Raw genomic sequence first — 71458 nt, 5'->3', positions numbered from 1 at the left:
TTATGAAGGTGGACAGAGACTCTACTAGCCTAGCCTCCAGATGAAGCGGGTTCCACTATACAGGTGCCAGGTCAGTGAAGGGTTTTCACTGTGTGGATCGGGAGCTGCAATAACTGCAATGTGGATTTACATTTGGATTGACAAACAAGAATCCAGCCTTCACCTGGCACAAACCAAGTGGGTTAAGTTTTGGTTTTGATATTAATGTATAGCCTGTTACCTATAAAAAGGGATACAAAGCACAGTAAGGTGTGTGTATTGATATACATTCAGGTCTTCCAGGTACGCTGGACAGTTCTGTGTTTAAAAGGGCTGTGGTTGCTTAAATAGAAGGGAGGCAGCATCAACACACATGGACAGAGTGCGAAATACGAGGGGTGGTATTCCATACATAAGGCCGTGTTTGTTCCTCTGGGAATATTTCACACTGCCAAAATGTGTTTCTGAGGGAAGTGTAAAATCTGCACCTCTATAGTGAATACAGAGTGGCACAACTGAAACCACTAAAAGGACCCGCTACCCCTTTAAACTGCTGAGGTAGTTATGAAGAAAAACATACCAAAAATCACACCGAAGTACAAACCTCTTGAACAGTTTATTATTTTTAAGATAACTATTATGGAGATTAAACCTACCAACTTGCTAAGACAAAAAGTGTGTTTGTCAAAACAAATAAAATAATGGGAAAATGCAAGTTAGGCCTATAGTATGTACTCATGTAATGCAGAGCAATATGCAGCTGGAAAGAAACACAAGTGTACCTTACAGCACATGTGGTCACAATACTGTACGCCTACTTGTTACAAACAAGGGATTAGAACACTGACACACCTCTTGAAAGAGCCACTGACTTCCCAAAGAATGACATTCACTGTTAGTAATGAATGGTAGGTAAGAAAGGTACTTTCAGTATGGACTCGTGACCAATGGTAGCAGCAAAAGCAGCTGAGTCAGTCAATGCCCTCATTTCTCTTTATGTAAAGTCATCACCAATGAGCGGTGTGTATGATTTGCAACTGACTAATCTCCAAGGGCCCTGATTGAATCTGAAAACAAGTACAAGCAGTGGAAAATGGGAGGAAACTTTAAGCCCTAGAGTGCTTGGAGATATATGAAAAAAGGGAGGCAGGAAAGGCGGGACTTGGAAGAGAGGAATATATTTCCTTTTGAATAGAATTTTTGGTCCACGATCATTTATGGTAAATGCTGAATCCATCATTATGGGCCATTTGCATAGTGAATGTGTGGGACTCTGAAGTGCAATACAGACTATTGATCTCAAGACTATTGAACCTTTTTTTTTTTTCTCCATAAAATTGAATAAAAGATGCTGTTTGGATTAGCTGTGAGTCTATTGACAAATGCTGACCATTGAGAAGTTTGGACACAAGATTCAGTCTTTTTATCACGCTCACCAGCATTGATAGGCTTAATAACAAGAATAGATGACTGAAAACTGACACAATTGTCAACAATTACGTCACTACAGCGTACAGCGTTTTAGCTCAACCGTATGTGCACAGAAGACATTTGTGAACTGTGACATTTGATAGCATAGGTGAGTCACCCCTAGGTCAAATAGCATGAGTGTTTGATTGTGAATGATTGTGGGGGTTAATGATTTGTAGAAATAAGTGAAACATTATATAACCTATGGCTATGGGACATGGTTTACGTGATTACTAAGTATTAAGTAAAGTATAAATTCTACTTAAAACAGACATTTCACATCTGGCATTATTGTCTCTTTTTCAGGGCATGTGCTTGCCCTCCCGAAACATTTTGGTTTTATTAATAAGATTTGCTGTCCCATTTTCAGCTGCCATTGATTAGAATCCATTATGAAAATGTAAGAGGTAGTTTGTACGAATTGGGAACTTCCAATAGTCTGATTTGGCCACAACGTCCAGAGTCTCATTAAAATGAGCACATGTCACTGTGAGTGTTTACAGAAGGGTCACCTGCCTAAACTTGCCCATTCAGATTCATGTCGTACAATTTTTCCACGACGGGAAAGTCCCATTGGAAAGCTTGACATACCGCGCAGCAATTGGCACCATAGAATGTCTCTTCGGGCTTAGCTAGTATGTATATTTGTGTGAACACGTGTGCATGAGCCAGCATGCCACACCCCTCTCAGTATAAGAGGCTTTCCATACACCGCGGACAGGGGCCAGAAAATAAACTTTTTATAAAAAGATGCAGACTCCTGCAAAGCTAGCTTGAGAAACCTAACAAGTGGCTTTGGAAACATCACAGGAGAAGGAAAAAAAGAAAAAAGGGAGAGAGCAAGGAGCAAAAATATTTTCCATTTCTCATGAACCATTTTTATTCCCAGCCAAATTAGACAAGCTACAGTAGAGGAAGCTTGGGCTATTTTTACTGGACATGAGTAGGCACACCTGCCCTGCCTGTTTCAGTGACCAGGCTTTATACTGTTTGTGACTGATGAAATATTAGCTTTTCAGAACCCCCAATGGGCACATTACCCTAATGGCGTAATGCGAGGGAAAGGTACAGTGTGACCACTATGGTGGGAAGCTGACGTAATATGTCATGGAAGGGAGGGACACAATGTTTTGGCTCCAGTTTGTATTCTACATCCACCCCTTGGCTTAGTAGGAAATGAGAAGGCTTATTGGAATATTCCGCTGTTCCTACACATTATTTAAAGGCAGGCTCTTTTCCTCAATTATTTATATTGTTAAACATTAAAACCAAGTTAATTATAATAATAATTAAGCCACTACATGGTACTGCATCAAAAATATTAAATTGTCTAGCCTCAAAGTCAAGTGTTGTTTTTTTTTGCTGTTGCACTCTACCGGACTTATGAACTGTGTGGCGACAAACCCACATGACAAATAGATACAGTATACTCTAGGACCTGTAGATCAAGTAAACATGCATTATTGTAAACTGTCACTGAATATATAGTCCTAGTTTGCTACCATCTAAAGTGTATCTGCTTGACAATATTGACTTGAGCGAGTGTAGCACCATGTACAAAATAGTACCTATACTCTAACGATCACTTTGAAATCGGTCCATTCTTTCTCTTACTGTTTTGGTGTGGGAATGCAGTGAAGAACAAACCAGGTGTCAAATGCCAGGTGTCTTCAGTATTTAGCGACATATATTCTAAGTTTCCACACGTCTGAACGCCGCTGACGGGGAAATGATGGACTCATTACTTTATTGTTGATTTAATAGCAGAAAAGGGTGGCGTCATTATCCACAAGACTCCTGATATAAGGGATAGAAGAGTAATCACATGTTTTCTCATCACTGACCAGCCCGTAACATTGAGGAAAAACAAAACATAACCTACTTACATAACCTAACTCTGGTCACTAACTTGGTAGCCTAACACACAAATGACTCAGTTGAATCATACCACAAAGTGAAACGATGGTCTTATGGTCAATATATTAAAACCATACTCATACATCACCTACACTGTTACTATCTGTATCACATTGTCTCAGTAACAGGCATACAAAAAATATTTAGAAAGCTCTGACATAAACACCATCTGGACTTAAACTAGCCAGGCCATGTCAAATTCGTGGCTACATATGCCAATGAAAATAAGATAAATGTGGGGGGGAAATAACACCGAGTATAATACACTTTACAGCATATGTATCTGAGGGTATATTTCCGCGACTTGAGGGCTTGCCTGTAACTTACGGGAAATATAAGCATCACCTTGAATAAAAACACAAGACAACATCGGACTTATAGAAACGAATGAGGAAAAGGTATGGCTTGATTCTGGTAACAGTATTAGGGAAACGTATTGTATCCAGTAAATAAGTAGTTGAATCACATATCATAATACCCGAAAACAACAACTCATCGTGATTCAAAATAGTATCACCATAGTAGGCCCTATAATTGTGCCAATATATGTGATGCATATATGTAAAATGTTGTAAATATTTCAAAACTATCTACAGCTGTTTAAAAAAAAACACAAACAGAACTTCACAACAGACTTATTGCATTGGATACGAAACTTTATGGGAGTGGTTTCCGGGAAGATAGAAGAAGGAAGTCCGCCCCCTTTTTAAATCCATATAAATTAATGCAACGACTTGAACCTCAGCGTAATCGCCCGTGTCTTGTAGCTGAAAGTGAGAGGCGAATTAAAACTTTTCAAAGAACAATAATACATTGAAGCATGTCCGATATGATCGACGATATTATTACGAGGGTAAGTTCTATTAAGTTTTCATGTTATTGTGGTTTTGTTGCGTGGAACCTGAGTAAGTTGTAAGTTACTTTGAACAGTGATTGCTGTTAAAATATACACAAGTGTCTCGCAACTCTTGTGTAAGTGGTCTACTTTGAACATTGGTTTTCTGAATATTTTAACAGTAATCAATGTTATGTCGTCAACAGAAATACTGTGGCGCAGGGCATATCTTACAACACTGCGTGGTGTATTTTACATAGTTGTACCGTGATAATTTATTTACCGTCATATTTATCTCCACAGAATCTGATCAATCTGGGTTTAGATGATTCATTCACCCAGCAACAAATGAAATCAATGGTACCTCGTTTAAACCGTTCAACGTCCTTCTTCTCACCAAAGAGTCATGGTGTACCCAATGAGCAATTGAACGATGATACCACCTGGCCACTTGACATTTGGAGCAAGATTGCTCCAACCAAACAGGCTTCCTTCAGACCTGACCGCTCTATGAGTCTGACCGAAAGTAATATTCTGTCTTTCGGTAAGATGAAGACCCTGGATGTAGTGCCTCCACCTCCAGGATTTCCTCCACTGAACAACCCAACTCCTCTCCCTTCCAACCGCTATAAGACCGAACTGTGCCGCAGCTTCCAGGAGAATGGCAGCTGTAAATATGGGAGCAAGTGTCAGTTTGCCCACGGAGAGCCTGAGCTACGTGGTTTGTATCGGCACCCAAAATACAAAACGGAGGCCTGTCGCACCTTTTACAACTTTGGCTATTGTCCATACGGAGCCCGGTGTCACTTCATTCACGAAGAAAAACTCACCCCTTTGACCCAGAAGTTCCACAACCAAGAGCTAGCCGGTCAGAACCCACGTCAACTCCGACAGAGCGTCAGTTTCGCGGGTTTCCTGGGATCGCGCAACTCTCCTCCCCCTGCTCTCCACGACCCCCTCGGCTTCACCCGTGCACCCTCGGTGTCACCGCCCCCGACAGACATTCTCTCCCCGGTGTTCAGTGACACCCAACGCGAAGCGTTTCAGTTTACTCAGAGCAGACCCGGCGTTGGTGACATCCACGGCGCCCCCCTGACTTTAGAGTCGCAGAAGCCTTCGCGTTGTATTTGTGGTCACGGGAATACTCAGAACAAATTGTATGCTATGGAGGACCGCAGCAACGTCTACATCACCCAGCCAAATCTCCAGCGTTTCTCCTCTGAAGATTCCCTCTCAGACCGGGATAGTTACACCAGCACAGGCAGCACTAGTGGTTCAGACTCCCCTACCTTCGATGGGGCTGGCAACAAGCGGCTCACCGTGTTTGCTCGCCTGTCCCTCTCTGACTAGAAAGCCAAAACCACATAGAGACAATCCATGTCAGGGACCTTGATCAACTTGAGGTCCTGCTAACACATTAGAAATCCTTTCAATATGATGCGCATCAACACTTTAAACTGTTATTTTTTGTTTATTTATATTAGTAAATTACCTGCTCAGTGAAATTTATTTAGTACCCAAACTGAAATCAGAAGCTGTATATTTTTATACTAATGTATATTTTAACTTTTCATCTTGTCTTCCATTAATTGCTTTCTTTAAGAATTGCCTTGATGGTAATTACTGTAATGGAAGTCAAGTGCCTCTACACAACAATCTATATGAGAAGAACTAGTAGCCTTACTTCATCTTGATTACTTCAATTAGTCTTTTATATGTCCATACAGGGGCATTAGGGACCCCCCTCCATTCAGTAAGCTGCCCAAATTTTTTTTTCAGGTCTGTTTATATTTTTGGTTTTCATGTGTATGAACTGTTTAACATTCAAACCATCAGTCTGACTTGAAAAAAATGATAAGACATTCACTCACTGTGATATGCACTTTAAAATAGGTATTGGGAGACTCGTTTCTCCATGTAGCATTTAACCAAAGCTTTATACTTACATAAAATGTATACTTTTTCAAACTTATTTGCATAAAAGCCGTTTTTCTTATTTTTGGATCATATATTAACTCGTCTGTGACAAGTGAGTAGTGGCTAGTACACCATCTTTGCCTGACACAGATCTAGGAGGGGCTGTTTGCCTTTTTTTAGATACCTGTTTTGTTGCATAAAGTTTGGACAACCCTGGATGCATTGTTACACTCTTGTAGAAAGTGACTTATTTCATCAGGGACCGTAACATCACAGTATTTCCTTTGACTATAGGTTGACTGCATTTGTTTGCCTTTTTGTAATTGTATAGACTTAACTAATATATTTATTATATTTATTGTATTACCAATGTATTTTTTACTTATTTATCATGAACATGTCAGGGTCTGTGAAAATGATGTGAATTTTTGAAACAAAAAAGAATGAATTTATTTTTGATCATCTGAAACTGAGAAATAAATAAAAATGATATGTAATGTCTTGTATCAAATTGTCTTTTTGTCAGTTTTGAGGCTTTTAATGTCCAATATGGTAAACAACTCTTCATTACCAAAGCCATATGAGGGAAGAATATATTTATTTTTACACAATATACACATTAAGTTAATTCTTGGATTTTTTATTTTTTTTGTGGGTTCAAATAAAATGAGCAGACAGAGGATGCCCTCATTCTTCACAGTACCCTGTAAACAACCAGTATACATCTTTCTACAGGCAGCTGTTATGTCAACACATCAGGGTGAAGTGTACAGTGTCCTGAACATACTGTCTCAGTCAGTCGCTATGAGGATCTGCCCCAAAATAACTTATTTTCTGATTCAGCAATGCATTGACCTCAACGTTTCATAACCGTAGCTGAAATTGGGGTGAGGGTCCTTCAGTAGGACGCTGAGCCATAAACTTGCCGTGTGGTCAAGTGCCAGAGCGTATCCTACATTCCTCCCATCGGTCACTGTGACCTTGAGTGTTTACTCACTAGCCTGGTTGTCATGTTTAACCTTATTGCCCCTGCTCTGTAGACACTTCAGTGTGTACCAATGCCTCCTATTCTTCTGGAATGAGCTATTTATCCTTCTGTTAGATAGTGACTGGATTGGATTAGTAAGGCGTTATGTTAAAAGTTAACTCGGGCGATATTGTTGAGTTCCCCCTTCAAAACAAGGTTGGCAGTCACGTTTTTCTGCACGTGAGTTTGTTTTAATATGAGCACATGGTGAACACAAAGAGAAAACTCACACTTCCTTTTTTATGTATTTGCTGCCTGCATTAACAGGCTACTCTTCCTAAACCTAATACCGTCTTCAAAGTTCTGTGTGCTGCAAATTTCTGATTGGATGAAACAGCAAGTCCAAAAATAAAGATGTGAACACATGCTACTAAGAATCACGTGTTCTTTTTTAGGTGGCTATTAAGTATAAAGATGAGGTTTCTGGGACAGGCCTACTAGTGCTACAATAATAAGCCTGCTAAGCAAATGGATTGCATATGCTATCTTCTTACTCTGAATGCAAACAGTAGCGAAGAGACAGTGCTAAAGGCTAATGCTCCAGAATAACCTGTGCTGAGATCTGTAATGTCGACAAACAGCGCTAATCCATCTGTAGGGATAAAAACACAACCTTTGAACAAGTCACCAGTAATGACAGATCTATAGTTGCAGCATTGTTCTGGCTATCTAGATCTACACCACCAAAATAATATATGGCAGGTGACAAGCTGTTGTTCACAACCTAGGTACTAAAATGTTTGCTCTATGACGGAGACCACCCCTTCAGTGGTTGACGCATCAAGATATTTAGCGTTGTGAAAACCACAGTGCAATGGTGAGAGCTACAAGTGAGGTAAAGGATATGACAAATTCACACTCTAGTTTGATTTCCTTGCCAACTTCCCTTTGTTGTGAGTTTGGGCAGTTTTTCAATGTCGCCCGACAAGGAGGAACATCTGAATGACTGTTTTTTTTTTTTTTGTGAATACAAATGATCGTGCCATCATATTATTTTTGTATTTTACCAAAAAACCTTTGAATGCACCTAAGGTAGCTTCACAGCATAGCTAGGAAAGCCTTGCAGCTATACGTGATACGACTCATGTCACAGTTAAAGGAACAGTGATTGCAGGCCGTCGTCATAGCAATAAAGAGTTAAATTGAGTTCACAGTCCATTTAGTTCCTTGTCCTTTAAGTCATGACAGACACAGGGTGTGTTGCCATAACAACAGGGGGCGTCCAGTAAAAGCAAATAACCAACAGAGCACAAATGGGCAGTGTGTTTTCTTTTGGTTTGGCCTTGCCTCACCTCAAATAGAGACAGCTTGTGGACCATCCTTTGTTGTTTGAACCACAGCAGTGTAATATAGTGTTGCATTTGTACATTTGCGCCTTTCATGTTTTGTAATGGTTCGGGAAATCCCTCTCTTAGGTCAAAATATTGAAAGATTGTGGCAGACTATTATGCCAGAGTATAACATGAATAGATAGAGAATATGATTGGGTCTAAATAGAAAGTATTCTTTGCAGAGGGTTCTCACAAGCCTTTTGGCAGAGTATGGTTAACCGATGCCCAGGAAGGTTGACAAGTAGATCCATAGGCCGAGGCCTAACTCTTAATCAGGATGAGGTTAAGTACCTCCATATCTTGACCACTAGTAACATGCTCTTTGTTCCCTTCACCTGATCCTGAGCTCTTGACCAAGCAAATAGATAAAATATCAACAAAATCCATTACTCAATCATCATCACTGTGGCCAGTCAAGACCCCCTTCCCTAGCTCACAAGAAGGCAGGAGATAGTGCTAGGCAGTTCACAATTCTGAACCCTTACAGAAGTGTAATTTGATAATGAACCTAGACTGGACAAAACACAAGCAATCTTCCTTTACAAACGAGTTAGATTTGGAGGGTATAAGGTAATTTTATACAATATGAAGAAGTTAATTTGAACTGCTCTCTATCAGAAAGGTTTGCTGAAAGGTGATTGCTAGAGCAACAGTTCAAAGGTAATAGTGGTCTATTTGCACAAGTTACTGAGGCGACACAAGATGAATTGCACAACCCTTTTGAAACAGACGTGTTCAGCGTCATGGAAACAAGTCTGGTTTCTATTCTGCCTGTGCAAGTCAAATTCTATCAAGACTCCTCCAGGCAAGAACAACAAAGAGACAGAATTCCTATACCTATGTAATGCGGAGCATGTGTGCATAGCAATAAGAAGGATGTAGAAGTAATTGAAACAGTCACATTTGTGCTTTATTAAAGTTTCATTTTTGCACTCCGGCATATTCAAGGTTTTCACTCTGCACTATGAAAATCATTCAATACAGGCTACAAAATGTCACCCAAATAAAATCTAATTTACTTTAAATAAATGTTTGTTTTGGCATGTGTCTGTAGGCAGTTGGCACAACTTTGAGCAGAGCATTTAAGCTAGATTAATAACTGACCAATTGGGCACATTGACTAAAGAATCAGGGAGAAATGCTTGGCTTTATTAATCAAGTCAAGACGAGGGAGGCTGTATTGAAGACTTTGGACTTTGTATTGTGTTGACTTTATTAGTTGGTGATATGAGGGAAGTCAGCCTGTTATAACAATATAATGCTGGGGCATGTTATTTGGCATCATTATGTGTCACGAGGAAAGAGAAGAACATTTGGAATCAGATTTTATTTCTTCACACAATCTTCAAATAAAACATCTCTCCTTGGCTAATTTGTTGAATTACAATAGGGCATTAATAAATATATATTTTGCCATGTCGCCGCATAACAGACATTACGCCATGGGTTGACTTTTTAGAATCAAATAAATTATTCAGATGGGTTTTGGCATAGTCACAGTAAAACACATTAGTTCTAGTCTTCATTATTAATTAAATTAATTGAAATATATTAAATGTAGCAATTTATGCCCCTAGTGGTTGAATTCTGCCATTGAACTGTGTCAGAGGCAGGGGGTCAGGAAAAGGCAAGAGTGTGATCAGAGATAAGGATAAAATATACATTACAAAAGACAAGACCTTATAGCTTAAAAAAATCATACAATATGATTTTTCCGAAATGTTGAATCTAGTTAAAACAGAGGACAGACTATGAAAATATAAATGGTGCCATCTGTCATTGTTACGCAGGCAGGTACAACTATTTTTGTAAGACAATACGTTTCATTACTTTTAGTGCCAAATATCTAAACAGTTATGCAGTACTTTAGCTCTGGCCTAATAACATACAAAATGTCTACCATTGTAAAAAAATAACCCCAATAACGTTTCGGGTAGCCTTTATTATTTATTACTTGCTATAACTGTGACGTGTCGGTTTTTCTACTTTAAATGATTGCACTTACTGTAAGTAACTACTAAATTAACTCAATTCAAATGTGAATGTAAAAAAAGAAATACTTGCAATATATACTAGTATTATTATTTTAATATGCTCCTCCGCTATACAAGGAAATATTTCTGTCAGGACAGTTTAGAAGTACTTGAAATATATAAAATGCCCAGAGGTAAAATAGATATGTATTAACATTTATCTCCACCAAAACCTTTTGAACTGAAGGCAATGTCTACATGAAGGGGCGGCGCAAAATCTGAAATTGCATTGAGATACCATCTCATTATGTGGTGACATATCCAAAACTTACACCTGGTTTAAGGTTCGGATTAAGTTTAGGTTTAGTAAGTTTATGGTTAAAATATAATCAACTTGTGTTTAAGTTCAGGTATTAATTCCCAAAGGTTGAGGGTTTTGGTTGGATAAAGGCTGACATTTTTTTGATGACATCTAGTGGCCTTTTTGTGTAATTCAGATTATCATACAAGTCAATACCTATGATACATACAATGACATTACTGTAAAAAAAACAACAACAACATTATCTTAAATATAAACAACAAAAGTATTGAACACCATTGGTACTTACTGTGAGCACTTCAGCATAAAATATATCCTATATTTAGATATACAACATGTTTATCAGAAATTATTTATTTTATTCTGTCAATATATTCTTAATGTTTTACGGCCAAAACAGGTTTCCTGGCATAAGTCAATTGTTCAGAGAACTTCATTGTTGATTATATGTAATTTAAATACTTTATTCATTAGGGTATATTCTTTTAAAACAAATGGTCTAACCAGTAGGAACCCATTTCAATATTAACATACAATAAAGTTAACACTGGAAAGAACAGTAATTATTAGATTTTTTTTAATTTTATGTGTAAATGATCAAGGTCATCCTAAATTATATAAGATCCCGGTAATGTTGTTAAATTACCGGTAGGTGTCTTATAGATCACAACTTTCTGTGCCTAATCAAATCTTCATACCAATAATTACTGTGACCTAAGTCCCTTCAAATTTTTTTTTTCTTCCATAGATTTCCTTGAAAATAATTCCCCCTGACTTAATTGAACCTTCAAGTGAAAGTAAAAACTTTAGGAAGGGGAATTCTTCTCACTCTCTCCCCTTGGCGTGGCCGACTTGTGCCAACTTTTCTCTTCCTCTGTGTGCGTCACAGCCTTCTCAAGGCTGCTCTTGTATGGAATGCAACAGAGAAAGAACATGGCTATAAAAGGAGAGCACTTCCACTCAGGGGCTTTGACGTCAGTGGATTGCTATTTCCCTCTTCCCTTTCTACTTTACTCACTTTTGTACACACTAGACTCTGCCCCAAAGCTAAATTCATTTCCATGTTTCTGCAAACTACCTAGTTTAGAAGTTTGCTTTTTTCTTTGTCATGTTTGGCCTTGTATGCTCTGTTTTATAATGAGTAAATGGACATGAGGCCTTCTTCGTATTTTGAACCTTTTCATTAGCTGATGTGATCTGTATGTTTCATATCTTGTGTCAGTCTGTTCTGCAAAAGAAATACCCTGTCAGCCAGTTTCACATCTTGTTTTTATAAAAAGACAAACTCGTGTTAAGGGAGCGGAAGTTCAAACCAAAGTTCCTGTTTCATGTTCCTCTCTGAAACCATATTATTGGGTGGACATTAAGAGGTGCACATAACGAAGCAAACGCAATTGGCTCCATTTTAACATTCACCTCAGCAATACTCCACCAGAAACACTTCAAGCATCTCAGAGTTCTGTCCCCTTACACAGTAAGCAACCACTAAAATAACAGAATTAAAATTCAAGTATCCAAATTAATATTCATGCATTTTCTAATGCTGACAATCCAGCAATACAGTACATGAGATGGGAACTGTCTTAGCATAGCACATATGGTTATACTTCACATAGGTCATTTTGTATAATAAGCGTTGGCAAAGGTGTTTGGAAATAAATCACATGACATTGCAAATATATGATAGAGGACAATTCCCCTTTTGTAGACCGGCTTGTCAAACTGAGTATTTGAACAGGTGGTGATTCTGTTAGGACGAATGTATAGTGTGGTTTGATTGGTGTTTTACTGGAAGACCTCCCCAGGCATAGCGTGCCGAGTTTACTGCCGAGAAGATCCAAATGATTAGCTCTTTCAGGGAAAATAATCTGTCAAGAAAAAATGAAGCAAGAAATGTTGTAATCATAATGGAAACAAACCGAGGAACACTACAATTATTTCAAATTCATGTAACACTCCAACACATCTGTTTCCAGTAAACGTTCTCTCCATCCACCATTTTTAACATCTCTCTTGACTCGAAGAATGTATCAAATTGCAATTGGACTGCTTATAAAGACGTTGCGAAAGTGTTAGGGTTCTGTGGAAGAACAACTACCCTTGTGTGTTTTGAAAATGGTCTCATTAGTTGGCTAGACTAGTCTCAGAGTAGCAGGGGCTACTTCAAACGTTGGACCAAAACTCCCACCATCATCAAGCCTTCTGGGGAATGAAACACCTGTGGGCTCTCAATGTAAACCCCACTATTCTGCCACAATTGGCCTGTATGGTAGAATATACTGATAGGCCTTTTAGGAGGACCACTCAAAGACTCTGAAATACCCGTCTACTCGAATTGTACTGCAATTACACCATTGGCACAGCTGGCAGTCAGACAGGAATGGGATCCAGAGGATGCTGCTCTATTAGCTTAGCGACTCTTTGTGGGCAACCAAACTGTATTTATAAATTGATCTTTGCCATTGAATTAGCCACAAACATTGAGGATGATGCAGAGATACGACTGAGAGTTAGTGACGAACATAAATCAAGAACTGACACCCATTCTGAGTGATAATATTTACTTGTTCAAAGAGCAAAGGTTATTTTTGTCATGATTGATGACAAAATGTACAAGTGTTGCTGGACAATAAGACAATTGGGTTTCGTTAGAAGTTCCTTAAACACTGAATTGACAATAATTTCCAAGGTATAACTTTTTTTTTGGAGGGGTGATATTAGTTTTCAAGGCAGCCATATGAAGCTGACCACAGAAAGAAAAACATTCTTCCTCAAAAGTAAGAAGAAAAAAAGAAATTACAAAAGTATTGCTTGAATCACTATTCGGATTTTCAGAATATTCAGGGTTGTGTCTTTACTGCTTAAAACCAATTCTGAAGTTAAATAATCAGAGTGCGTCAGACGCACTTGATTCTAAGAAAAAGGAGATACGATTTGTAAAGTCTGAACACAACAATATGCAGCGGATTTATACTTGTGTCTGAAATAGACCACAGCACCTTAAGAAAGTATTCAGACCACTTCACATTCTACACATTTTGTTGTGTTGTTGACTGAATGTATAATCGATCCATCAGTCTACACAGAATAACAAATAATGACAAAGCCGAAAACACATTTTTAGAAATATGTGCCAATTAATTAAATATGACTGAAATATCTCATGTACATAAGTAGACAGACCATTTGGCGTGACACTCGATGTAACCTGTGTTCACTGATCATCCTGGAGATGTCTCTAGAACCCACTAGAGTCCACTGTGGCTTATTCAGTGGATTGGACATGTCTGTTTAAGGACTCAAACTTTGCTATGCAAGAGCAAAAAACAAACCTTGAAGTCCAAGGAACTATGGAGGCATAGATCTGGGTAAATATACAAATTGATAAAGCAATGAAAGTTTCCAGGATCACAGTGGGCTCCATCGTTATGGTATGGAAGGCGTGACTACCAAGACTCCTACAATAGCTGGTTGTACAGCCATACTAAATTCACTAACACTGTCAATCTACTCTGACAGAGCTTGAGATGACTTGAAAGGGAGAATGAGAGAAACAGCCCAGGGGGGCCAAGCTGGTAGTGGCATACCCTGTGATCACTGCTAAAAGCGCTTCTGCAAAGTAGACTAAGAATATGTTTATCCCTTCGTCGTTATGGGGTATAATGTACAGATTGATGCCAAAAAAGGGTTTTCAAGCAATCATAGATTAATCCTTTAACATAACAAAAAATGACTAATACTTTCTGTTTTGTCAGTTTAACCTATTGCATTTATTACAAGACAACCACAACACAATTAAGAATGTTCATTGCCCTACAACCATTCATGCTGACAGATGGCTTCTTTTACATTAGTCTTAGGCCAGTGACAGAGGTTCCTATGGAGACTGTGAGGGGTGCCAAATGTTTTCTTCTCCTGTACAGTCTTGAGACATTCAAGAGACACTGTCAGGGTCAACATTTGTCCTGGCATTATGCCAACCCCTCATAGGGCTTGAAATGTGCGTTCCACAGTTATGTTCTACTCATTTCTTTATATAGGCATTCGGTCATCCTTTGCTCTGCTGATGTAGGCCAAACTTTCAGCTGCAGAAAAACTGGCACGTGGAGGAAAGTGTTGCGGTAATGTAAACAGTTAGTAGTACATTCTAGTTTTGCAGGAATACGTTGTGTTTATATGAGAGTTTACTAGGGTAACAGGACATTATCCGGCGTCACATTACAAAAAAGACATTCGAAACATCTAACTACTGCCTGGAGGAAAATAAACTGACACAGCTCATAATCCTTGTGTGTCAAGAGATGAATAGACTTTTTCCATCATTCAGTCAAGCTGCCCTGACTTAGGCTTCAAGAAAAGGGTCAAAAACATTGCACAGGATCACAGCCCGGGAGGCAGAGAAACAGACAGGCCTACAGGGGGGAGTGAGAGCATCAGTGGATGTTTTACCAGGCATCAAACACACAACAAACTGGAATCTCTTATTTTATTTTCTCCAGGAGCTCATGTCTGTATGCTACTCCTCTCCTCTGTTCTTAACTGTTGCCCGTCTAAAACTCACATGTGCTCCTTCGTTTACCCCTGAGCGGTGTTGCTTGAAGTCAACTGGCCAACGACCAAAGAAAAATCATACATCACACAACGCCTAAAACCAAATGTACCATACTGTAGTGTTGATGGGAATAAATATAGCTGTCCAGGGGAGGTTCTTATCTGTGTAGGGAATGTGAATGAGGAATTTAGATGGAGTGTGACCTTGTTAATGTCCAAATGTGCACATGGTGTCACTTTCTTCCTATTTTCTCAGAAAACTGGAAGTTGTTCTTGTCAGGGACATGGAGGATGAGGACTAGAAGGATACACAACAGTCATTGTTAACAGCCGAGGAAATCTTGACCATCAACAGACTACTCCTAAATTCCTTTCCCCTCACTGGCCAAATGTTTCCAATTTCGTTCTAATTTACAGCACGAATATTGGATAAAAAGTGGATGACTGATGTCCACTGATGGCTGATACTCTGAGGTCAGAAATTAGGTGGTCATGCTAAACCTGACTCTTCTTCAAGCTTTACATCAAACACATCAACGAATCTGTCTTCTTCCGCCTCCATTACTTTTCCCAAATCAAACTATGAAGAGACCTTCATACCTGCCTGTGTTACAGCGCACCTGTACAACTGCAGTGGATTTCTGGATAAACCCACCGAAGAGGTTGTTAGACACCTCAAAGTCCTCACATGAACCAAACTCTGGGAACACATCAGCTCCGCTCTACACCAAGTTCATTGGCATCCAGTTGAATTTCACTTACAAGGCCATTCATGGCTTTACTTACTGCCTGATACCTCTCTGACGTGTAATACTCACACAAACACACTTCCTCCTTTCTCTGTTACTCTGGATGACTCACTACACTAAAACTTCACCGAAAATCTATCCCACAGGCATCTGCTACTCTGACTACATTAGTTCTTTCAAAAACACACTGAAATATACCCAGTTCCGCCTGGCTTCCGTCATAGCTCAATCTTTATGTAACTCTATTTTTGCCCGACTGCGTAAGTGGACCCGGCCAAAAAGAGCGAATGTCTCTTACTGAGTGAGTAAGTGAGCAAGTGACTTACTGACTACCCCTTGTTAAATAGCCTAGTGGTTAGAGAAGCAGACATGTGTATTACAGGTCCCAAGTTCGTATCTCCTCGCAGGCGAAGCAAAGTACGTATTATGAATTATATAGACGAAAACTTCACTGTATCCACTTTGTTAGTATCTGCATTATAGTAAGCCTGAAATAAAACAGTTTACGGTTATTTACGACTGTTTCTGGAAGTACGCATCCGTGCATGCGTTTTGAGTCAGGATAGACAAACACAGTAAACATACAGTAGTTACGTTAGAGTAAGCCTTAACTGAAACTGTATACGGTTATATTGAGACTGTTTCTGGCATGGAAAAGTTCATCTTCAGTCTCGCTAGCAATTGCTCAATTCTTATGATTATTCCTAGGAAGTGAGTAGATACTAGTAAACCTATTACTGGCTAATAACCTGTTAAAACGGCCAGTGGCAAAAGCCATACAGTTCATAGACACTATGGTGGAGGTAAACTTAATAAGAAACGTTAGTCAGTTTAACACAATCCTCAATGGAGTCTAGCGACTGCTGAAATGTGTAATGCCGTGGCGTTGTGGTTAAAGACAGTGCCTCTTATGTGGAGGACCTAAGTTTGAATTTATTGAGACTCAACGACATTTATTAATTATTTCTGGTAGATTCCACGATTCTCTCGCCTTTATTGATAGTTGTTGTATAGGGTATTTCAGTTGGTTTGCCTTTTATGGGGCATATATTTGTGCACTTCAGTTGACAATCCCATGGTTGTTTTGCAGACACCCTTGTCATAGTTTCCTATTGTGGGCATCACACAAGTGCGATGCTCTTTCATAGTACCCAGCTGAACACCACAGACTAAGTTTAAGATTAGACTGCTGCAAGCTGACAAGTGGCTGAGAAGCCTCATCAACAATGCCTGTATTATCACTGGTAGGAGATGGCTTTGTCAGCCAAGTTTTTCTTGGTCTCTTCATGCTTTCACGACTGAGGTTAAGGTGAGTTAAGGTGTTCTCAGACATGTTGAACCACATTACTTCCTGTTAGAAGAGAAGTGTGGGAAAAAACAATGTCCTGGCTTGCGAAAGCATAGCTATGAAAGAGGCTTGCCACAATTTTCTGGCATCTGTTGGGATTGGATAGGGCCATAGATATGATTGGATAATGACGTACTTTGGATAATGATGTAACCTCTGGCCCTCGGGAAGTCATCAGGGCCAGGTGGCATGCTGCGTCGTGTCGTCAGGGGGTGCGCTGACCAACTAGCGGAGGTTTTCATCTCTATATAAAACCTCTCCTTGTCTCTGTCTACAGTCCCCTCCTGCTTCAAACAGACCACCATCGTTTCTGTACAGAAAAAACCTTCCATCACCTGCTTGAACAACTGCCCCATAGCACTGACCTCCATCATGAAGTGCTTCGAGCCGCTGGTCAGAACTCATATCTGCTCTACCCTTCCTGACACCTTGGAATCCTTCAAAACCACCCCAACAGAACTACGGATGACGCCATCGCCATGCACATTGATGGAGCTGAAGTGGAGAGTGTCTCCGAATTCATGTTTCTCGGTGTGTTCATCCAGAAAGATCTCACATGATCCAGACATGCGAACTTGGCTGTGAAAACCACCCAAAAACAACTATACTGCTTGAGGAGACTCAATACATTTGGCAAGTCTGCAAAAACTCTCACCAACTTCTACAGGTGAACCATTGAAAGCATCCTCTGCATTACTGCGTGGTACGGCAGCTGCTCTGCAGCAGACCGCCAAGTCCCTCCAGAGGGTGGTAAAGTCTGTGGAGTGCATCAATAGCTGCCATCTTCCCTTCGTGCAAGGCATCTACCATACACAATGCCTGAGGAAACATCATCAAAGATCACAGCCACCCAGGCTATGGTCTGTTCACACTGCTGCCGTCTGGTAGATGCTACCGGAGCATCGGGGAAATCACTCTCCAACGTTTTTTTCTTTCTCTTAGGCCTTAAGGCTCCTCAACAAGCAACACTGACCCATGATCATACTGATCACACAAACCTTCCAGATGCTCTGATGTCTTTTCTAGTACATTTAATGGGCATTAGAATATTCCTTTGCATGTACCATTCATAAGCATATTACACTTATATAGGTATCCGTACACTCAATGATTCTACCATATTGTTCACACTCCCCCATCCCACTCTTTCAAAATTGAAACTAGCTTACATTTTTATGTATATTACTGCCATACTAGCCATATCTACAACATTCGATACTACTGCCAATATTGCTGCTAGTTTATAGTAATCTTTTTAAACTGCTGCTTTGTACAGTTTTGTATATTATTGCTTTATCCTCTTGAAATGTTTTGCTGTGTAATTATTATTTTTTCTTTCTGAATTCTCACTGAAGAAAATGTAGTCATTTCCAGTTAGCCATGACAATACCTCCATCACGTGGTATGCTGCTAACCTTTTTTTGTCCATCCACTTACCATCACTTTAGAACATGTTCATCTATCTATCCAGAGTAACGTTTTCTGGATCACTGCCAGTTGTTTTGGATACTTTTCTAAGCTAACTGGTGCTTTGGTGCCTTACATGTTTGTAGTTCTGCTGATGAAGTTTATCAGTTGCTGTGATATCCAAATCCATCCCCTGGACTGTGCCTCTAAGCTTTTGAACTGTTAAGGTTTTTTTCTCCACCATTGTATGTATTCTTCAGTCATCAACTATAATGGTCTTCTTGGGTCTACCTGGCATTTTACCATGGCTAAGCTCCTCTGTGCTTTCTTCTCAATTTACCAGTTGATTTTTAGTAAGCCAAATTTCTTTGCTATGTTTCTGATCAATATGTGTAGGGATTTAACTCCCTAATGAAGGCCTGCTTGACTTGCGCTGACACTACTTTGGTCCTCATGTAGTCAGATACCAGAAAATGACTCCAAATGCATAAGCAAAGCCTAGAATCAAGGTTAGACATTAAGATATTTATTGGTCATGCACTAATGATACAAACAAACACCTGCCTCAAAGGAAATAGCTGTGAAGCTAACTGTCAGTAGTTTTGCTTCTCTAAAAACAAAACCCGCTGTATTCTCTAAATAGTTCATGTGATATGGATGAAAACATGTACAGATTGAAACAGAAAGCCTGCACTAATCCCATAGTCATTATATAATTTCAAAGTTCTGGAATACAGAGCTATAAAAATAGTGTAAGTACATAATTTATTTGCATAGTAAGGAATGCATATCCACCTTGTCACTGACAACTGCTATGTGGAGTTTTGACTTTGTGACAACTATGTGAGCTTTGTACCATATTATAGACACTGTTCTGGGATATACAATGATTTCCTTCATCGTAAAATGTCTTGAACTACTGTTGTGTGGTTGGTGAATTTCACAAAGCAGAACAGATTGTACATAAGAGTCTACTTTTCATAGATGGATCATAGCACTCTGCAGCATTCAGATGCCACTGAAACCAAATTGATAGCCTGTAGTGTTAAAATGTCAGAACTATTTATTTGGGCAGCAATAAACCCGGTGGGAGATTTTAAGGGGAATCGCATTTCTAAATACAGAAAGAAATAGGGGGGAAAAACATTGTCGTTTAAGTAAAACAAAAGAGACAGTCATGTCAAGCTTCCCATGTATTATTTTCATCCGGTATTTGTACTGCTTTCAATGTAAGAATGTGACCATTATGACATATCTATATCTGAAGCTATCACAGCTAGGTCTCGGCTGTCATATGGGTCACACGTGAAAAATCTGCCATAACAGTGAGATCAGCCAATACTAATTATAATGAGACATTGGCTTCCTTTCTTAAATCACTGAAGAGGTTGTTTTCTTTCACATGCTGCACATTTTGTTATAGACTGAACTTTCAATTGACAAAAGGTCTTTTTTTGTGATCAATCCTAAAACACAAAATCCCATAATAAAAACAGTTATTTAAGAAATGTCTCGTACAGTACTGTGCAAAAGTCTTAGTCACCAAAATGTCGATCTGAGGCCATTTATGTGGGTGGTTGTGAGGTCGTTCTCCAGTTCTGTCCGTAGACAACCCCATGGTGCCCGTGAACATAACTCTCCCCTCAGGTCGCAATCCCCTGAATTCTAACCACCTACGTTTGTTCTGTGTTCCCTGTTCAGTTTGGGTCTGTGTCTCCTTTCACTTGTGAGGTATTGTTTGAGTGCATCTTTACTAAGTCCGTGTTTTCCCCGTTATAGAAATTCTGACCACCTTCCTAGTGTCCTGACCTGTGCCGGCCTTTTGCCTGACCAACGTTTTTTTGGATCACCCTTCTGGCACTTCAGCTCCTCTCTCTCCAACTCCCGTGCACTGACCGTCTGCCTGCCCATCGATAATGTGCCAGCCTGCTCCTTGGGTTCTGTTGGGTTTTGAATAAACATCCTGCGCTTGGGTCCATCCACCTCCCTGTTTCTCTGAGTGCATGCATTACAGTAGTAACTGTTTGAATTATTTATTTATATCATTTCATATGTATATATTTTTTTTAAATATAAATAAACCCTTACTATCCAAGTGAATTACTTTAGTTTGGCTTTGAGGTGCCTAAGAATTTTGCACAGTACTGTACATAAGTATTCAAACACTTTATGTAGGGCTTTGTAGAAGTGCCTTTGGGCCCGATCACAGCTTCGAGGCTTCATGGGTGTGCCTCTACAAGCTTTGCACACCTGGATTTTGGTATTTTCTCTGATTTGCACTTCTAGAAAGAGTATTTGCGGTTCCAGACGTGCTCCTGGGAACTTTCAGTGCGTTAGCAAATTATTTTTCTCCCAGATCTATGCCTTACACAAATATATCTATGGGGTCTAAGGAGATAGTTCCTTGGACTTCATGACTTGTGTTTTGGTCTAACATGCACTGAAAAGTGTGGGATCTTAAATAGATAGGTGTGTCCCTTTCTAAATCCCATTCAATCAATGGACTTTTGCCTGTGGACTCCAGTCAAGTTGTAGAGACATCTCAATTGTGGATAAAGGACACGGGAGGGAACTTAACACAATTTGGAGAGTCTTAACAAAGAGTCTTAATACTTATGTAGGCTACATGAGATATACATTTCTAATACCTTGCTTGGTCATTATGGCTATTGGGTGTAGATTAATGGGTCTGAATACATTCCCGAAGGCACTGTATGCCCATGATTACACTTACTTATTTATTTACTGTATTTTGTATCATTGCATGGGTAGCCAGTGTTGCGTAAAGATGTAATTTACGTCGGTGGTATTTTAGCTGACAACACATTGCTAAGACAATCCCAAATCAGTTGCGCATGCACAACTCCTGTGATGTATGTCTGTTATTTTACGGAAGGATTGGTTTAAATCTTTACGTGGCATTTGATTTTGCCAGCTATGGACAGTAAGCTTGACTCATAGTTTTCTCACTAAATATCGGGACCTACTGACTCGGATCAGTTGCCCTTAGGGCTAAATTACTCTGACATGTTTCAGTTCATAGTTACGCAATCTTGTGCAAACAACAGGTCTGCCCAGCGAAGCATTATTGACCTTACTTAATCTTTATCTATCTTACCTATATAAAATCAAATTACCATTCACATTTCCACAAATCAAAACCACTGATATTTTCCTTCCTCGGGATAACCAAACAAAATGACTCTTAAAGTTAAGGGTAGTTAGCAAATGTATTTACGTATCCTGAAGTGTGTGGAACCAGACGAAAAGAGCTGGGCAGTGTCTTCCAGGTTTCCTGCTTGACATATTTTTCGTAAAAATAAAATGGATAGTGAGTGTAATTAAACATTCATTGAAACAAGCAAACTTCAAATGTTTGTGCTATTACTCACTTCTATAAATGACAAATGACTTCAGAGGTAAGTCCTCACTGACTTGTTTATGCTGCCTCTGACACAATAAACAGTGTGGCACATAATGCACTATCCTCCCAAATTTGAAATTCTCAAAACACACGCACACACAGGTTAGATATCTATACATATCTTACACAACAGGGGAAAATCAGTGTGGGAGAGTTCTCAGCAAAACTGACAACAGTGCACATTGCGAAAACCCACAGATGTTTTTCTCAGAATTTAGGGAACAGAATTGTGCAATTCCTATCTCTTGTCAAAGTGCCTGCAGCAAATGGACAAATCCACACATGCACTGAGAGGAGGGAAAGACACAAAAACAGAGAGAGAAGCTGAGCTTTCCTCCCTACTCCTAGTCCACGCCCATGGTCATCGGGCAGAGATGTTGACTCTGAGAGGCCATGTGGTAAATGGAGCTGGCGTGAATGAACCACAAAGGTGGTCATTCAGAACAGGACTCTGAGTACCCGCTCTCATAACCTTGAAGACACTCACGCACAAGCAAAAATACCCTCACACACATGCAAAAACACACTCACACGTGTGCACAAACAGACAAATCTATTTAATTCTCCTGAAGTTAAGATATTTAGGCAATTGAAGTTGTCCATAACATAATATTAACCGATCATTAAATTGATGATCTCAGATTTTCCTGGCAATTTTCAAATATGATATACATTTGATTGGGACAATAGGATTTTTACATTTGTCTCACAAACCTTGAGAATATCTTAATGAATTTGTCCATACAACAACATATAGACTCTTAATATATACATGATAGAGACAATATATATACTACTGCTAGTCTGCTCTAAAAGATGTTTAAGAAAATGTTTGTGCTTAAAATCACATGAATGTATTCAATATAAAAATATTAATATCACCAAAGTAAAAAGAAAAATGTGTTTAGGCACATTTTTATTAACAATATATTTTACAAACGTCCAGTTTCTAGAGTTGGATAGACTGTTACTTGGAAGTTCTGATGAAGTTTGAGGTCATTTTTTCACGTTTCTCATCCTTGGTCCACCTAACACCTCTAGGGACATATAGTTCACTCTGAAGAGTTCCACTTTTAAAGATTTTTTCGTCCATTTCCTTGAACTAGTCTGAGAGCACATCTAGATAAGAGCATCTAATAAATTATATAAATTGGATTTGTAACATATCACGAGCATTCCAATTACAGTTGATGTCAAAAGTCTGTAAACCCTTCAGCTTTTTTTAATGTCAAGTCTGAAATCAAGCCTCATCATTTGTGACCATTTCTACGCTCATTTCATTTTGATCCTTTTGAACACTGCCAATGTCAGTACAAATTAACCAGAACATCTGAATTGCTTCCAAGTGGGGTTGGAAGAGAATGTTCAGCTTACCCAGAATTGGCGAAAGAATCTTTGTAATTTCTGGTAAATCTTCTGTTTTTGAATATATTTTATTCTAGATTTGTTTTACGATTCTTTGAGCAAGAAAGTGGGGGAAGATGAGGGAGAGAGTTGATAAAACAACACTGGGTTGGATTCTTGCTTCAGCGATACATTAAAACGTGTTTCTGTTTTTGCAAAGGAGAAATATTCTAACAATGCATATGCCGCCATCTTGTCTCTTTTGAACCATCTCTCACTGATGGCGAGAGGACTACTACAAAGAGTTGCATTTCACTCATCCGTCTCTGACGATAACAAATGGTCTCCAAGAGACAACGTCTGCATACACGCTGCTGAAATATTTCACAACATTTAGAAGACTTTTCATTTACTGAAACGCAGAGCTAATACAGCAGATTTTACTTTTACATTTTTCTTTCACACCTGGTTAAACTATAATGTCAAAAATTGCTATTTTTAAAATTTGAATATATCTGATAGATTCGGATTAAAATATTTTAATTGTAGGACATGTAGGTTTTGAAACAGACAGACATCATATCATAATGATCTACGCCACTTCTTCTTTTGTGAGCCTGTGGCAGAGACATTAGAGGAACAGAGACGGCCAACTCTGAGACACGTTCTTAAAAAAAAGTATCCAGGTGAGGCCACTTTGAGAACCTATTGTCCTAATCCATCCGAGGGGATCTCCCAGAGTGAGACTTATCACTGGTATTTTTTTTTTAGTCTGGGTTTGGTGGGTGGAGCGGGAATGGACTTGCCCTGACCAGAAATAATACCCTGCAAGATGCCTTGCTTTGGGGCACCCATGTAGCAAGGGAAAAAGGCAGACCAGTTGTTCCCAGTCTGGATAATAAAATTATAGGGGAGTCCAGTTTTTGTGAATATTTACATCAAGCCATCTTGGCCTGCTGTGTGTGACCATGAGGGGAAGTTAGTAGACCAGGAAGAAGAAGTGAAATGAAGGCCCTCAGGTCTGTGAGAATTTATCTGGGGAAAATATGTTTTAAGATGAACATCGCCATTCGAGGACTCTATCATTTTAATGTAATCCACTGCATTGAACTATTAATTAGGCTTTTACCTCTTGATGCTCTTGTAGATGGGTCATCAGGACTGACCAGACTATTAAGTTTGGATTCCCACTAAGCTGTGAGATGGCAGTATATTGGAAACTTTAGCTATACACCTATTCCAAAAACACACTTCAGGTTTCAATTTGTACCAGGTTGTAGAAGAACAATATATATATGTGTGTATATATATATATATATATATATATATATATATATATATATATATATATATATATATATATATATATAAATATTTTTGTTTTATAAAGCTTTTTTTACATTAGCAGTTTTTTCCATGTTCAGATGACAAATGGGTCAATAAATACAGATGGGCTGTGTCCACAGTCTTTAGGCAGAGATAGAATAAGTCAAATAATATGTAAATAATAATGTTCCACATCACAGTGACAAGACAATGACGTTTTATTTGTGTAAATTCCATTGGTGGTGTTTGGTTAGTATACATATAAAAATGGGATGTTTATAACCCCAGAAAACACCCACTGAAGTGTTCAAAAACCATAATAACAATGTCCAATTCATTAAATAGTGTACCCTAACTGAAAAGGTTACCTTATTGTTATTCAAACCTTTTCATATGTGTGATAAACAGGTCAGGTGTCAACGAGAATACTTTGGAGATGTACTCTTTCGGATGTGAACCATGACCAGCAGTTTGTGTGTGCTTTGCTTTAGGGAACAGGTTAATGCTGACCCCTATATGCAGTTGATTATCCTGCAGGACCGAAATGCGTGACAGAATAGGTATTGCTGCAGATCAGGATAAACAAGCCTTTACTGACCTCTAGTGGCTAATATTGTTTTTTGTGCAGACCATAATTTAAATGTTTTTGGTAATAACAGGGTTAACAACCGTAATTTTTGGGGTGGTGGGGAATACAAACCGATAAACTGCTGTTTGGTATGAAGGCCAGGTTCTACAAGCTGTTCATTTAGCCAGTTAGATTTTTCAAATGTATTGTTCTGGTTCAGCTTAAACATATTTAAATACAAACAATGGTAAATGTGTTCTTCATAAAGGAAGAAACAAGGCTTTTTATATTCTGTTATACAGTTCATTGATTGATTAGTTTAAGCATGTCCAACAGTTGTGCCAACAACTAATTATTTCTAAATGAACACATTCTCTTTTCACCAAATCAGCAGAGCAAGTAAAAAGGAGAGCAAACAGGCAAAAATAAATGAACTGCTTAGTAACTTTTCCTGCCAACACAAGGCGCTCATGTTACACCGGACCCCTCAGGGTCAGCCACGGGGAGACTCTTCTGTATACATTTGTTCAGACCTTTTCCCTTCACCCTGTGCCTCTGTGGAATACAGTGCATAGGCATGGGCACATTAACCCCCCCCCCCCCCCCCCCCCCCCCCGCTCCTCAAAAAGAGATTCCTTTCTATCCAGGACCATATGTTTGACCCATGGTCCCGGTGAATGCAGCCATCTGCTCCGTACTCCAGATGATCCGTGGTTGTGTGAAAATGTGCCTGCCTTTGTACAAACTCACTGGGCGATGTGGGAGAATCCGCCCCCCCCCCACCACCTCACAATGGAGGACAGTCAGACATTTTAACCCTTTCCCGGGCACACTCTCCTCCATGACAGCCACACCATCCTATTGTCACACTGACAAGAGAATGATGAACTGTATCACTGTCACATCACTGCACTGTCAATCGTGACACAGGTTGTTTTCATTTTGCGTTCAGAGCTTCTTCATTGTCGCTGTGATGACCCATGGATCTCATGGTAAATGAGGAACACAAACATTGGTGGTGGGGGGGGTGTGTCTTCTGAATATCATTCATGACATTTTAATGGAAATAACACAATTTCATTGACTAACAGAAAACCAAAACAGGAGTTCAACTTCTTACACAATCCAGAATACTTTTTCAGTATTGATCTACAATTAACTTAAAGCTTACTTTTTTGTCAGTTAGTTAAAAAACAGCCACACAAATGACACTGCCATTGTTTAGTCCAGGCATCAGCTGCCATCTGAAGGCATTCAAATGTTATTGCTACACTGGCAGTGAGCAAAAGGGGCGTAAAGATTAGAGACGAAACAAAAGCAGTCTTATCTTCATATGAAATCTGATCTGCTTGACTACCCCCACCACAGGCACTGAACAACCCCCCCCCCCCCACACACACACACTCTGAATAACAAAGGAATACAGCTATAGGAGAGCAGTCCCCAGTTACAGACAAATCTTCGGGCAGGGTGTTGTTGAGCAGTTAAACATGGATACAAAACACCATCTCAGTAGCTGTGCTGTAACTAGGTTAGTGTGACAGGAGGCCAAATCTTAATAGTTCATGAACAGTTCACTCACAAACAACCCTGATGGCGCCATGATGAATCTAGTCCATACATTTAAAATGGCAACCACTGTGGGCAGATTGTCACCATGCGCTGACTCCAGTTGATGGAAGCATTCATTAAGAGACGGAACATTGTTTTAAAAAAAGTTTATTGCCAGTACAAAAAGGAAAAGAACCAATATATTAAACTTGATACAATCATTAACAACTCAGTTATCTATAAATACATTAAAATAAATTAAACAAATTAATTTACTAAAGATTAACACTAAACAAGCCTGAAACATGTTGGTCAAAAGGCATTTAAATACAATGGAATGCAAAAAGAGCATCCAGTCTCAGAACCAACTACCAAAACATCTGAAACTACCATTTCATCTCCAACAATTTCTATAAGACACTACATTTCAAATGACTGAACCAGGTGCAGTTTAGGTCCAACTCAGATTTCAACAGAAACACAATACTTTTACATGTTTTTCTGCTAATCAGGGAATACATCCAGTCTCCCACACAGGGAATACAAGTTCCCTTGGTGTGTTCAGCACATCTATATAAGAAACTGCACAGATCAAAGAAACATTAGAAAACAATGAAACTCACAAGTTGCCTTGCAGAGTAAAGTTTGGAAATCAATTTAAGCTTTGATCCTCCCGCAACTTTAACAATGAAAATGCTGTTTCAGAAAAATAAACCTGCAAAAAAAAAGAAGTTTTTACAGGTGATTAGATCGTCTAAAAACATAAGTGTACAATGAAGAGCCCCTCTCAAGCATTAAACATCAACAATAGTTGCCCAACATTCAAAGGGGAAAGCTTCTAACCTGGCAGAGACGCACTGTGTCCTTCTTTGGCTTCATAATAAACATTAAGATTAATTTATTGCTTCCTGAACTTTTGTTTACATGACTATTATACCTTACAACAACTGCTAGGAATTGAGCAGTTCCATCTTCAATGGCACTGATAACATTGGTCCAAAACAATCAATGCAGTGCAATGGGGGGGGGGGGGGGGTCGTTTTGGCAATATTCCTTGAACCTCAAATCTTAGCCCTGATTGTATAACTTAATCTCACTTGAGTTTTACAGAAACACTTATGTATCAAGCATCTGCCCACACAATACAGCAGGTATACAATAGTATACAGTCACAGTAAAAAAGAAAATACAAGCGTTTCCACTGGAATTCAACAGACAGTGATGGAGTCGGGTGGTTGGAAGACACCACCCCGCCTAAAGAAAGAAGCTAGCGCCTTCGCTGCCAAAGCCTTCGTCAGGCACGGAGAGCTGACTAAAAATGGGAAGCCGCCGGCCGGAACCGTCTGGACCAGAGGAGTCAGAACCGCTAAGGCTGCTGGTGGAGCTGCCGCACCCACCCTCATGGTCGGACAGCGAGGTGTAGGAGAGGCTCCGGGCTCCGAGAACCGGCCCACAGGGAGGGCTCTGCTGCAGGCCGCGTCCCGCCGACGAGGCGCAGGGGTTCTGGGAGGGCGAAGGCACGGGGGACATCCCGCACAGGGAACAGCCCGAGTCCGGAGAGGGAAGAAACTGAGACTGGGGATCGCGTGCCGGCTCAAAGGCAGAGTCCGCCTCGGTGAAGGCGTGGGAGAGCAGGTCGGAGGCGTCCGCCGAGGCGTGAGGGGAGACGGAGGGCACGCGGAGGAACGGATGAGGCAGGGAGTCCTCCGGGGGCTGTGGAGGGGGAGAGGGAAAGCCTGCAAAGCTGAAGCTCTGCCTGAGCAGTGGGGGCCGCCTGGTACGGGGGACTTGGGGACAGGGCCGGGCGGGGCCCAGGTCGTCCTCGTTGTTATGAACAAAATGGCAGCGGATGCCGTAGGGACAGAAGCCAATGGTGTGAAAGGTGCGACAGGGCTCGGTCTTGTACTTTGGGTGCCTGTTGAGGTCGCGCAGCTCATCAAAGCCATGGGCAAACTGGCACTTCCCGCCATACTTACAGACGCCACTCTCGGCAAAGGTGCGGCACAGTTCGGTCTTGTAGCGTGACGAGGTGGGGGGCACAGAGAGGGGGCCACCAGTGGGGGAGGAGGGGGCCTGCCTGGAATCTGCAGAGGACCACCCCAGGGGGGCCGTGCTGGGCTCCACCATGCTGACAGAACGCTCAGCCCAGAACGACATCTTGTTCCATCTCGATGGGAGCGAGGCTTCCACGTTCTGCCCCCAGTGGCCGGGGAACATGGCTGCACTCTCTGCGGAGTCTGTAGAGAAGGCAGAGCTAGATCTAGAGAGGGAACATGGGGTCTGGGGATTCTTGTAGCCAACAGGTCTCACTGGCAATGCTGACTGCATGGAAGGGTCTCTGAGGTCCAGGCTCAGAAGCTGCTGGATAAAGAAAATAAAGCGGTTCAGACCAAAGTCGTGTTTACATTATTATAGTCAATTACACATAACATCCAACTGAAGTTTATTATTCTCCCTGCTACATTATGTTTTAACTGCCTTGCTCAAGAATCAAATAGATTCTCTTTTTGGATTTGTGATTCAAAAGAAAATAAACTTTTGGTTACTGGTCAGATAAACCATTAGATTTGGTGCATAAAGATATAACCAGTTATTTTTCATTCAACCAGGCAACAAATAAACTACCTTTAACAAAGAACACGGTTCTGCGAACATGAGCTATTTGGATGCTAACTGCATTCGAGAAAGTTTTGATGTGGCTTTAAGGTCTGGTGGGAACACTGCAAATACGTAAACATTATGTAGGGATCTGAACTAAGCAATATCTAGTTCAGTTAGCTGACCATGAACAAGATTTTAGTAACACCACACAGTAAGCCAACTAAAGCCAGGAGTAAACTTTTAAAGTGCATATTCACGGGACATTAACCAAATTAAAAATATATAAAACAATCGCATGGATAGCCAGGACTCCTAGAGGGGTGCAAACAGATTAAATCAATGTTTGGACACCACTGATTAACGTTAACAAGTTATCCAACGTTGGCAATCGTTAACGTTGTTTTGAAGTTGTTTCCAAGGCCAAATCAACAGCGTAACAAGTTCGAAATTAACGTCAAGGATTGACCACTTGTGTTTACTTAACGTCACTACTTATTTACGGCACTACACAGTAGTATGCCAGGATGTGTACGTTTGTCAGACTCAAACTGTCAAGGTACAGCACAAACCACTGCGTACTTCAATTTCAATCAAAATACAAATTCACTCCCTAGTTTTAGTTAGTATAGTACTTTTGGATTAACTAAAAACTGATTGTCATTTTTAACCGATTGTTAACAAAAATGCAGGGCAGCCTAACTGATCATCAGTATACAATGTTAAATTATGCAAATGTAGGATATACTGTAAGCGGGTTGGCACATGCAGCAATAGTTAATACCTTAACTAACACGAGAAACGCCATTGCCACACTTGATGCCAGACACGAGTCATGGTTAGCTGGCTAGCTTGCTAAATATAATGTAGTATTAAGAAAAAACATCAAAATACCTTGCACATAACCTCTTCCAAATCAAGAAATTGATTCAGCGCGTAAGATGGCATTTTTCTTGACCTCTGGTTCCCTCTCGGACAACGGAACAAACAAGCAAGTTTGTTAGCTCCAGTTGACAAAAAGTTTTCAAAGTTTTCTGTGCACACTGCAAACCGTGTGCTTGCCCACGTGGGGTTTTAACGCTACACTGTACGATAGCCACACCCCCACATGCAACACTCCCTCACATTTCTTTCGGTCCGCCTACATGCTTTTTGAGCCAAACAAGTATGAGACTACGAGCGCTGCAGATAGTCTTGAGTCACAGCTCGCGAAAAGTTGCACATAGTTTGATGACTTTTTTCTTAGTTGTACTTAGATTGAAGACAACATCACATGTCAGAGGTTCAACCGCAACAGGAGAAAACTACAGGTTATAGGTCAAATTAGATAATAATGGATGCTTTTTTAAATAATTATTATAATGAGCAGATTGTAATTCCAACAATTCAAACCACATTTAAACTATTAGCATCTACCTTCCAAACATGACAATGATTCAATGAGTCCAACAAACAACCCAGAACATTATTCATTTAAAATATGGCTTTTGGACTGGTCCCATTTTGTGCAGTAGTTCTGTCCACTTTTTTTTTGTTTGAAAACCTTTCTTATAATCAAGGCTTCAAACAGAATGGGCAGTTGTGTTAGAAATGCAGAGACAAACGTCTTGTCTCAGTCCATCCTTAATGCTAGTCACAAAAATGTAATTAGTGGAGTTTGCTGCCCCCTTTATCAGCTTATGGAAATGTGAAACCACATTAAGATTGTTCACTGAATTGAAACAGCAACGCCATTCCGACTGTGTCCATGGAGGGTTGTAAAAGTTCCTTGAAGTGCTGCGGTAACCGGGGACCTAGGTCTGGCTAGACGAAGCAGAGCCAACAGGCTGCAGCAATCACTGTGACTGGTCATGGTCACCCCGGAGCTTAAACAGACAGAGACAACAGAACCCCTGGGAAAAAAAGGCCTTTGACATCAGAGGCGGAAAGGTGTTGAACTGTTTCACCCCTGAGGCCAGAGATACAGACGTTAAAGCCAGCGTTGCCTGGAGGTGACAGAGCGCATGCGAGGGTGACGCGAATGTAGTCACACGTTGGGGGGCTCTCGTTTAAAGATAGCACGGTCAGGGCCGACTGATCTAAAGTGAGAGGAGACAGTCCAGGACACATTTGTCAGACAGACAGTATGTGATCCTTGAGGTTTGATGCTCCTCTCAGTCAATCCAGCATCATTTTCTACAAACTTTTGCACCAGAACCCTGTTTCTAATTACTCTACTCTAGCTTCTCTCAAGTAGGGAGTCAATGATGACTTGTTAATGACCATGTGGTCCTCCTTTGCAGCAGTGAGCAGTTAACTAATACATTTAACTGTCCTTTCTAGAGGGAAAAGTGAATATAACAAAATGGAGCAGTTGGGGTAGACAGAGGGCCAACTTAGGCCAAAGGGCTTTTGGAGACACAAGGGCACATGGGAACTCACTGACTTAGGTCTTTTGTTCACGCACTTTAGTTCATTAAATAGCATATTTTATGCCATAACAAAAATACTTTGTCATTCCCAACACTCAATGTCTTGTACCGTCTAGTGACAGAAGCACATATTAATGACATTTCTTTATATATGTTCTAGTGCTATAGCAGATTCCATACTGGCTTTCATGTCCACCTCTATTTTATCAATTCTAAAAATGTCTTGAAATAGACTAAAATATAACATTACTCACAACAAGACACACCAAGATGTATGGTTTAATATCCATGTGTAATGTGATCTGCTATTACAAGACAAAGAAGAATGATTGTCTTCTGGAGTCACAAGTGACATTGCTTTCCAGTATCCTTTGGAAGAGGTATCGGGATGATTTTTTCCCCCAGTTTTAAGTAATTGTTCAAAAATCTCAGTGAAATAACAAATCATTGACGGAGGACAGCGAAACCCATACAGAGCTTGAGAGAAGAGTCGTGACTGGTCCACTGAGTGTTGTAGAATGCATCATGTGAACCACGACCAATGCAAACACCTCACAGCCCAGGCATCCAAACCTGTTCGTTCAAAGACCATTAGAGTGTGGCAAACAACAATCTGTGAGTTTGTTTGGGCAGTCTGAGCAGAGCATTAGGGGTTTCTATGTTTGACGCAATGTTGTCCTAAAGCAGGGGTAGTGATTGAGTTTTGTGTGCATAGCAAGGGAAGCGAGCGAGATGAGCTGGATAGCGTTGAACGTTGGGTGCAGCCAACTTGGCAGATACTTTTTTTTTTTTTTTTTTACTCAGCTTGGGTAATAGGGCTTTACTGAGTAATGAGCAAGAAGTTGTTTAGGCCAAAGCTTGCCTTCACCACTGAGGAGGTGAAGGGGAGTAGTTTGACTGGAAGTGCATGGGGGGAGGGCCATCAGGGCTGAGGGGTGATTGTTTAGGGAGAAGAGGGCTGGCTAAAGCACCCTCTAATCCTAATCATAACAGTGTCAGGAGGCATGGAGGACCCCTGCCCTAAATGTCCTCACCACCACCTGCATCACTCATGCCAACACTGCACCACAGATCAATACGCTTGTGTGTGTCTGTGTGTGAGACGGCTTTATTATAACAATGTCCCTATCCACTTTACCTGTCCTCATTTTGAAGGAGGTCATTTCATGGGGTTCAGGGTTGTGGTTATACAGCTCAGATGTAATTGTGTAGGTCGAGATGCTATAACTTATGTTGTGGTTATTTTTGCTAAGTGTGCCATCAAGCAGTGACTAAAGCAAGATCCATGAAAAGGCAAAAGAACAATTCCATTTATAAAACCTCAAACAAAGGGCAAGCAAGATTTGGACCACAAGGGAAATTACTTAAGAGGGCCAAATGCCACAGGTGGTTTGTGAAATTTGTCTCAGTGAGTATGGCATTTTGGCAGAATGCTATTCACACTGTTGAGTGAGCTCTAATAAAAGGACACCATTAGGGACTATGACAGAAAATCCCAACCCCCACCAGGACTAAAAACAAAGACTGACTTGACAGGGTTTGCAATTCTTCAGTGTAGCATGAAAAGATTGATTCACAGTTGTGTGTTAAACATTGTCATGCTAATGTACAATATCAAAGCATGTGATAATGTGAAGCCAAACTGGATATTTCTTTGTTCAAACTTACATTTTCAACCCATATTTAAATGCACAGCATATTTTCAAGAAGGTTAGGTGTTGTGTACTGGTTTAGTATAGGACCAGGATATATTCTTATTTTTAACAGTATTTGTGTACATATTGGTTTGACCATTTAGGCAAAGAGGTCTATTTGGGATGGTCCATTATCCACATTTGTGGATAACATATATCCAACAAGTGTATACAGACTCAAGCTTGATTTACATTTCAGTCATTTAGTTGACACTCTTATCCAAAGGGACTTATATACTCTACCATATATTAGTGATTACATACATTTAGTTACTACAGACATTTAGCCTTTTGTTTTCTTTTTTATCTTTTACACAGGGGAGGATAAGGGATGAATGAGCCAATTTGAAAATGGGATGATTTAGAGGCCATGATTTGGTGGCCGACTCTTACAATACTGTAAGAGCCAAGGGCTTTTTAGTGACCACAGAGAGTCAGAACACCCATTTAATGTCCCATTCAAAAGGCCACACTCATTGTAGGGCAATGTCCTCTTCACTACCCTGGGGCATTAGGGCTTGATCTTTACAGTGCTGTTCCTGCAACCCTAATTTCAGAAGCATCAGAAGCAACCTTGCTTAGCTTCAGCGGCCATTTAGCAGTTTGATGATGTTGCAATCATTGCCTGCTAGGAATATGTGATTCAATACTGAACATGATCAATTATTTTGCATTTCTTGGACATTATAATAATCAGTTACAATATTTGTGGTGTCCTTGAAATAGGGTTGACTATATATTAATAAAAGCAGTGTCAGGTCAAAACTGTGAAACCAATATGTACAAAGAAATTACCTGAAGAGCTATATGGAAACTTCATAGTAAATCCCCTTGGAGCACTGAACAATGCACTCAATGCAAAATGCTTTCACTGTAATGATACGTATGCCAGGAACTGTACATTATTAATGAACTGTGAAAACACTCCCCAAGTGTAAAATTTATTATTTTCTATCAAGATTTGTAACCATTGAATGTGATTGTTTTGGGGGGATGTGTTTCTATGAACGTCCAGTAAAGGCAAGGAATAGAATTGGTTCCTGTGAAAATCCTATATAAATGCCCCAAAACAATACTGTACGTACGAGTGGTTCCTATTCAGAAATACAATATACAAACTGCAATAACTATCTTATGAAATGGTTACAAATGAATATAAAATAAACAGTTACTTTTGACAGATTTTTTAAATCTGTTCAAATTTACAGAATAAGATGAATTCCTTAAAGCCCAGATGCAAAATATACAAAGGGTAACTATATAAACAATCCCTTACACAAACAGGCCATTATCATTATTTTCCAATTTTCTGAGTATAAAAAAAATAAAAGAGAAAACATGGTTTAAGTATGAAAGTTGCACAGACAGTTTTAAGTTCAGGCATCCCTAACAAGGACTCAGCCAAGGCATTTGGTGTGTCTTTTTTATTGGTGTGCAAAGCCTAACTTTCACATGCCTAGTGCAATTTTGAGCATAGGTGAGACAATCAAGAGAGCTACCACCTGTAACCTAAACTACTCTACTAATATAGCTGCCATGATCCTGCCTGCCTGCACTGTGACAGTGGGTTGTCATGTTTGTTAGTTTTCACCCCAGGTAATCTGCTGTGATTTCATTTGCAGGTGATGATGTATACACCCCACTGCGATGATTCACCTCAGGGGGTAAAGGGCTGGATGAGGACAGAGAAGGGGTGTGGGGGGTGTGGTGGGTGACGTTCCTGTTATTAAATGTCAAGTGTCTGTATATGCACTTTGTGACAACTGTTGATGTAAAAAGGGCTTTCCAAAAAAACATTTGATTGATTAATGTCAAACGTGCCAATGCCCAATCATACCCATGCGCATGAAACAACAGAAAGCCAGCATGTTCATAGATATCCAAAGTGTCTGAAATTACGTGTGACAATTTTGAGTAAACATTGGCATGTCGTCCTATTTCAGATCAAGTGCCATTTTCTCTCCATTGAATGGAGAGAAAAAAGTACCGGTTCTGATGTTAGCAGTGCATTTAAAGGGCTCCGCATATAGAGAGCAGGTCACATCTGTGGACAGCAGTGTCGGCCAGAGAGATCCAGAGGGGAGGCCAGGAGCAGGTGATACACATCCACTTAAGACAAGCCAAAACAATGTCTCATCCTGAGGGGAGGTATTCCCCCTGTCAGGGCCGCATGACAGGTAAAACCTCCCCACTGCAACCTCCTCTGCCCAGGGTGCCGGTGTGTGTGTATATATAAGTGTGTGTCTGTGTGTGTGTATATATAAGTGTGTGTCTGTGTGTGTGTATATATAAGTGTGTGTCTGTGTGTGTGTATATATAAGTGTGTGTCTGTGTGTGTGTATATATAAGTGTGTGTCTGTGTGTGTGTATATATAAGTGTGTGTCTGTGTGTGTGTATATATATGTATGTGTCTGTGTTTGTGTGTATATATAAGTGTGTGTCTGTATTTGTGAGCATGAGAGCGTTTGACTCAGGCTGAGGAGGAATGGAATTAAGGGCGGGGTGGCAGTTTTCAGAGAGGAGTCTGGTTACTCATACACAAACAGACAGCTTGACCTACAGATCAGGTCTCCAGAGAAGTAAAGGCCATCACACACACACACACACACAGGAACCTAACACACTAAGGCCAATGTTTGTCCAGAGCCACCCAAAGGAGGCAGTGAGATAAAACTCAACGGAGGACGAGAGCAACAAGGGTTTCTGGTGCTCCTTCTTTGGTGCTCCTTCTCTGGTGCTCCTTTTCTGGTGCTCCTTCTCACCGGAATTCTCCGGTCAGTTATAATTGCAAAAGCACATGAGACATTTGGGGCTAAGACTACTCAGCATGCTCTCTTTACAAAAGCAGAGTTTCTGAAAGGGCATCAGGGAACGGCAGGTCAAGACTCTAAGGGGTCCAAATGGCATGTATTTGGCAACCTGATCCAATGGGTCAGCTCCGGTTGTTAAAGACCTAGTGGAGCACCGGGACCAGAGAAGGTCATGAAATGCTTTTCCACAATGTATGAGAATAAACAATCTGCAGTGAATAAAGAAAAACATGAATACATTTTTATTAAAGCAAGATTCCAGCACATTTGAGTGTTGTTTGGATCAAGTGGCGCTTTTTCCGAACACCGCAAATTCTTCAGTAGCATTACAATGACCTGGCCAATTAATTTGTGTTTCAGTCTCTCGCATGATGAGTGTGTGGATATATCATTTTTGTCTAGGCTTTAATAGTGGCATGCACTGGCTGCAACAGCTTATCCTCAAACCCTTTACTCATGGGAGAATAGAGGGAGCGAGAGTGGGAGCTTTGAAACCTTTCCTTTTAAACTTTATAAATATGAGCGGGGAAGAAGGAACTTTCCTCTGTTCCTCAGAGGGCGTGTTTAAAATGTTTCTCAGTGCTGGCCCCACAGGAAGGCCCTTTGTGGTCCACACGCGGTCCGCTCTGCCCCACTCCGCGCCAAGGGCCCTATCTTCCCTAACATCAGGCGGATACGCTTTCAAAGCCTGCCCCTGCTGGCCCCCTTCATGGCCACTCTTTAATGGCCATTCAAAAGCATGGAAATGTGGGTGCATAATGGGAGAGGGGGGGGGGGGGGGGGGGGGCGGTGGGCGAGAAAATGTAAAAACATGGCCTGCTGTACAGAACCCCATTGAGGCTACCGGAGGGCACCGCAGAGCCATGACGGTGAGGGATTTTCAGAAGACCCGGTAGGTATTCGGAACGCTGCCGAACATCTGCTCGCTGTGGAACAAGGCAAAGGCAAGCCCCCTCACGCCCCCTTCGTCCCGTACCCCTCCCCCTCTCTTTCAGTCTCCTGCTCACTTCCCTTTCACCACGGCCGTACATTCATAATAAACTTCAGGGCTCACTCTAATTAGGGCTGGCCATGTCGGCTGAGGAGCGACTCCGTGTGCATGCCTGAGCAGAGTGATTGTGATTCTCCTTCGCGTGAACAAAGAGCCCACCTCCACCACCGCATCCACTCTGTAGAGGGGCTCCTCTTCTGAGGGGGGGGGGGGCTGCGACTACACAGCGTCGTGCCGAGGGCCGTGTGCTCAATTAGGGAAACAGAGTTTTAAAGTTTCAGAGGTTCAGGTTTCAAGAATGTCAATGCTTTATTGATCGCAAACACGTTATGGCAGATGTTATCGCGAGGGCAGTGAAATGCCTCTGTATCGCATACTAAACAATGCAGTCTGCTAAAGAAAGTGACTGTAGCATCAAACGAGAAAGAAAAAGTTTGAGAAACACAGAGGTAAAGTAATATATACAAAAAATGAAAAACATACATATAGTGCAATGGTATTGCAATATAGATATGTCAGTGAAACTGTGCATCCACAAAGTTTGTATGTGCGTGCGTGTGCATGTGTGTGTGTGTGTGTGTGTGTTCATATGAGCTGGAGTGAGTGTTTTGTGTGCGAGTGTGCAAGGGGCTCTACGGTGCAGATTAAAGTGCAGGGCAGATAGAAGTTCAACAGTCTGATGGCCTGGGGGGAAAGCTCTTTTCAGGCTCTCTGTCCTTCTTTATTGTCACTGTCTTTTAGACAGTAAAGACATGACCAGCCCATGGCTCGGGACGTCCATGATTACCTTCATGAATCTTCTGCAGTATTGGGGTTATCCAATGAAAACACTCTTTCTTCCAATTTTTTTCCCCCAGTGTAAAGTTTATTTTAGATAGGTGGCGTCTGTGGTGTTTTTTTGGTGAACATTTAAAAAAAACGGATTAAATGGGATACTAATGCTTACCATCAAAATGCATTGTGTTGTGATTTGGTAGTAGTATGAAACTTGAATACTTGAATACTAAATGAAAATTGAATACTATTACTTTCAGTCGTCCGGAAAGAATGCGTGACGTTAGACAGATGGAATGGATGATGTATAGACATGCAAATGTCTCACAAATGCCTGTGACACAACTTTTGTGTGTTTCCTCTCACCCATCGCACTCAATTGTAATGGTCTTCTAAAACGTCCTCTGAGTGCTTGGGGTCGTTGCAGTACAATGTCTGTCCACAGGGAGACAAAATGGCTGGTTCAAAGTGAGAATGTGCGGAGACAAACCAGGTTATGACATTTGATATGACCTTATCATATGGTCCCTGCTATCTGGACCATCACACTGGGGCATGGGAGGAGGAATCAGATGTCACACTGCCATGAGAGAACACAGACCGTTCTTTCATAAAGACATTTGACCGTTCATTAGAGTGATTAGTGTGAGAGGAATAGAGAGACATACAGATAGCAAGAGATACAGAGAGGGTTATATTTCTCTGTTTGCATCTCAAAGTGATGGAATTTCCTCACAGTATTTCAACGCTTTCTGTTTCGTATTCCGCCAGCATGACATTTGAAAAATGTCTTAAAAACTCTATCAACTTGTATTTAGAGCCTGATGCTGCGGCTCAGGGTGAGCATCGAAAAAAAGGACACAAACACCTTCCCCCACAATATGGCACTGCTTTAACCCAAGTTTTATGTAGGTCATTGTTTGAACAACTCCAAAATCTAAAACTGTCTGTCCACTCACCTTCTCCTTAAAAAGTTGTTTATTCCTCCTTAAGGACACTTGACAAATAATCTGGTTACTGGGCTGATTTGTGGATCCTGAGGGTATGGGAAAAGAGACGAATGGTGAGGGGGGAGGTGTGCTCTCCACCCAAACCTCCAGCCGCTCCCCAGGCAGAGGTAAGGCAGATGGACTCTGGATAAGAACACGTGGAGATGATTAGTCCTCAAAAGGCCTCTAGCTGGCTAACCGTGTCTCAACTCCCAGGTTTCCTCCAGGCTGAAATCATGTAAATCATGTTAGTTAGTGCATGATCTCTCCGCCTAATGTCAGTTTGGTTTAAAATGCTTTCAGCAGAATGTGCTAAACAGCTAAGGTAAAGTATTTTGGAAGCAAACTCAAAAGTTATTTAAACTTTGAACTACTTTCATTGAAATCCCTTAAACAGCTGATGCTGTATCTTGATTATGTTTTATTGTATCTTGTATTGACAAAAAGTTGTGTTTACATTTTCCAGGAAATTCTGTGGTACCTGAGGACAAAAAGCCCAATTGGGGCATGTTATGTTCAACAGTGGATCTTTCTCCTTGCTCACCCTACACTAGAAAAACAGCCATGCTCCATTATCCAGCTGGGTCCCATTAGAACCAGCAAAATACACACGGCCTTAATTTAGCCCAACACAGAGGCCCTGACACCCATCGGGCATGCCCAGCAGGTACCACACAGGGGTCAGAGGTGACAACCTGCCCTTTGACCCTTGACATGGCCTCTTCCCCACCGTTGGCCTATCCACCTCCACCCTGCCATTCCATTCCTCATAACAGCAATCCTGTTGATTCAATTAAACATGAAGAACGCTGTGGCGCATCGGCACAAAAGGTTCCAGGGGACAAGGCCAGTCAGCGAGGGAGGGAAGGCAAGAGGGATCTGTTAGAGCTAGAGACAGGCACACAAATGCTCTGTAACCAGGGAGAGGACAAATGGGATAGGGTGGGAAGAGGTGGGGGTGAGAGCAAAGAGGTAGAGGTGAGGGGTTGGACAAAGGGGTAATTCTTTTTTGGGGTCCCGGCAAGGATGACATAGGGTAAGTCAGAAGTGAAGGACCTCTGGGGTCGATTGGCTACAAACGCACGGATTACCACAAACATGACATTTCATTAGGTAAACATTGAAGGATAAGCATGAGTAACACATTCTCTTCTTTGGGTTTGGGGGAAGTGGCTTTCTATTGTGGACTGTGGTCGTTCCGTGACTATGAAACAGGGAAGGGGGGTGTTGTTGTGCTTCTCTGCAAAATAGGAGATTAGGTGCTTATATAGGTGGTTGCATAATTAGCAACAGTTTGTAAGTTAGTAGCCAACTAGGCTAGATAACCTGGCTTTTTTCATGAACAGTTGCCCCCTGCAATCTGTTGTAATGTGCCCAGCTGATCAAAACTATTATGACATTTTTCTACTACAGGATATTAAGATATGTTTAATTAAATGTTACATTTCCTCTATTCCCCTCGACTTAATCACAAGGAAAAATGTGCGTGCCCAAAAAAAAGTCATTTATCCAGAGCAACTAACAATACTAAAAGTGTTCTTCAATGCTAATCAAACTGACCCCCCTGCCACAGTAAGCACCAGGCTTTATCACCTGTAGTTGTGTTAATATTATCTCCTTAACAACATATGCAAAATATTGTGTTCATGTGAAACAGAAGGTATTCACCTGTTTGAGTCAATACTTTGTAGAACCACCTTTTCCAGCAATAACAGCTGTAATTATTTAAGTCCCTGCCAACTTTCCACATCTGGTTCCTGCACGTTTTGTCCATTCTTGTTGGGATGTAGAGGGCTGGATAAACCTTTTTGTTTTACCACAGTCTCTCAGATGGATTGAGGTCTGAGGCTGGGTAATTCTGAAGACACTAAATACCTATGCAATCAAAACTTCAGTTTTTCATTCGTCATTAACATTATTAAAAATCGACATAAATAAATATATTGGGTTGGTATACTGTGTTGTGACAAGGTAGGGTTGGTATCCATCATGTGTGTGTGGTAGTAGTTCATATCATGGGAAGAATAGCTTGAATAAACAAGGAGAAATTACATAATTACTTTAAGACATGAAAGTCAGTGAATACAGAAAATGTCAAGAACCTTAAATTATGAAAGTGGCTCTCATGAGGACCACCACAGGAAAGGAAAACCCAGAGTTCGGTCTGCTGCATTTCTGCTGCATTGGAGTTCCCGGCCTGGGAAATTGGCAATTAACGTAATCTCAGATTGCAGCCCAAATAAATGCTTCACAGAGTTACTGTAACAGACACATCTCCACATCAACAGTTCAGAACAGACTACCATAATCAGGCATTCATGACAGGAATTGCATTAAAAGAAATTGTACTTACGTATACCAATAAGGGCCAAGACATGCAAGAAATGGGCATTAGGCCAGTGGAAATCTGTCCTATGGTCTGATGAGTCCAAGTTAGAGTTTTTTTATTCCAACCGCCATGTTTTTGTGAATGGATGATCTCTGCATGTTTGGTTCCTACTGCAAAGGGGTATGACAGTGTACACAATTACATAAGTATTTATTTTAAATATCAACATTCCACTGGTGATATCTAATTACACTGATGATTAGATCAGTACGTTTTGGTAAGTTTTCTTTCTTTCATTTACTTCGACTTAACATAACGATTTATGCAATTTCAACTGAATTCTGAGTTTTCAGTATTTCAAATCAGGTTTTTAAGGCGGTTCATTGAAATGTAAATTTCAAGGCGCCAAATGAACTAAAGACTGTGTGTTGTAATTATGGCTGTGCCTAACAGTCCGACTGTGCAGGTATTAATGCATGGGGCCCTATATGGATTATTTTTTGATTGAGAAATTTAACTGTCCGTGCGACCCTCCAAGGATATGCCCCCCCCCCCAGACCACCACTGACCCATCGCAACATCATCCAGCCAAACCTGCTGGATGATGTTGCCGGCAGCACAACATTCACCACGGTGTCTTCAGACTCTTTCACGTCTGTCACATGTGCTCAGTGTTAACCTGCATTCATCTGTGAAGAGAACGGGCTGCCAATGGTGGACCTGCCAATTCTGGTGTTCTCTGCAAATCGAGCTGCACGGTGCTGGGCTGTGAGCACAGGTCCTACTAGAGGACATCGGGCCCTCATTCCTCCCTCATGGAGTCTGTTTCTGACAGTTTGGTCAGAAACATGCACACCAGTATCCCATTGGAGGTCATTTGTAGGGCTCTGGCAGTGCTCCTCCTGTTCCTCCTCACACAAAGGAGCAGATACCGGTCCTGCTGCTGGGTGGATGCCTTTCTTTGGCCCTGTCCAGCTCTCCTCTTGTAACAGCCCGTCTCCTGGTGTCTCCTCCGTGCTGTTGAAACACAGCAAACCTTCCTGCGACGGCACATACAGTGGATATAAAAAGTCTACACACCCCTCTTAAAATGCCAGGTTCTTGTGATGTAAAAGAATGAGACAAAGATAAATCACGTCACCTATTTACCGCCACACCAAAAAAATTCACACCAAAACAAGCTAGATAGATAAACACTACAGATAAGTGCAAATTAATTACCTGCAAGATCGGCAGTGTATCAAATACTTGTTCTCCCCACTGTAGAAGCAATTCAATGTGCTTTACAAAGAATAAAAATAGAATAAGAAACAGATTTTTTTTTTTTTTACAAATACTAGAATAAAAACATATAGTATCTCACAAAAGTGACTACACCCCTCACGTGTTTGTAAATATTTGATTATTTACAAAATATTTTCACTTAGGGTTGTACTCACTTTTGTTGCCAGAGGATTAAACATGCCGTGTGTTGTTTTATTTTGAGGGGACAGCAAATGTACACTGTTACACAAGCTGTACACTCACTACATTGTAGCAAAGTGTCATTTGTTCAGTGTTGTCACATGAACAGATGTACTCAAATATTTGCAAAAATGTGAGGGGTGTACTCACTTTTGTGAGACACTGCATAGATAAATATAGAGCAACAGGTGAAACCTAAAACCCACATCTGCATGTATTACCATGGCACCGGAATCAGGTGAGGTGTATGACAGGAGTCTGGGAGCTGAGAAAGTAGCACTTAAGGTGATTTAAAAGAAAGGTGCTCCTAAATCCGGGGTACTGAATTGCAGCCCAACCCCGGTCTAACCAAAACAAACTATTCCGTGTCTTTGTCATGGCATATGTAGAGGAGAGTGGGTACAGTGGAGGATGACAATGCCTTTATTGTTTAGGATTTAAAATGAAGGAGATTAATAATATAAAATAAATAATAATAACAGTAACACCATCAGCATGTGTAATAGCCAAAACATCACCATTATGGAATAGGTTAAATAGCCTTTATACTATATGACTGGAGAAACCAAAAAAAACATTTGGTAATCAAGATGTACTGGCTAAACTGATATTAGGTATGAAATGCCCAAAACCATTTAATAGACTGAATTAATCTGAAAACAGAAACTTGAACAGGACAGGTTTTTGTCCAGAATCCGAATCCTTTGATTCATAATTGACACAGTAACCCTAGTCCACTCAACATTCTCCCCAGCTCAGTGGTCAGGTAGGAACCCCCTTTAAAAGACCTGACTTCCTATCCCTTGATACCCTCCTATGGTCTCTGCCTTTCTTTTAATCAAGAGGGGTGCTTTATCTGGGGGAAGTGGTTAGCCATAAGCTCTAAAAAAGAAAAAAAGAAAAGAAAAAAGTAATCCTTTCATTAACGGCAAAAGAGGAAAGAAAAGGTATTCAGACTTCCTGGTATTGTAGCCAGATTTCCTCTCTCACCCACAAATAAACGGTCATATCTGCCCCTTTGAGGCTAGAGTGGTAAATTAAAAGTTATTGTTACTTTCTTGGAAATATGGCCTCCACACTCATTTACCAACCATTCCCTTATTCTAGCCTTCTGGGAGATTTATAGGAGAAACAATGGGTGGAAAGTTCTTTTCCTCATCTGGAGAGTGCATATGTCAAACAGTTTGAGGTTAAACTGGAGCAATGACAGATTCTATGAAACAAACAGGATAGCACTTTTTTGGAGCACATAAATCTGGCTGCGCACCATAAACAACTCTGTAAAATGTCTCCATGTCTGTAGCTTTCAACATTTTGAACTTAACAATATGAAACACTTTATTACCTGAACACAGTGAGCCGAATATTTACAGTTAATTGAATAAACCTACAATTGTTTAATATTCATACTACTGGCAGATTGAACTTAGATAATTCCATTTGATATACTCAATATATGGATGAGTCATTGCAAAACTATGAGTAAGATGAGTGAGAACAATCTTCTCTGAATCACTCCTCTGCCAGGAGCAGAGTGGATTCTTGACAGAACTTGTGACAGAAACACAAATTAGTAAAGCCAGCAGCTATGGGGCAGTGGGTGTGGGGGCTGCTTTTGTGTCAGAAGTGCTGTGTTCACTCATTCATTGCCCAGCTGCAGCCAGGTTCCAGGGTCCAGTTCCCATGCTTAGATTAAATCTCCCAAATGCTAGTGATAAATGAGAGCGTATGAGGAGGTCGCTGATGGAGTGGGGAGGAGAAAAAAGGGATGAGGAAAAGGAATGGGTCTCCACTGGCTGGAACTGGGGGGCGGGGAGAGGAGGACACAGGGTGGTTTCGTAATCAGCCTAACCAATAGAGTCCCCTCCTCCCATCCTGTAACTTTATTGATTACATTGTGATGGAGGAAAGGCCTAGGAGCGCCATGCACACTATGCAGGGTATGGCAGCTGGCTCCCTGTCCAGTTTTAATCTACAAACGAATTGTTCCCAGAGAGCAATCAAACTCTGGAGACAGAGGTCATAATAGAGTTTGTGGAGGAGGAGCCGTATGCTGTCAGTGTCTTTTACTCTGATTGTCATGGGCCATTCATATGCTTTGCTCTTTTCTTTCAGTGCATCTTTCTTCCTTCTAATTATGCCAAGCAGCAGCCCCTATCGGGCTCAGTAAAGATGAACTTGGTGTGTATCACTGCTGAACATATGGGTGCTGTAAATATCATGCATAGGAACACTGACTGTTTATTAAACGTGGCTCAGACATCTGTTAGTTACAATCAGCTTTCTGTATGTAATATGATCTAATTTCACAAGACAATGTGCTACATCGCTCACAGAAGACTTTAAAATCATAAAGATGTCAAAAAGTGATGTTTATTTTCTAGATTTTTATTGTTTTGAAGACAATACACATACTCATAGCCCATAATCCTTGTAGTAAATATTGCATAGGTCTTTGAACTGGTTTTCCGAAAAACAAACAACAGAAATATATTCACTACAGGCACCATAACAGGCTTGGGGAAACGCACCCAAATATATAACTGAGAACTGCCTAAAAACACAAGTAATGAATAAGGAAATGAATAAGGAGCAGCGTAACTATGGAGAATGTTTACTTTACATACATTCAAACCAGACTGGACGTTTGAAGTCGGTCATAGTTAATTCACCGCTTTTAGAGCGGAGGAGCAGACAACCTAGTTCCAGCCTCTTTTTATGGTTTTAGAAAGGAGAAGTGAGACAGCTGGAGCTCTGGCTCTCAGCATTTACTTCTCCCCAAAGCAAAGTAAAAGTTCTCCACAAAGAGAGCCAGTGAATGACTTACCCCGGGCAGCCTTGCCCTACGTTCTCCTTTGTGTACCTAGTTGAAAGCAAGAGCATGGAGCATTTGTTTCTGCTCATCAAGGGAAAAATCGGCCTTTAAGTAAAGTTATGGCGCTGGTGTGGGTGATTTTTTAAAAATGTTTATTGAAACATGAAATAACTGTCAAACTTCATCTAGGTTGAAGGGAGGAGTGAATGTGTTGGTTTTAAAGGGTGTTGACATAAATTCCATTTAATCCTAGGAATGCATTTCCATTAAGAGCACGGCAGGACATTTCAATTTAAACTGAGACACCCGAACTACAATTAACTTTTGGAGGACTTGGTTGTATTGTCCAAATCAGACATCTTCAGGAAAGAAAATTCCAAGATGCTAAAATAGTCACATTTCCTTATCACATTACAAAGTACTACAGAGGCCAGTTGCTTTAAAGGGCATGTAAAACCAGGAAAGGTTTGAATGTTAATGCAAATGTATTTGTACTGGAAAATATTCTGCTTTATGTTAAACTGAATTAAACCAAAATCAAAAGAGAAATTACATCTGGGAATAACTCCACATATAAACCAACATCCCCATCTTTAAAAAAAAAAAATACAGGGTAATTGAAAATGTAAAGAGAATTTTTAAAAGAGAATGTTCTGCATTTGTTATCTTTGCTTTCAAAACAATACACTCTCTTGATTATTAAATGTTTAAGCCAAATGGATAAATCTTTCCTCGCTGTTATTGGAGCAACACATTATGTAGAACAGAGGTTCTATATGGCCTTTGAGTAGCACTCCTTTTGAAATGTTAAAAGCAGTGCTTGAGTGCGTGCGCATATAAAAGAATGCTGCTGAGAAGAGTCTAGCAGACACTACCCTCTACTGGCTGAAAGATATATTTATAGAAAACCAATATATTTGTTGCATCATTGCACAAATATAAACAGCCAACAAGTAGCCAGTGAAAAATGCATGGTTTAAGTAAGAAAACCATTTCAGAATAGAAACATTTATATTTGGTTTCTCTAAAAAACAAAGACGACATCTACTATATAACAGAGAGTGAAATATCTTCAGAGGTGTGACATTGAAGAATTGTAATTTCATATGCAAAGACAGGAAATTGAGTATACAAAATAATCATAAAAAATAGATGAATCAATATCTGTTGACGGCATTACGTTGTTTTTTAAGTATGTTATAAAACTTTAATAAGTGTTATACTTTACATGGTATTATTGCTTTGTTAAGGGAAAATAAATAAAAAATGTCAGATAAAAAATGATATCTAGTAAACCACCTTCAATGTGATTACATTAAAGGACTGGAAGGTTGACATTCACATTATCTTCTTGTCACAGACGAGTATAGTGTGAAGACAGATGTCCAAATCAAATCTTCTGAATCACTACTTGGAATTTACCTGTGTGGGACAAGACAAAGTGGAAAGATTACTAAGGGAGACCCAATATTACTGCATCATGTCACTACTAAAGTTAAAGGAATTAAGTGAAGAAACTTGAATACCCATCTACATATACAGTATCTCACGAAAGTGAGTACACCCCTCAAATTTCTGTAAACATTTGAGTAGATCTTTTCATGTGACAACACTGAAGAAATGACACTTTGCTACAATGTAAAGTAGTGCGTGTAAAGCTTGTATAACAGTGTAAATTTGCTGTCCCCTCAAAATAACACAACACACAGCCATTAATGTCTAAACCGCTGGCAACAACAAGAATTTTGCCCAATCCCTCCCAATTTAAATTCCATTCTGTCGAGCTCCCTGCTACCAAAATATACACCTCTAAGTGAAAATTTCTTCTTAAACAGAAGCCAAAGGAACAAAACAATAGAGGCTAGAGCCTCTGGTATTAGTGTTAACTGTACATATCAATTATTAAATCCCAAGTTACTGTGTGCTGTGTCCACACTATGCCATTGTTGCTCTGATATAGTTATGGCATGTTTACGTTACACTACATTTTCCGACACACATCAAACAAAAACTTGGCAGTTATTTTGTTGTGTAAACTTGCCGATCTCAAAAGCTTGAGGCGCCAACTCCCCAAGTAGCAAGGGTGAAGACAATTCTGTTGGAACACTATCAAATGACTATGCAGTTTGCGTGCATATCGCTCAGTTTTCCCACAAATGGAGCCCACAATCCTGCGCGGTACGTCTAAAACTTGCAAGTGTAAATTCAAACACAATGGAATTGATTATGTAAATGTAGTGACCCTGGAAACCGATTGCAAAAATCTCCCTACAACACTGGTGCAAATCAAATGGAAGTACTCCACACATACACAGCTTACAGGAGAAGTAATAGATTGGAATGTGATAAATGTTGAAGAGAATGGTCACTCACATGAGGGCATTGGGGAGACCTCGGCTGTCACCACGCAGTCCATTCCCAGGTTAGACAAAGCCCCTCTTACTAATCCACAGGAGTATGCCAGATACTATGGAGAAACATACCAGACAGTTACACCTAAAAATGTGTCCATGTTGAATCCCTGGAAGCTTATGTTTCATTCTATTTGGTAGAATATTCTAGAACCCACCAACACAACTCTAAACACTGAACCCAGTTACACTATATTTTTTTAATTGCAACCCTGTAATCAGGGACTTATTTTGACCAGGGACCCCGGACGGGTGCAATTAATGAGGTACCACAGAAAACCAGAAGGCCCCAGACCTCGTTGGGTAACAGTAGAATACCCCTGGTCTAGAATAACACTAAGCATATGCTAAACAAAAGAACAAACAGGGGGAGCCAGCATTTGTCCCATGTATAGCCATAAATAAACATGACTCAGTAATTTCTGTTCATTTAACTCAAGAGGATTGGTCTGGGGTTGCCTCGGCAGCTTTCTGGAGAAACTAGTCATCAGTCAATCTTCTCCATGTACCTGTTTGAATAACTGGCCAAAGCTGAATACAGCAACATGTTTTATCACTGACACTCAAAATACATTTTTGTTAAGTCACCTCACCAATTCCCTCCCTCCTGTGCACCATTAAAGTTGTTGTCACATTATCCCAATAAGACTCCTGCTGTAGAGTGATCAAGATGACACAATGGATGTTTACCTTCGGAGCTTCCTCAAGGTACTGCTTCCCACTGGATAATTGTGTCAGGAGTGAAAACTTATTGTCTTGCAAAACATAAGTCCCCTATGTAAAAAAAAAAAAGAAACAAACAAAGACCACAAATATTTGGGCAGAAAGCCAGGGACAGTGTGGTTAACAAACAGCCACGTGTTGGCCTATATTTTTCAAACTTGGCCACACCTGGTGGTTTGTCCTTAGGTTATCGATTTGCTTTCTGAAGACGTTTATCCAGAAGTCTTTACAGATGAATTTCATAATGTCCAAGTCGTCTTTGAAACTGGGCGAATCCTTTGTAAACCTAAAAAATATATTTTTTAATTGTTAGTTTATACATTAAGTACATCTACACGTTTCATTTGGGAAAGGGTAAAAACACGAAACTTATGTAGAACTGAAACACAGTGCCACACATCAATACAGTACCTTTCTATTAGCCCTTGTCCCACTCTGAAACCCATGCCTTCCAGGGCTGACACACAAGTGGCCCTATCCTGTAGAAAGTGTAAGTACAGCAGCTAGATATACTTTAAACAGATAACGCGTTTGCAATGTTACATACATATTACTTGCAGAAATTGATACAGCAACGTAATATTTTGATAAATAAACGTAAACAAATATTTACTGGGTACTGTGGCACATGACGTCAGATTAACCAAGCTATAGCTACCTTGTCCATTTCCCCTCTGGAAGCTTGCTCTTTGTAAATATGGGACACCATCTCCATGTGGAGAAATTCAAAGAGTACGTCGTCTGCCATGTCTGAAATACGAGAAGCGTCTTAATAAAAATAGCCAGCCAGCTGGGTGCCGTTCTCAAGCTGTTTAATACATACATACATAACATGCTAACAAGCTAATTTAAACTCGTAGAGATACCAGGGAGAATATTTGCTAGCCAACGTTAGCAGTTAGCTACCAGGGTCGATAGAGATATTGCTTGAAACTCCGGGAAATGCATTTTCAGAATTTAAATATCAGTTGAATTTGATATGTGTATGTGCAACCAGTGAGATAAAAATAACTGTCAATCAATTCAAATGTAATACATTTGCTAGCTACCTAATTTACGGCTTTGGTTAATTTCCTCACGATGTAAACAAAACGTTACTTCCTGAATACGGAAGCCGAGACAGCACAATAAATGAGAAATGTAGAGGGATTGGTTTACAGAAATGAAGGAACATAATGTTATTTTGGAAGTAAACTAGTTGAAATTGCAAAATGCATTTAAAGACATCTATTTATTTTGCAAAAATACTGAAACCAGACTTTCCATTAAATGTATTTATTCTTCAGTTTTAAAAATACAATAGTATGAATTATATTGTCACACATTCAGTCCATAGATAAAATTATCATCACGATTCAAGTATACCTCTTTCTATTGTACACATTTGGACTAGCTTTAATGATAAGGTGAATCAAATATATTACACAAGATAACTAAATATGTAGGGACTTGAATTGGCTGATTAAAAAGTAATTATTACAATTTCATTCGGAAGGATCAATTCTCTTTTTTTTATAGGCATACAGTATTTGTACAGCACAACATTTTTATTTAATTATACGTAGTATGCATACAGGTTCTTGATTATACCCTTTTTTCTAAAAATTAAATAGAACTCACAATTTTTTAAAATTTAAATCCACAGATATCCAACCTAAGATTTTGCATGAAAAGGGTGTTTTAAATTGCCAACTTGCATTACCGCCAAGAAAAGGTCATACAATTCCAAAATATAAATTGGGTGATCTAAAAATGCACAAACTTGTTGAATGAACGATTCTTATAAAATTGCAAATTGCCACTTCATCACTATATTGCACTTACACACTACAGTACCTCATCTTCAGTGAAGCTAAAGCAAATGGAAACATCTATTGGTTGACCTTAAAGCAGACATGTATCCATAACAATAGTTTGTAAACAGTTGTGCAAATGGAGTTCTACATGGTCCATGTTTAAAAGCAGTCTTCATTGTAGAAATGTTGTAAAACAAAAGAGGCAATTTTTAGGAAAGGGAACACATTTGGAAAGAGGGACAATTTGGATAAAGCATTCATTTCATGAGATTTCACTAAAATGTGCAAGTTAAATTGAATACCATTGTCATCTTGAACATGTGCTTTTTCGTTGTAAAGAAAGATCCTCTTAAACATTAATTTGAAAAAATAGCATATCTAAGTGAATGATTACTGTAAAATTGGATTCTCTCTTTCCAGACTAGATTAAGTTACCCTCAATACCATGCTTAGTAAAAATGATGTAGATAGTACTCTTTAAAATATCTGATTAAAACATCAGATTTTTCACTTCTGCAAATTAAAACATTTGGAAATGAAAAATAAAAATGAAGAGGGAAGTGAAAATGAAATACAAACTAACATTTAGTTATCATTTTTTTTTTTTCCTTTTTATTTTACAAGACATTCTGGAAAAGTTTCTTCAATTGTAAGTGTTCTTAAATGTTTTTGTCTATACTGTCCTCCGTCACAGCATGCCGCTTATCGCTTTCCACCAAGAATCTTGATCTTGTGGCAGAAGGCAGGAATTATGTGACTGGTAGCCTCTTGTGAATGCAGAGCTTACATTCCAACAGGCTGCATGCTCGGAGAGGACATTTGACCAGGGTTAGTCATTGTACCTACCTCGATTGTAACCCTACCCTAACCCTTAAAAAGCCTAACCTGCTCAAAGCAGGACAAAACAAAGTTCCACCGCCAAATGACTCTTCAAGAGCACTAATTTGCGTTGGCACTTGCTTAAGTCAGTTAAGCAGAATCCCCTTCTGTGCGCAAGAGGGAAGCTGCTCTGAGAGGGACTGTCTTTGACGTTCAGACACGCCAAGATCTGAGAGAGACTGTCTTTGACGTTCAGACACGCCATTGTCTGAGAGCTGAGGGTTGGATGTCTCACTTGTTGAGTTGCCATCCCGAGAGGGTGAACCTTTGTGGACCTCCAACAGGGAAACTGTCCAAGAGGGTGATGTAGGTTGTGAGGGCGAGGCCTTGCATGAGCATGGTTGGTGTGCCTGGGTCTGGACGTGTTCCACCCCCCTCAGAATTCGCACCAGGGAGTTGTGGACCTGCTGGCTGATAGGAGTGTCACTGTCGTCGGATTCAGTCTTGACACGACGGCCTGTGGAGAAGTTAGAGAGCTGCTCCAGGACCTCTATCTGCCGGTCCATCATACCCAGCATGCTGCAGTGGAAAGCCCTCTGCTCTGCAAGCTGCTCCCCTAACTGATGGTTCAGGATGGTGAGCTGCTGGAGGATCAAGGTGCTGGTGTCCTCACAGTTGCCTGTAGAGAAAATACCCATAGGACACACATATTTGTTTGAGGTCATTTCTGAAATATATCTTTTCCAATACTGTGATGGATAAAATTAAAAATATATGCATTACATATTAGTTACAAAAACACATTCATTACATAGAGCGTATACCCCCCCCAGACACTTTTATGTACACCTGCTTAACACAAATAGCAAATAAGTGTATAAAGCATACAGACAGGATCAAGAGGTGTAGCTGTTGTTCAACCAAACATTTGAATGGGGAAGACGTGACCTAAGTTACTTTGACCATGGTATGGTTATTGTTGCCTGACCAGACCTCTGAACGAACTGACCTCCTGGTATTTTCACACATTACGGCCTCCAAAGTTTACAGGGAATGGTGCAATAAACATTATTCAGTAGCCGTTCGATGAGCGAAATCAATATGTACGAGAAGGTCCGGAGAAGAATGGCCAGGTTTGTTTCTGCTGACAGGAAGTCCACAAATACTGAAATGACAACTCTTTACAAGAGTGGTGTGCAGAAGGGCATCTCCAAACGCACATTGCATTGAACCTTGAAGTGGCTGGATGCAAAAGGAGGACCAAACCCATTACAGATCGGTGGCCCAAATATAGTGAGCGGTAAGTGTAGGTGTACACTTTAAACACATCAGTTGTAAAAACACTCACCAGTTTGCTCTTCTGGACTGCAACTAGTGGGGTCACTAGGTCGCTCATCATCATGTAAGGATGGTTCTGAATGTGGCTCACTCTTCACTGAGTAAAGGTACTCTCCAGACAGACCCAAAGTCATGATCTCTTCGGACCGCAAGGTCCAGCCTTGAGTGCTGCCGTTGGCTTCTTCTGGGATGTCGTTAGTGTCCTCTCCTTCGCCACCTACAGCTTGAGTGAGACTGTCCTGCCAAGGGGCCACAGAGCAAGGCTGAGCAACATCTGGGAACAGACAAGTGGGCAGATCAGGCCAAAGCAAAGCACAAATGTACAAAACTGTATTTACTGTCAAGTGATCACTACGGATAAAAGAAAGCTGCACCATCAGCGTGATCCTCCAGGTCGGAAGGGGTCAACACCACCAAACTGTGTCCGTCCACACTGCCTTGCTCTGGGATCCCCACCCGAGCCCTCCTGGCCAGCATGCGGTCCAGCATACGGAAATAGCGGAACGACTCGATGGCGGACAGGCGCGCTGCAGGGCTACGGTATCCTGCTGTCTTAATCTTGCGGTACTTATGCTTGAGGCTTTTCCAGCGGTTACGGATCTGGTTGACGGTGAAGTGGATGTCTCGTTTGCCGAGGCTGTAGCGCAGGCGGCGGAAGTGCGAGTCGTTGCGCTGGCGCTTCTTATCCAGCTCGTGCACCAGGTCCAGCTGCTCTATGAGGGCCAGCATGGCAAAGGTGTCTGACTCTGTCCACCACTTGTTGGGCCTCCTCTCGCTGAGGTCCATGGTTTCTTCGTCCTCTCACTGGGTATACCTGCTCTGATAGCAGACCCCCTGGTTGGAGGTATTCAAAACCACATGGGAAAATATTTTACCATGATGTAGTATGTTAATGTCATGTATATTTATTTGAATGGTACTGTTGTCAAATGCTTGCTATTAAAATGGTTCACGACAATGCATAAAAAAATGGCAGACAAGCATACACACAATGTATATAACACACTTTCAACATCAACAAGCAGCCGATTGTATTCAAAACAGAGAACACCTGCTTTTTCACAGAAAAGCATTAACACCGAATTATGCCAGAATAATTTATGTTAGATGTGCATTTCACAGTTGCATATTGACATAAGCCACTCCATGTTTATTAGGCTACAATGTATACGCAAAAGTACACTGGCAGTTTCTTTTACAGTCACTTTGAAATTCACACGGCAGTAAATCACAATTTTCCCACGTCAGTTCCACTCAGAAGAGACATTAAGTATTTTGACGTTCATGCAGAAATACAGGAGGAGCATGCCATTTTCTGCACGAAAAAAAAAACGCTATGAATAACTAGCTAGCTAGCAATACAACCGCCGTTTCCTTTTTGTGCTGTTATTCACTAAGTGAAATATCGGTGATACACCGTGGAAATAAGACACCCCTATCACACACAGAGAGATCCATGTAAAACTACCTACCTAACTGGTCATCAACAGTCTGAACATTGTCTACCTAGTAACTAGCTTCCACTGGCTACTTCAGGTCTACTGCCACTGCTCACATTGCCCGCAGCTGGCTGCAGTGGCCATCATTGGCGAATGCTGATGAAGAATGTAAAAAAAAATAAAAAAAAATAATAATGTTTTACAGAACACTGCGGCCACTTCTTTGTGCACTGGTCAGATTTATTTTTAAACTGTCGTTCACAAGTATTACCATAAAATATCGCTTACTGTTACTGCTACAGATTGTACTTCATCCTTTCATCCCAAAATATTTTACGCAGCGTCCAAGCTTGCTGCGTCGGGAAAGCTTGCTTGCGTCGCGCGATCATATGATTGGGGCTTGTTGACATTCTCATTCTCACATGTAGTTCATCTAATTCCACTTTCATTGGACAATTATTGTACTGAAATTCACGACGGTTAGTCTTTGCGAGCACCGTCGCAGATTCGTGCATCTATGAATCATCTAACAATTCAGTGTAGATGGATTTAATAACACATCTAGTATGAAATAATATGATCATTTGATCACCGTCTTGCGAGCAACATTATTTTAAAAAAACTTCCGGTTCACGAAAATGTGTGACGTTTCAAAATAAAAGAGGTCAAAGTATTAGTTCAAAGCTGACAAATTAAATTGATTAATTGTTAATGTATCGCGTGTAACTCCACCCATACCACTGGCCTGAATGTAACTCAATGGATATGAAATATGTATGTGTTGCATGACCCTAATTAATATTTGTTCATAATTATTTCAAAGTCTTGTCAGCGACACTAAAAATGGGGCGTACGGACGGACTATTATTTATTTGTTTTGGTCCTGTCCAGCCCCCTTTCCCAATATTACTACCGTACATTAGGAGAGACCAATAAACCTCATTCTGTCGGTCGTCCATTCCTCCCTCCCGTTCCTTTTCCCGTCATAGCGTGTGTGGTCAGGCGTGTTAAGTCGCCTCTAACTGCGGAATGTCTGATTTGTCATATCCCCGTTCTGTTACACTACAAAAGACTGGGCATGCTTTTGTGTTTTTGTTGCCGAATTCATACAGAACGTGTGAAAACGAATGTGTTTGAGTTACATACGTCCCCTAGTTAGGTCCAAGACATTGACTGTTTAGCTGGGAAAGCTGGCCAGAAAAAAGCTATAGCTGAAAGATGCAAACGTTTTTCTTCCCTAACAAAGAAAAACAACAACATAAAAACGACATCATCTATTTCAGTCACATAACTAGAAAAGTGTTATCATGTCAGGTCTTGGGCTAATACAGTCCCATGGAAGTATGCAAGCAGCTCCAATAAGGCTCTGGCTCTAGGAGACTATTTGAAGCCGAAAGCCAGGGCCTCACCAGGACAAGAAGGATCAGCTTGGTTTCTGCACGAAGGGGAGAATCACAGACCCACAGGACAAACTAAGGAAACAAAACGCACCATGTTCATGTTTTATTCCAATAACGTTTTTTATTGTTCATTATTTATTGTTGTTATGGAAATAGCTATATCCTAAAACGCTGTAATTATTGTGGACTGTATACTTTTAGATTCATTTTTACTAGAGATCTCCCACTGGCTCAGCTGACATGGCTTGTTGAGCCAGGCATGGCTTGTTGAGCCTGTGTTTTTATATATAAAACCACAGATCTTTATTTTGAAGGATTCTGAAACACGGAAGCAGACGAATTAATGTGCTTTTTCACCCACTTCCGGGATCTCATGTGATTGTTGTTTTCTGTGCTGTGACGGTATGTTACATTTTCGTATGTATTTTTCTTATACCAGCTTTGCTTATAGTAGCATTTTGTGCGTTGTTTACGTGTTGATTAGTAAAGCTAACACGCCAAAATGTTCAAGTGTATTCTCAAAATATATGTCACGTTTTTCGTAGGTTGTGCGGTGGAATGGCAAGTGACAAATACCAGATAGTGGTCCAAGGAGAGGCGTCAGAGACCGACTCAGATGATGAGGTATACATCACCTCCCTGACTCCCCATTCACCAGCTGGAGGGCAAAAGGTACAAGGAGAAGCGTCCGAGACTGACAGTGAGGGGGAGGTTGAGAAATCACGGGAATCGGTCATTACAGCAAGCTCTGAAAACCCACATATATTGCGCAAGGATTTGCCTCCTTTGATTGTAATCCGAGATAACCCTGACATTCATTCAGTGGTAGAGAGGGTAGTGTCTAGACCTGAGCACAGTAGTCTGTACTACAACACCTTACTACAGCAGAAATTACAGGAGAGTAATGCACGTCTCTGCACAGATGTTTCCCAGACAGTCAAACAGGTTTATGGTAATGCAAGCAAAGAGATCCGCTTGGCCACCACCCATCTGAACAGCTCCCAGAACGGTATAATCAATGCTTCCCACAGCATCCGACTGATCCTTGAGGACCTTAAGTCTGTCTCAGAGAAAATGGATATTATCACCAGTTGTTACCTGCTCCCTGACATCAACATTACAAGCCCGGTTCCTGGACAATGATTCCCCTTTGTGTCATGACATTCCATGGGTTCTTTATTTTGATGTATGCTACAAAATGGACTATAATATATTATTTGTAATAGGCACTGGCATTCATTTAATAAATTATGTATGAAATTAACAATATTCTGCTCCCTGTTAATATGAAAAAAATCACATTACTTTTTGCTGGGGTCATACAAGATGCTCGCTGGTGTCAGATTCTAGCATTTGGCTGTTCTATTGTATGTTGCCATATGACATGCACCAAACCCTGTCGGCTTAGCGCACAGCCCACGGTTATGGTGTCAGCAAAGCACTGTAAGTGATGGAATCGCTTTGGTAATTGTTTCATATATATGGGTCATGGCTTTTCTGGTTCTGGAGGGCCAGCAGCAATTCTGGGTTGATACATATCAATATTGGTTGAGAGAATACAACATGTGCAAACCTGTTGTCAAGGCATGGGTGGCTACTTTGAAGAATCTACAATATGAAATGTATGTTGATCTGTTTAACACTTTTTTTTGGTTGCTTCCTAATTCCATGTGTGTAATTTCATAGTTTTCTTGTCTTCACTATTATTCTATAATGTAGAGAATTGTTAAACTAAATAAATATCTTTGAATAAGTAGGTGTGTCCAAACATGTCTGGTACTGTAAGTTAATTGTAGGTGTACTGTTGAATGCATGTTGTAATTATTTGTCTCGCTTCGTTGTTACGTGCTGGCCTAGTAATAAAACGTTGATAAAGGTAGTTAAGACAATTCTAGTCTCCTTAGCATTGAGGAATATGCTGTTCTTTTAAATGAGTACTCAACAGTCACCAGTGTGGCTTCCATCCTTAATAACAGCTCCCTCATGTAGGCTATACAAATGCTATTATATGTGGTTTAGCAGAATGAACAAGTCATGGGTTTCTCATTCCATCTTCAGATTTCGCAGCTTTTTTATTCATATGACCCGGAAATTTAGTGGACGGCTGTTCTAGTCGCATACTATTCTTGGGATGGTGTCTTAATGTCGCTCTGGGTGCCTATCGTTTTAGAAATCCATAAATGGCAAGTAAAAAAAATACAGTGGTATACAAGTATTTGATACACTGCCGATATTGCAGGTTGTCCCACTTACAAAGCATGTAGAAGTCTGTCATTTTTATCATAGGTACTCTTCAACTGTGAGTGAGGGAATCTAAAACAAAAAACCAGAAAATCACATTGTATGATTAAGTAATTTTATTGCATGACATATGTATTTGATACATCAGAAAAGCAGAACTTAATATTTGGTACAAAAACCTTTGTCTGAAATTACAGAGTTTCCTGTAGTTCGTGACCAGGTTTGCACACACTGCAGCAGGGATTTTGGCCCACTCCTCCATATAGACCTTCTCCAGATCCTTAATGTTTCGGGGCTGTCGCTGGGCAATACAGACTTTCAGCTCCCTGAAATTGGGTTCAGTTCTGGAGACTGGCTAGGCCACTCCAGGACCTTGAGATGCTTCTTACAGAGCCACTCCTTAGTTGCCCTGGCTGTGTGTTTCGGGTCGTTGTCATGCTGGAAGACCCAGCCACGACCCATCTTCAATGCTCTTACTGATGGAAGGAGGTTGTTGGACAAGATCTCGCGATACATGGCCCCATCCATCCTCCCCTCAATACGGTGCAGTCGTCCTGTCCCCTTTGCAGAAAAGCATCCCCAAAGAATGATGTTTCCACCTCCATGCTTCACGGTTGGGATAGTGTTCTTGGGGTTGTACTCATCCTTCTTCTTCCTCCAAACATGGCGAGTGGAGTTTAGACCAAAAAGCTCTATTTTTGTCTCATCAGACCACATGACCTTCTCCCATTCCTCCTCTGGATCATCCAAAAGGTCATTGGCAAACTTCAGACGAGCGCTGGCTTGAGCAGGGGGACCTTGTGTGCACTGCAGGATTTTAATCCATTACGGCGTAGTGTGTTACTAGTGGTTTTCTTTGAGACTGTGTTCCCAGTTGTCTTCAGGTCATTGACCAGGTCCTGCCGTGTAGTTCTGGGCTGATCCCTCACCTTCCTCATGATCATTGATGCCCCACGAGATGAGATCTTGCATGGAGCCCCAGACCGAGGGAGATTGACCGTCATCTTGAACCTCTTCCATTTTCTAACAATTGCGCCAACAGTTGTTGCCTTCTCACCAAGCTGCTTGCCTATTGTCCTGTAGCCCAGTCTTGTGCAGGTCTACAATTTTATCCCTGATGTCCTTACACAGCTCTCTGGTCTTGATTGTGTCTCTCACAGTTGAAGTGTACCTATGATAAAAAATTACAGACCTCTACATGCTTTGTAAGTAGGAAAATCTGCAAAATCAGCAGAGTATCAAATACTTGTTCCCCACTGTAAATCCTTGTCTCCAACCTGTTGAATGACGGTCAATGGAAAGTGTATGAACATATTCGTTTTGGGTGCACTTAATGTCTGGCTTTCCCTGGGTGAAACTCCAGACTGACAGGTCCTATTGAAAAGTGCCTGTTGCACTAAACCCTAGGGGGTTTGGCAGTAGGATATTTACCAGAATTGCATTTATAATCGTATTTTGCCTCAGTAAAATACATTTCAAAAAGGGAAATGGTAAAACGAAATCTGCCTAGACACTGCTTTCTGCAAATAGGTCCCATCTGTCTCTTGACAATGGGCTCTCTGAAATGCAACGTACGGTAAAACTCACATTGGAGAATCAGCTTAACAATCCATTTCCCATTTTCTCAGTCTGTTAATTTAGTGGTTTCCAACCAGGGGTTCTAGGACCCTTGGGGGTACTTTGCGTATGCACAGGGGGTAATTGAGAAGACACGAGACCACAGGCTTTCTTGTAAAATGCAAATGTACTTCAGGGGTACTTGGTGCAGGTCTAAATTCAATAGGTGGTACAGTTACTGGAAAAGGTTGGGAACCACTGTCTACATGTGGTTTGAATAATTTCACTTAGGACTACTTTATGTATTTATATTATTAAAAATGAACTGAAGTGGTCAAATTACCTGACATTTTGTGACCCGCATTTGAAAAATGATGCAGTGGATAAACAGTGAAATCAAAACATTATAAAATACATTTTCCGAAAACACAATTCACACATTTCCATGTTTTAGAGGCAGTTCCCTTATTCCACCACCTGGTACTGTCCATATGCATGGTCATTGCTGTGGGTAAACTCACAAGCCTTCTCAAGAAAACGTTCTCATTGATAAATCCCACCCTGCATGTGATTGAGTCAGAACTGGGTCACCCGCAAAAAAAACAGAAGGATACCCCCCACTTTTCTAATGTTTTGGCTCAATTGATTTAATTAATAGAAGACTTGATGATTAGTTGACTCATTAAATCAGGTGTTCTACTTTAGGGTTAAAACAAAAATATCTGAGGGGGCCAGTGGAGAGGTACCTAAACATCATCTGCTTTATATTTTTGTTTCGCGGAAGTGGGGGTGTCTTCAATGCAAAGGGGATTGGTCACTAGATTAATGCCTGTTGATCTCTTAGTAAACCATCAATATGCGATAATCTACAACTTTTCTCAATTGCAATCAATGACATTGGTTACCCATTGAAGTGGACAAACACCATAAGCTTTTTCTTTTCTTAAGTCCTTTTAAGTTATTGCCCAAACCTTTCATTACGTCTACCTCTGAACCCAGATGGTGGTCCTCTAGTCGATCCTTCCCAGTGTTTCTTGGTTGTGTTAGGGCTGTCTTCATCTTTCTTTCGTCTTATATGCTGGCTGCTGACAGCCACAACCAACGTGTCAGACTATTGTTTTGAGATAGAACCCTGCCGCCCTGATGATTTGGGTGGATACCACCTGCCTTATAAAGCGAACTTTGCTTCCAGAAAGTATCAAAATTGTCTCATAAAATTCACCCCCTAACATTTGAGGTAATTCTGTGGCACAGCAGCAGCTCAATCAGTTCCATGAAGTTCCTCCAGTGGTTGTTTGACTTGTCTATACAGATCACTGCACTGTCGGTAGCTCTAGATAAGTTCTACAATGTACATACACATTACCTTGCCAAATTTAAAGTGTAATACCATTTTATATCATTATGAATCCTGTAAGTTACCCAATGGTTTGAGAAGCTGCTTCTTATGCAGAGTCCCTGTCATGTCATGCCAGACTGAGCATGTGGCTTTACGCCCAGGAAGTGTGAGCTGATAATGATCCATTCTCCCAAGGTCATCTGAAGAGAATCTGATTTCTCGACTCTTCCCATTAACCAGAGATGGTCCATCGAGAAGATTCTCTGTCAGCAGATGCTGGTATTTCGCTGTAGTGTTGCTTTTCCATCCAGAGAAAAATGTAGACAAAACACTGTGAGAAACACTTCTACATTAAAAATGTTACAATTAGACATGTTTGGGCGTCAATTGCCTATTCAAATATGCCACAGGGGGGCTAATGAAAAAGGTTATGGCGTGTGGGAAGTTCCACCATTGACAAAGGCATGCAAAGGACTGTGTCGTTATGTTGCTGGTGTGTATGCTCTATTGTGAGGTGAGCGCTAATAACACACTCTACTGAAACAGTTCATTTCAAGGTCACTGACTTGGCATTAACAAGTACATAATAGCAGCAGAGGAAAACTGTCAAGCTGTTTTTGGGGCATTGAGTTCTGTTATGACATAGTGGTCTGATATAGAAGTATAACCTCACAACATTATTTTAATGCACTAATGGACTTCGCTACATGAGTTGCATAACTAGGCACCGCCTGTGTGCACATGAGATTTTGCACTGACCCCAGCCATGGTAACGTAGCCTTTATCATGCAATCATTCGAATAACGTGAAGGCAGGGCAAACACTTTCTTGTTTTGTGTTCACCTCTTTACAGGTGTCATCAGATCCTCTCTGAGCATGTGCAGTTCCACACCGTGCCCACTGAACGCATCCCAAAAGGACATGGCCTGGTTGATTTGACTTACGGGGCTGTTACTGTCAGGCGTTACATAGCCGTGGGCATTGTAGGATCCAGCACAGTAGTTCAAGGCCAGAGGTTGGCCAGCACCACCCAGGCAGCATGGTGACTGGCTTTGGAGAAGCACACACAAGTCATTGTATCTATGGCAATGGCTGTCACTTGAGTTCATTCTTTCCTCAAATGCACATGATTTCCTGCAAGATAGACTTGAAGAGGGCTGTGTTTGGCTGCACAGATTATCTGTGATTGTAGATAGAGCAGCATAATTAGGCTTTTAGAACAAACACTAAAACAAAAGTAAACCAAAGTGTTAAACTTACTCTTTATCTTCTTTAGCAGAGTTTCAGTGCGGCTGGGAAACTGGGAGAAGAGACATGCATTGGCAGTAGGGACCTAGGACTTGATCAATGCTCTGGACATGCAGTATGCATACATACCATCCAATAAGGCCTCTTGTTTGATCAATGTGGAGGAAGATACCAGTCAGCCTTTAGCTGTATCTAAATTAAACACGTTAGTTACATGTAATAACTTTCCACTGACCTTCTCCATCCACTTCAAAGATAATGTGTGGTTTGGAAGGGCTTAAATGCAACATACAGCATACAAGTCCAAAATATAGTGCAGGGAATTTACATAACCATAAACACGAAGGCATGTTTTATTTGGTGTGGTTCAATGACCACAATTAGTGTTAGCTGAAAGTTATATTCAATTGTGGCAGTAAGCTTTAAAACTTGGCTGCTCCTCACAATGGGTTGCAGAGAAGTTAGAGCGTGAGTTTGCACAACAGTAATTGCCTTCATTAAAATGTGTTGACGCTTCATCCTTCCAGGTCTGAATTGCATACAGCAATCACCAATTGTACTCTCACAAATACACCTGCTTGTTGTATATGCCTCAAAGCAAAGTACAAATAAAAGATACATTTGGTACATGACTTATACAACATAGACCTTTGGGGAATATCAAGTAGTTTGAACTAAAAATATCCCATGGCTCTTTTAAGAAACCAATAGCAACAATGTTCCTCACACCTGGCTGAATGTTAATCAGAATGATCTGGATTATTTCAGAGTCATTAAATTGTCCTGCCACAAACCTATATATACACCATATTACCTAGTCCGGCAAGATGTTTAAAAAGGAAATCAGGTATTCCATCCCTGTTTAAGAATATATACATTTTTCATACCTCTACACAATTCTTGGCCTAGGAAGACAGAAGGGCTTCACGAACACTTGATTTCAACGGGTACTCTTTGCTCTTCTCTCTCTCTCTCTCTGATCCTCTCATGTCCTCTTGTTATATCCAATCCCTGGCAGAGGAAAGCTTCAAATAGCTTTGACATTTGCACACTGTCCTTGCCAACCATGTAGGGAAATGTTGTGATTGATAGCTTTGCCGGATACCAATTTTTACTCTCAGCTCACAAAGGTTCCCTCTTGGTCTGAGGGTTTAGATGTTGGCCTCCCGAGCAATATCAAGGGCTAATACCACCTGCTGCAGAAAGGAGGATCATCTGTGTGTTTTCCTGAAGACAGTAAGAGCACAAAACCCGGTACAGTAAATACATGGACCCGTTGCTCTCAAAATCTGTTAGGCTGCTGTATGTCTTTTGGCAATGGATCAAATATACACACGTACGATGTCATACACCTGTAACCGACACATTTAATGTGAAGAGTAACTTTGCTGCTGATGACGGCGATCCGAAATGTGCTACGCCTGTGGATAGAACCTTTACATGTACAGCTTCTCAAGTGTAATTACTGCCCTTTAGTCCCCCATCACAACACTGAAAAATAGTTGGATATTTTGGGTTCATACAACCACTTGTTTTATCCGTGTGCATCATCTATTAAAGGAAATTGCCTGGAATGCAGTTGATATTATATTCAAAGTGCAAGTGATTAATGCTTTCTGAAATTCTGCATAAATAAGTAATCGTGATGACCACCACATACAGGCTACCAATGTATGCTATCTTAAAAAAAAAACATCTATATTTACAGTAATCTCAAGATGTGGCCATTATGTGTTACTCACTTTAAGACAGAACAACCACTTTTTTATTCATTTGTGAGATTCATTTCACAACACATACAAAATTATATTTTTAAAAGAGACGTATTACTATACCTAATGCTTGAATAATTTTAGCTGGTGATTTGAATTTGGGGCAGCACGTATCCTAGCATTTAATGCATTTGGCCAGCAACCTTTTTCAGTTACTGTACCCCCAAAATGTTTTTGCACTGCTTTCAGTACCCCTGAAGTACCCCCTCATGTTAATTTCTCTAGTAAGTCTATGGTGTCATGAGTGTTTTCAAGTACCCCCTGTGGAGAGGCCAAGTACCCCCAGGGGTCCTAGTACCCCTGGTTGGGAACCACTGTCTTAGGGTATTACATGGTGCTGCAAAATACTGTGGTAGCCGATTTTGTTCAGGGAGCTACTAACTCTGTTCAGGGTGCAACTCTGGATCCAGCCAGAGCCCCAGACCATCATGCTTCCTCCATATCCTTTTCTTATTTTGCCATCTCAGAAAGGGCTTTCTTACTGCCACTTGACCTGTCAAACCTTCAGCATGATGTGTTCTCTTTACTGTTGAAACTGAGACTTGCTTACTTTGACCTGTTTTATGCTGTGCTTGAAGCTGTGGTCCTGTGAGCTGCAAATCAGACATGTTATTGACTCTCAGAGACTTGTCTGCTGATTCTGTTGTGGCATTGGGTCTTTGGGTTTAATCAAACTTCATTATTACTTTTTGTGAAAAGGTAAAGTTTGATTTTGTAATACGTGCTGGGGAGTAATTCTTAAGAAGTTAAACATTTCAACTCAGGGGCGCGTAAGACAGTAAGCAGAGTATAGCATTTAATACAGCATGCAACCAACTGGCACGTTTGATCAACTGGTTTCAGGTGGCTGCTGTGAGATTAAAAACATATCACTGCTTGTTGAGTTTCCCAATTTAATTTCCCTGCTTCACACACACTGTATGGCTCACACATTGCATCATGCCTGCAATGAGAGCCTAGCCTCTGCCTGCAAATGGTGCCTTCAGAACTGTGCATTCATCGCTGGTAAATTAATTCAGCCGGGAAACTAATTTAAATTCCATTACTGACACTTTGCAGGGGAAAGAAAAGTGCATGAGAATCAGATAGGATTGTTAATGAGTGGTGTATCCCCTAGCACAACTCAGAGATCTGCTGTCTCACAAACGCCATCACACTAAATTGCTTTTTTAAAACAATTAATAAAATAAAGTTACATAGACAGTATATAAAATGTGGTCTAATGCATAAAATACATACAGTATTTCCATCTCTACAGAGCTTTAGTGGGTATTTGACATGTCTCGAAAATGTATTACAAAGTGTAACATTTTAAAAAGTCACAAGAATAAACAGCAGTTGGATGTATTGTGGTACCAACAACACTTGATCTGAGAACCAACATGAAACAGAGAAGTGTTAGGGCGTTTTGATTGCCCCTGTCTCTTTTACCAAATATTTGGAACATTTATTTTGCATAGATTATAAATATTGTGATATTTGTGGTCCCCTGAACACACTGCGGTTGGGATCTGGAATTGCATATAAACAATATGTTATAGAGACCATCTTGGAAGGTTGGCATAGCTTAGTAAAAGTAGCAATAGGACCATAACATCAAATACATACACAGCCTCTTCTCCTAAGCAAAAGTAGGGCTTTTCTCTTGTAATCAATTCAGTTAGACAAGGCATTATCTCTTCTGTGTTAGCCCATCAGCAGATAAGGATCCATGCTCATTCTTCTGCTTGCTGAAACTCTATGCTCAGATTGTCTGTTTTTTCTCGCTCTTTACTGTAGGGGGCTCTGTTGTCCTGCCACCGACTTCTATGGACTGGTTCTATGGGTGCCCGTATTGTAGAGGGAAAGAATCTGAAGCATGAATCTGTACCATGACTAGGTGAAATGGTTGGATTTTGTAACCGTCTCGACAATTAGCATGCTGAAAAGCCCTGCGGAGTCAGAAACGCTATCCATTCAAATGTGGTGAGGAGGTTACATAAGAAAGGGAAAGCTCTGCTGCTGCCGATCAGCTTTTACTGTAAGTGCATAAAAAAGTATATTTTTCGCGCTGCTATGCTAGAGTCTTTATTCTAATGTCAAACATGGTCAAGGCACAAATACAAGTAAGAATGTTGAAGACAAAGGTATAGTGAAATTAACCTTTACCATAGCAAACAATCCTGTCTGAGAAAATCCTCATTTCCTCGCTACTGAATTAGTGCTTAATTTTCGACAGCACGGTGCACATTATGCATCAACATTAAAGCAATAAACATGTTGACATTCTAAAAAATGGGCAGCTCAGAGGGTAGCTATAATCTTGCCGTTTCCACTGCATATTGGCCCTTGAAAGGCCCAACATGGAGTTCAAACAATAACAAAGTTCCCACCCGTTTATTTGGATTAACAGCTTAGAGTTATGGCTTGAGAAACATAACCTCTCTCTCTCTCTCTCTCTGTCTTTCAAATTCGTAGACAGCCGCAGATACAAATAGGGATGGAATGACTTCGTGTTGACCCTTTTAAGCGCCTTGCTGGAGAAAGTCATCATGTGATGATCCATCAACGTCATTGTTATGCAATTTATTATCCTGAGAGGCATCCAGTGCTAGTAGCCCTGGCACTGGATTGGCCTGTGTCAGCTGAGTGTTTTTTGAGGCGTGTTCTGGGATGAAGTATTGATGTAAGAAAGGTATGACGCCAGTCTTTGAAACAGATTCCTGACCAATGACCATGAGCACAGTCATCCATGTCTTTGGTACAGTGGCAAAGATCTAACAGGAACCCGACACACAGTTGCCCATGTGATATCAGTCTATCAAAAATAGCTACTTCTGAAATAAGTCATGTCGTAAGAACACACAGTTGAGTAATCGACTGCTCAACGCGCTGTGTTTCTTCATATTGCATGTATATAGTGAGTAGTTAAATGGTTAAAGCAATAGGTAAAACTTAATCCTGACGGATTTCTGTCCTTCAGCTTCAGGGTAACAAGGTGTTAACTCTTGTTTTTCTCGTGTTGTTTCCCACTTGAGTCTTTTTCAAGTGTCTGACTTTGGATAAAACCAATTAACTTGAGACATCAAAGAGTTGATTTGACCCTGCAGCTGGTTGCTTCTTTTCTCACAACCTCAGAACGTGTATGGTACACACACACACACACACACACACACACACAAAAGCAGTTTATACTGAATTGAACAACGAAGTTGTGACTCCACTGAGCAGGGGTCAGTTTACATAGCCGGTGGGACAGCGTTCCGAAAGCTAATGCCAGAAATCTGCCAATCTATCACTTAGTTAAGGGACGACTTGCAAGACTGCCAGGATCAATCACATCCATGATATCTCTGTACCTTGGGGACACATTGTTATCTGAGACATTGAGTTATAACCTAATACCAATTTGGGCACTTCATCTGGCCTGTGCTCAAGCCAGAATATTCCCATTAGAATAAAAGTAATAAAAAAGCAACAATGTGGCTAACAGTTGCCATCTGGCAATTCCTGCAAATGCCAGATGAGCTGGATATTATTTTAAATTTTTTAGTTGATGGGTAGATTGGAGGAAATTGCTGCACAAACATGGAATGTGCAAAAGTATTTGGACAGTGTTTATTGTGAGAGTCTAACAAAGTGAAGACCAAGTGTCAGTGCAAGTTAACCTGGCCATAATAAATCGACACAGCCATAACATTCAGTGTGCCAAGAGCAACTGATTTGGACAGTAAATGAGTGTCCTGACTCACAGAGAAACTGTTCCTAAGGAGTGTTAACCCTGATGTAATGGCTACATTTCCAATTTGCCCCTAATACAAACATGACTACCTAATCATCAGTGCCCAATTGGCTCATTCATCCTCTCTCCTCCCCTGCTAAGTACTCCCCAGGTGGCTGCTGTAAATGAAAATGTGTTCTTAGTCAACTTACAGTACCTCGTAAAAAAAAAAGAAGTAAATTCATAATAATTAAAATGTAACAGGAAAAGGAAAGAAAGCACTAGTGAGCTCAGCAATGGCCAATCACATGGTATTCCAAGGGTGACCTCTAAAGTGGATGAACAAAGAATGCCTAATTAAGAAAAACAGCATATCATTCTCTGACAGATCAGGAACACTGTCCAGGCGGTAGGCTTGAATGTTTCAGCCACTACTGTCCTTAACAGCTGAAATACAGAGGCTGGACTTCAAGCTGCAACAAGAGTTAGCCTATAAAAACACAATGTGCCTAAAAATGGTTTTCTGACAGCCAGAGTTGTGCCAACATGTATGTGAAACATGCCATAAGCAAAGAGACTTCCACCAGCTCCATCATCAGTAAGGCAGCCAAGATCAGGGATATAAAAACAGGAATGGTGCCCAAAACAGTTCAGTGTACATTGTCAGCCTGTCTCAAAACAACTGCTACAATATGTTTCATCAAAAGTAGAGTCTATTATCCACATGATTGCTGAAATGAAAGTGTGTGCCTGTCCCTGTGCATGTATCACTATTAATTTAGTGAACGAGCCACTCACCTCTCCCTCTTTGCACTCTAATTGTACAAAGGCTGGTTCATTCTTTGTCTATCAACATGTCTGTAATCAGAATGCTACAGAATTCAAGATAACTTGCCACATTGAAGTAAAAAATAACATTATCATTTCAAAATGCAATTGTAGGAGAAACACAGATGATTTGTAGCCTTGTTGTTTTTTTCTGTCCATGTAAAAGTCACTATCTAAACCCCAAAACGTTTCTGTTATACAATCAAATGTAGTTGGTTAATTGCTTTACATGGATAGGTCATATATTTTGTTGATTTGTCCCTATATTTTTTTTTATTCTGTATTTAGGGACGGTGGAAGCATGTGTTGGACTTCTCACTTCTGGAGCAGTAAATTTGTAAATGATGTTGATATTTCATGGAATTTACACACACACACACACAGCCACACTTTAATATAATACCTGTATTCTGTGGTGAAATTAAATTGTCTCAAGCAGGGCCGGCTCCTGGCATAAGCAACATAAACGATCACTTAGGGCCCCCAACTGCTAGGGGGCCTCCGACTTTTGGGTGCCCCCGACTGATAGGGGAGGTGGGGCACCAAATGAAATTTTGCTTAGGGCCCCAAAAGGCTTGAGATGGCATTGGTCTAAAGAAACAACCTGCATGTATTGAATTAAATAGTGAATTGTTATGAACAGAGTGTCTGCACCTCATTGCCTGTTTTTTCTGTAATTCTGGATTTCTCAATGTTAGAATTATTTGACTCAACGTATTTTTAAGTATTTTTCCTTGTCAGGTTGTATTCATTCTTCCATGTCAGGTTGTATTAATTAGGTTGATGTGCTTTTAGGTATAAGGATTTATAGATACGTAAACTGTTAGGCAAACAGATTCTTAGTGATAAGAAACTCCATTCTCAGGTTTCCATTTATTAGCGGTAGAGGCAAATACAAGTCTAAGTAATACCTTCTTGCTGTGGAACCTCTAGTTACTGATTAAGGGAAAGTAGCACTGTTTTAACAGAATATGCCAGTAGCTGAATGCCAACCATTAAAATACTCCAGAAGAATTTATATCCTTCTGAATTAAATAGCAGTCGGGAACACTTAAAAGTTACTTAAACCATTTCCAGTAGTGCTCCAAGTTCTTCATAAAGTGACGTTATAACTTAACATCTAAGCATGATTTTCATTACTCCAGCAAAGTTAATAGTTTCATTTCTTTTAAGTTTAGTAGCCACTGGTTTTGGTGTTTGAAAGCATTTTGTTTGATCAGTGTACTCCCAGTGTCTTGCAGGGTGTATAAGAGGGCTTGGGTACATTCAAATGAATGGTGGTCAATTCGAGGGCTTTGAAATTAAAACCTCAGTATCACTGGTCTTTTTTTTCAATTGCTTGAATTCTAATTTCAGTTCACCTTCCAAAAATAGGCTGCCTGTAATCGGAAGTGACCCCGACAATGGTGTTTGGTTGGGGTGCATGTAACGTGTGTGTGTTAATGTGTTTTTTGGATGTGTGTTTATGTGTTTTTTGGATGTGTGTTTATGTGTTTTTTGGATGTGTGTTTATGTGTTTTTTTGTGGGTGTTTTTTTTTAGATGTTTGCATTTGGTGATTTGGGCTGTTGTGTAAAAGAAAAGCCAGGATGGAATTCTAGTACCAGTCTGCTCTGTGCACTGGGAAGTTCAGTCGGAAGATGCTGTGTCGCGCTCCTCAGGCTGGGAGTCTTGCTCAACCCTGGTAATCATGGTGGGACAGTTGTTATGGCAACAGTGGGGTAAAAGAGAAGTGTGAGAGGTCAAATAAAAGGAAGCTCTCTGCACCAGGGGAGATGAGTGTTGAGAAAATATTCCTGACCAAGCTGGAATGACCGCAGATGGAGAGAAAAATGTCTTTGTTGCAAGCAAATGGGAACAAGATGAGTATAGTATATCAAATGTTTCATTGTGGTGTTTTCAGGTTAGAGAAAGAAAGACACCCAATAACAAATTGCTGTCGTGGGATTTGCACACAATGCAGTGTTTGCATCTGCATCACATTTTACAATGAATACATTACAGGTAGGAGCTAAATTCACTTCATTAGCCTTTGCAGGATTTCGTCAACCATTAGGGAGGTAAAGTACAAGCCAAGCAAACACCCTCTGTACAATTAAAGACCTACCCATGACCAGAGCACCTCAGGTGTGTGACACGGATGCTGGATGCTTGTGGAAACACTGCAGGCACCATTGACCTGTCTTCTTCAGCCAGCCGTGAATTCACGGGACACATCTGTCACTATGGAAACGGCCCTCTGCTTTGAGAATGAGGAGCATCTCTTGAGATTTCTATCTATAGTGATATAGGAGGAAAGTGATGCATTTGAGACTTCAACTCTATACCCACACAAAGCATTAGTGAATCAGATCACATTTGTTTTAAATTGCTTAACATCAGATTACTAATGTAAAACATGCTTATTACTAACATATTTAGAAATGGAGCTATACCATATCAATGCCGTTATAATCGTCTTTCTTATCCAAGACAAGACAGAGATAAAACTTTGATAACATGTAGTTGCAGTTTTCTCTACTACCCCTGAGGGAAGGATCTCAGAAAACAAAGCCTCGAAATTAACTGCTGCAGTAAAAGAGGGTGTTTGAGCTCAACATTAACCTTTTGAGATTAGAGTCAGAGAGACCAAAATGTTGTCAGAAACCATCCTACACAACCTGATATTAAACCGTACCCTATCTGGATAGTAGCCTGCCTTTTGTGACACGAAAAGCAAGTTGTTCCCACCTTGCTGATTGGGTTTTCAAATAAATTGAGATGTTTGTCTGTTCCACATGAACTCACCCGCTGTCATGAACAATTGGTGGCAAGGTTTCACTTGGTCTTGGATGTGAAAGCTTTGTCCTTACTGACACCCACACAGATACTCAATAATACTCACACAATGGGAGACGTTCGAGAAACCATCTATCGGGCCTTGGGCGGGGAAC

General features: G+C 40.5%; 5 protein-coding genes and 1 long non-coding RNA gene across 14 annotated transcripts; 2 read left to right on the top strand and 4 right to left on the bottom strand.

Moving 5' to 3' along the window:
- The first annotated feature begins 4107 nt into the window (after positions 1–4107).
- On the top strand, positions 4108–6340 carry zgc:162730 (uncharacterized protein LOC564559 homolog). The gene is made up of 2 exons (XM_010891989.3): positions 4108–4219; positions 4505–6340. The coding sequence occupies exons 1-2, from the start codon at positions 4187–4189 to the stop codon at positions 5549–5551; spliced, it is 1080 nt and encodes a 359-aa protein (XP_010890291.2). The 5' UTR covers positions 4108–4186; the 3' UTR covers positions 5552–6340.
- Positions 6341–11294: 4954 nt separating this feature from the next.
- On the bottom strand, positions 11295–22309 carry LOC105023082. The gene is made up of 3 exons (XR_828953.3): positions 22219–22309; positions 22065–22121; positions 11295–12639 (listed from the first exon to the last, which is right to left on the bottom strand). It is a non-coding gene; the product is annotated as an uncharacterized LOC105023082 (long non-coding RNA).
- A 5755-nt stretch (positions 22310–28064) lies between these two features.
- On the bottom strand, positions 28065–30709 carry zgc:114130 (uncharacterized protein LOC570332 homolog). 2 transcript variants are annotated; one of them, XM_010891987.5, is made up of 2 exons: positions 30532–30709; positions 28065–29397 (listed from the first exon to the last, which is right to left on the bottom strand). In XM_010891987.5, exons 1-2 carry the CDS (start codon positions 30583–30585, stop codon positions 28294–28296), a joined length of 1158 nt encoding a protein of 385 aa, XP_010890289.1. In that variant the 5' UTR covers positions 30586–30709; the 3' UTR covers positions 28065–28293. The 2 variants fall into 2 exon arrangements, with proteins under 2 accessions (XP_010890289.1, XP_010890288.1); XM_010891986.5 differs by having other exon boundaries at positions 28065–29400; positions 30532–30704.
- Positions 30710–46050: 15341 nt separating this feature from the next.
- On the bottom strand, positions 46051–50179 carry trappc6bl (trafficking protein particle complex 6b-like). 2 transcript variants are annotated; one of them, XM_010891984.4, is made up of 7 exons: positions 50099–50179; positions 49708–49799; positions 49461–49528; positions 49218–49335; positions 49017–49100; positions 48289–48382; positions 46051–47337 (listed from the first exon to the last, which is right to left on the bottom strand). In XM_010891984.4, exons 2-7 carry the CDS (start codon positions 49795–49797, stop codon positions 47306–47308), a joined length of 486 nt encoding a protein of 161 aa, XP_010890286.1. In that variant the 5' UTR covers positions 49798–49799; positions 50099–50179; the 3' UTR covers positions 46051–47305. The 2 variants fall into 2 exon arrangements, with proteins under 2 accessions (XP_010890286.1, XP_010890287.1); XM_010891985.4 differs by lacking the exon at positions 50099–50179 and adding an exon at positions 49916–50081.
- bloc1s3 (biogenesis of lysosomal organelles complex-1, subunit 3) lies at positions 49520–57595 on the top strand. 3 transcript variants are annotated; one of them, XM_020049793.2, is made up of 2 exons: positions 49520–49539; positions 56387–57595. In XM_020049793.2, the coding sequence occupies exon 2, from the start codon at positions 56400–56402 to the stop codon at positions 56982–56984; it is 585 nt and encodes a 194-aa protein (XP_019905352.2). In that variant the 5' UTR covers positions 49520–49539; positions 56387–56399; the 3' UTR covers positions 56985–57595. The 3 variants fall into 3 exon arrangements, with proteins under 3 accessions (XP_019905352.2, XP_010890278.2, XP_010890279.2); XM_010891976.3 differs by lacking the exon at positions 49520–49539 and adding an exon at positions 56156–56243; XM_010891977.3 differs by lacking the exon at positions 49520–49539 and adding an exon at positions 56214–56258.
- si:ch211-116o3.5 (myb/SANT-like DNA-binding domain-containing protein) lies at positions 51453–55042 on the bottom strand. Of its 5 annotated transcripts, none has more exons than XM_010891980.3 (5): positions 54713–55042; positions 54475–54597; positions 53377–53836; positions 53013–53276; positions 51453–52343 (listed from the first exon to the last, which is right to left on the bottom strand). In XM_010891980.3, exons 3-5 carry the CDS (start codon positions 53786–53788, stop codon positions 51811–51813), a joined length of 1209 nt encoding a protein of 402 aa, XP_010890282.1. In that variant the 5' UTR covers positions 53789–53836; positions 54475–54597; positions 54713–55042; the 3' UTR covers positions 51453–51810. The 5 variants fall into 5 exon arrangements, with proteins under 5 accessions (XP_010890282.1, XP_010890280.1, XP_010890284.1 ...); XM_010891978.3 differs by having other exon boundaries at positions 54730–55042; XM_010891982.3 differs by having other exon boundaries at positions 54509–54597; positions 54730–55042.
- Positions 57596–71458: the final 13863 nt, after the last annotated feature.

The sequence above is a fragment of the Esox lucius genome, chromosome 1 (assembly GCF_011004845.1).
Source record: "Esox lucius isolate fEsoLuc1 chromosome 1, fEsoLuc1.pri, whole genome shotgun sequence".
In the NCBI taxonomy this organism is placed as follows: Eukaryota; Metazoa; Chordata; class Actinopteri; order Esociformes; family Esocidae; genus Esox; species Esox lucius.
Note: the sequence above shows the minus strand (reverse complement) of the source record. Positions and strands in the feature narration are given on the sequence as shown.

Bases quoted from the DNA above. Each gene is read 5' to 3' on its own strand.
- zgc:162730 (XM_010891989.3), top strand. From the start codon at position 4,187: ATGTCCGATATGATCGACGATATTATTACGAGG. The intron at 4,220-4,504 runs GTAAGTTCTATT...TTATCTCCACAG, and splicing joins TCGACGATATTATTACGAGG to AATCTGATCAATCTGGGTTT.
- zgc:114130 (XM_010891986.5), bottom strand. From the start codon at position 30,585: ATGCCATCTTACGCGCTGAATCAATTTCTTGATTTGGAAGAGGTTATG. The intron at 29,401-30,531 runs GTATTTTGATGT...TTCTTTATCCAG, and splicing joins TGGAAGAGGTTATGTGCAAG to CAGCTTCTGAGCCTGGACCT.
- trappc6bl (XM_010891984.4), bottom strand. From the start codon at position 49,797: ATGGCAGACGACGTACTCTTTGAATTTCTCCACATGGAGATGGTGTCC. The intron at 49,529-49,707 runs GTAGCTATAGCT...CACTTTCTACAG, and splicing joins CCAGAGGGGAAATGGACAAG to GATAGGGCCACTTGTGTGTC. The intron at 49,101-49,217 runs GTGTGGCCAAGT...TTTTTTACATAG, and splicing joins ACCTAAGGACAAACCACCAG to GGGACTTATGTTTTGCAAGA.
- si:ch211-116o3.5 (XM_010891980.3), bottom strand. From the start codon at position 53,788: ATGGACCTCAGCGAGAGGAGGCCCAACAAGTGGTGGACAGAGTCAGAC. The intron at 53,277-53,376 runs GTGCAGCTTTCT...GTCTGTTCCCAG, and splicing joins CCTGGAGGATCACGCTGATG to ATGTTGCTCAGCCTTGCTCT. The intron at 52,344-53,012 runs GTGAGTGTTTTT...TTTTCTCTACAG, and splicing joins CAGTCCAGAAGAGCAAACTG to GCAACTGTGAGGACACCAGC.
- bloc1s3 (XM_020049793.2), top strand. From the start codon at position 56,400: ATGGCAAGTGACAAATACCAGATAGTGGTCCAAGGAGAGGCGTCAGAG.